The sequence below is a fragment of the Betta splendens genome, chromosome 9 (genome assembly GCF_900634795.4).
Source record: "Betta splendens chromosome 9, fBetSpl5.4, whole genome shotgun sequence".
Lineage (NCBI taxonomy): Eukaryota > Metazoa > Chordata > Actinopteri > Anabantiformes > Osphronemidae > Betta > Betta splendens.
In genome coordinates, this window is record NC_040889.2 from 5,235,504 (window position 1) to 5,307,592 (window position 72,089).

Consider the following 72,089-nt stretch of genomic DNA (forward strand, 5'->3'; position numbering starts at 1 on the left):
AAACGGGCCGAAAAGCTTCAATCCAGCTCTCAGCTGTTTCTCTTCTCGCTTTTTTCCTGCTGCTTCTTCAGTTTTGGCTCCACATCTCCATCTTCTTCGTGAGTGTCACCTGCACAGCAGCGTCTTTCTGCATCAGCAATGAGCAGCGCCTCCGCGATTCCGTCTCATCTCCCATAAGTAATTGCACATGAGGAATTTCTGACACGTACAAAGAGGGACCCGATAACATACCGCAGCGCTGGTGTGTTGAGATTCTTCTTTAAAGTGCCCTGTAATAAGCGGTGACATGAAAATAAGGACTTAAAGCGAAATACGCTGAAATTAACTCTGGCAGTCAGCAGCGACGCTGTCATTTCCCATCCAAAATAAAAAGGAAAGCGTGTCACTGTCCAAATACTTGAGGAGCTTAGTTAAAGACTAAGGCTTTTCTGAGCCAGGAACCCACAGAAAGACGAGAAGAAAGTCTAAATATTAATGCCATAAATATCCTGGGCAGAGCTCACGAGTAGAAAAAGTTCTGTAATCATTCAGCTACAGTTTCAACCTTTATACTAGTTAAGTACAGCTCTTTTAGCTCCATTAGCTCATTTACCAGCCGGAATTATGCACTTGAATGCACCTATGATGATGACTTTCGTACAGCTCTGTGATTTGTGTGCGAGTAGCTCCATGATTTGAAGCTTACAAGCACAAGCAAGCCTAGAAGTGATGAGCGTGGTGGCACCTACGCCCCCGGTGTGCACCGCTTCCACAGGCAGCCGCACCGTTTCATTTCCCTAACGAGGCTTCTCGAGGGCACAATCGACAGATTTTGTTGCGATGGGGAAAGAGTCAACAGCAGGTTTACGCCGAGGTTGAGGGCGGCGCCCCTAGAGATATACTAACCGGATGACAGAGCGCCGCCTCGCAATGGGGGGCGGAGGAGAACAAAACAGGCATGAGCAGCTGAGAAAGGACTTGCTGCTATTGGCCGACGCCATCAGGCGACATCAATCAGGGTGGAGGAGCCCCAAAATTAGAACGAATAGATGAGTTAAAAATGGATGATGGGTGAAAAGAGGGGTAAAAGGGAGCTACTGTGCAATCATGAGTTTATGTCAGAGGACTGTTTTGTTTTGTGACACGCGTCACACTGAATGTTGACAGGTACGTGGGGTGGGCGGGCCTACAGGTGCGCAGGGTCTTCAATCCCTAGCACCTGTGTCAGTAGAGTGCCTGAAACGATTTCCTGAATGTGATGTCGGGTTTTACAGAACACATGCTGGTGGGAGGACTTGGTACAAAGGGGGGGAGGAGGGGGCTGCAGAGGTGGGTGGGCGCGTAGGAGGATATCCTTCGAGTGTGGGCTACTTCGGCGGAAAGAAGAAAAATCAAAAGAGAGTTGATGTGTGCAGTCTTTAGACAAAACGCTCCGACACGAGCTGGAAGAAAACAGCGGGGCAGACGATTACTCCATGTAAATGTCCGGCAGTGTAATTACACACCATTTACCGTACTAATGATCGCATATTAGGGCAGCAACATCCACTACATTATAGTGGTGCACACGAGGGTATGTTCAGACAGGATGTAATTTCTCTGTTGATGTGAATTCTGCCAAAGTGTTTATGAACTTAATGGACCACAAGCTGAGCCTCAGTGTCGGCAAATTCCACTTTAAAGTCAGTGATCAGCTTGTATTATCTTATAGATGCAGCAGCTCAGCGCTGAACGCAGGCCGCGTGGAGCTGTTTGGAGCCTCGGTTGGACTCTTACTGTACAAAGCAGGCACGCAGCTATGCAGTGCTTTTTACAAGTGGATCGTCCATTCATTATTCTAGCCGCATCCCTCAAGGGGCTGCTGGAGCCAATCCCAGCTGTTGGTTTAGCACAAGGTCCAAAACTCTGCTTTATTGGTGCAGGAAATATTAAAAGTGGACCATGAGATGCCAAATCAAGGTTCTTATTCGAAACGTGGATGTTATACACACACACACACACACACACACACACACACACACACGCTCCGGAGTCCACTCTGACAGCGTTGCAGACCACAGGCAACCAGCGGGGAAGTCGCAGGGTAATGGGACAATCCATCACCAGCGGCTCCGCAGTCTAAGTAAAAGGGACCCACCCATGGCGACACCGAGAGAGCAGGCTGGGAGGAAGCAGGCAGAAGCTACTGATTTAGAGAGCAGAGGTGATAAGTAGTCGGTGGGAGGCGGAGCGGAAGGCTGCGAACACCATGGGTGCATGTCTATAGTAAACATGTCTCAGAACAGAGGCCTTTGTAAAGCAGTCAGTGTTATGAGCGTGTGCTCTGTCTCTAGTTAAACTGGGAACACAACTATATGAACAGAATCACAGGATGTAGGATCAATTTTATCCCAACACATATTGTTACTATGGTAACAGCAAACATAAATAAATACCTTTATGTTTCTTACCAAGTCTTAAAAGCCAGAGTTGCAAAGTGCTGAAATATAATAATGAACCCAGGTTCGTTAACAATATATGAAAAGAAATGTTACAGTGACGAGGTTTTTGAATTTTTCAAACAGCCCACTGGATTCAGAGCGATTCCATCTGGAACGTAAATTTTAAATGCAGCCACAGAGTCGACCGTTTTCCCCGAACACCTGATAGAGACGAGGCATGAAATCTTAATAACGTCACAGCGACTCTGCGAGCGGAGCAGCTGGTGTCGATTAAAAAGTAAGAAACGCAGGACGGCGCCTCGCGTTGGATCATTTATGGTTAGCGATCCGGCAGGTACAGTAGGAGCAGGAACAGAAATCCCTCTCACCACAATCGAATCAACACAGAACTAAAGGTAAGGCTGATCTCCCTCCGGAAACTGATATCCCTCCGTCCAATTCAATCTAGAGCTCATTGAGACCTTTGTGCTGGAAACATGTGGCCAAATCGCAGAGGGAAACAAAATTAGACTAGATTTAATAGAGCTCTATCGGGCAATGAAGAAACCTATTATAGGATCAGGCCTGCATCCATCGTCCAAATGGAGACAGGTGATCAGCAAAAGACATGACCCACAGACACAATTAGCGCGCACACAAACACATGGAGACACATGAAAATACAAGGAATAATATGCAGTAAGTGCCTCTGTTGGGGCGAATACACACGCTAATCCTCCAGGACACGCCGCGAGGTAGAGGTACATAGAGTACATGCGAACGCAGCGCACACACCCACGCACACAGAACCTCTCCCAACAGGCTGATCGATTCCCGACCCGCGGATTCGATGGTAACCGCATTAATCCACCGCTGGGAACAGTCGGCGTGTCTGGCGGGCGGCCACTCAGTCAGGCTCCCAGCTGCACGGGACCATTGGTTTACACAGGGAGTCTGAGTGGAGGGAGGAGGGGACCAATGGATGACTGCGAGGCTCCGCCAAATGTCAGCGGCGTGCGCCGACTCAAACAGCCGCTCGGCAAAGTTCAGACGCTTTGTTAACTGCTGCGCCGGATGCCGGCGTCCGTGACCCGGCGCATTCTCGTGTGAGAGCATCGGTTTCAGACAAACGGGCATCAGTGGGAGCGTGTTGCTAGGCAACCCAGCAACACCTTCCCCACCGTCGACCTCTTCTGGTTTCCCATTTCAGCCGACCCATGCCGCTGACATCCTGTGACTTTGTCTTCTTCTGCGTTTCTGGGAGCCGTGGGTCAACATGGCCGCTCGTCTCCGACCCACTGCGCTCACCGCTCGTCTCGACGAGAAGCAACTATGCGGAATCCGCTGAAATAAGGACAATTTCAGCCGCCGCTGCAGCTTGCAGGCTGCTGGTGAAATCCTTAATGACCCCATTACAACCAAAACCTCATTTCCCTGACTGAATTCCCTGACGAGCTCAATCCTCCCTCACCCTCGGCTCCCACTTACATTAGGTGTATTGTCTCTCCCGCCCAGCGGCAGCTCAGCCGCCTGTAAACAAGGGCCGCGAGGCCGATGACGAACCTGATGTGACATGAAAAGACCCGGCACCACGGGCTCCTCCATCATTTTACTGCTTTGGCTCGAATTATGGCTTCAAGTGGGCTTTTAAAGCCCGCTATCCCTAAGTTACCAATTAAAAGATAATGAGCGTTATTAACCGCTACAGAAAGCTTTAAATCGGCAGTAAGAGGAAAACAAAACTTGATGAATTGAACGGGTGAACAGGAGGATGTGTTTTACTACCTCACTTCAGTTTAATTGAATTAGACAAAAGGAAAAAACATCTGAAATTTATAAACGTTTCCACGGATGAATGTTCCAGAGCAGGGATTTATGAATGAGGTTTGATCCAGTCCCTTGTTTCCATTGCGTCCCCTGTGCTCTTGACTGTCTTTCGTTTTTAGTCGCCTCTGTCCCTCCAGAGGAGTCTTAGGAGATTTTAAAAGCTCTTTTTTTGTTATTGATTTGAATTAAGGAGCTTCCGAACACAGTTAAATGGATTTTAATGCCAGCGTAAATAAAAAAGCGCATGTTTATATGGTTCAAATGGATGGATTACGCTTTAAGATCATCAGCTTTACTGACACGCATGAGTGGACCTCCTCTAAGTGCTGTGTGTGTGTTCCCTACACGCCCACTACTGTTCCATCGTGTCCACCTCCGTTTCCTCTTCCTGCATGTAAAACATTTCAGCAGCACCACCTGCATGCGTCTGCACCTAACCAACGGAAAGCGAGCGAATCACAACGCGAGGCTCACTTCCGTCGGTGAGTCGCGTTATCGCATCTGGAAACAAAACCGCGTCCATGACAACACTGCTAATATGGAATATTGTGAAACTCCCTCCGAGCTAAGTAGCAGCTTTGCAGGTGTTTACCGAGATTAGAAATTAGCTTTCATACTTCTGATGCCTTCCAGCCACTTTTAAATTTAAATGAGTAATAAGGCTGTATTTCATATTTGTACTTGCTTTTTAATTATAAATAATTAGTAATAAACAGAAACGGGCGCAGATTTAAAGTGGGATAATTTCGCCTTCTTGGGCTTTGAAGTAGGGCTGATTTAAAACAGATTTTTATTAAACCAAACTAGCACCACAGCTCTGTGGAGTTGGTCCAGAATGAAATATTCAACTAAATATTGGCTGCGTGGCTGTGAAATGTGGAACAAACATTCCTTCCTGAGAGAATTGTCCCTTTGGTGATGCCCTGGCTTTACTTACTGTATAGCATCATGAGCATCTGCGCATTTCCATAAGAAATAGGCTGCATGTAAATAAGTAACTGCCTCACTTGTAAAAGTTCAGACTACAGGTTTTAAAAATTCAAGGCATAATAAGACTTGATTCAATCTGATGACGCTGGTCATAAAGTCAGGTTCAGAGCTTTGTTGCCAACAGGCATAAAGCGAAGCTTGCGTGGCTGCGGGTCGGAGGTAAAAAGCAAGCGCATCCCTGTGGTGCTGTTCTGTCCCGTCCTGACAATTTCACGGCTGTTGTTATCTTAAAGGGTTATATTTGGCTGATTCATGGATGCATAAAGTCAAGTGGAGCCAAATTGGAGATGGGAAAACTGAAGGAATTCAGTCGATGCCATCCCTCAGGATTCCTATCATAGCAGGCTGGTGTGATTGGTTCCAGTCCAGCGCTGCCTGGGACTATTCAGATAATAAAATGGCCACAGTCTCGGGACTCATACATACATGCAAATGCAGTAAATGCACAAACAAACAAAGTCACAGCAAAGAACACAGAAACGTTGTTTTCACACAGGGAGAGAAGTCACAGGCTGCTCCCGTCTGCACACAGTGAGTCCACTCCACTATAAGGCCCTTCTCAAGATCAACTTGTCAGACAATCAGGCCACTGCTTCACCTTTGTAATAGTTCACTGTTAGAAAAGTTTAAAAATATATATTTCTTCCTCCGCTGGGAGCGTAAGGACATATTCTCTGTAGGAGGGCGGAAAGCATCAGTGAGGTCTCATGAATCATTTTTAATCTTGTTAGACTGTATAGAATGACCTTTCTCTGTGTGTCTGTGTTTACCTGCCAGTCGCCGGGCCTATTGTGCGGTTTATAGGGCGCGCGGCACCTACACACTGTCAGCAGAGACTAAGGTCACGCTGAGTCATTTTCTGAGCCACTGAGTGTGTGACTGGCCTCATGTGTGCACGCATAACGCGCAGCACCACCAATCCCTCCTCGTGTACATCAAGTTGTTAAAGGTTGCTGCGCCGGTTGGTGCACGGAAACACGCCAGGGCTGCTCATAACAGGGCAGAACGGATGGACCAGATGTCACAAATGATTCATGCTTCATCTCTACCATCTACTCTATTACGTATGGTGAAACGGCTGAGGTCACTTCTACCTGTTATTGATTTGAGAGGGAAGACCATGTTAATTTAATTTAATTTAATTTAATTTAATTTAATTTAATTTAATTTAATTTAATTTAATTTAATTTAATTTAATTTAATTTAATTTAATTTAATTTTCTATCTGACATATTTTATTTTTAAAAATCTTTTATTAAAAAAAATAAAAATATATATATATATATATATTTTCTAGATTAATAAGCCATTTTAAATTACAATTTTATCATCATTTATTTCATCTCATTAGGTTTTGAGCATATATATCAAATACATATTAAAATAATATATATTGCATTATATGAATTCTATTCTTTTTAACAGTTTGTTGCACTAAGGCTTTGTTTGTCCATTTTTTTATGACCACCATCCATAGGAGCAGACGCAGCAGGAGATGTTATCAGAGACACAACAACAGGCCTCTGGTTTGCAGGCAAACACGAGTGGACGCCGCTCGCTCCTATGTGCTTGGCGTGCACACAAAGAAAACCGCATGTCAATTACATAAACAAAGACCTGACATTTCGGCGATGTCTTCATTCGCCTGACATTTTGCTAAAAGCCTCAAAATTGTGTCCAGAGGAGCTCTCGGTCTAAGTATGTTGTAATCAAACCACTTAAAGACGACTCCAGCTTCTGCAAATGTGAGTAATCACAGCAACAAGGCATTCTTCAAACGTGTAAGAATATGCAATCTCTTTCTCTTGTGAAATGGCTCTGGGGTTTCAATTCTATGAATTTTACCTGCGATTTTAGTTAAATTGTTACCTTTATTTTCAGTATGGGTGCCCGGAGTTATAATCAAACCACTCAACCTGGATGCTTGGTACCACCCCTTTGGAGTCAAAGGCTTTCTTGTTCCCACCTTCGTGTGCATTTGAAGCGCCGATAAATGCACGCTGAACGCTGTTCAGGCTGTAGCAGGATCCTCTGGAGAATTAAACTGCACAAATACATATGCTGTCACACACTATAAATGTTAAACATCCCATAACATCCAACTGATTCTAATGTCTGCCACAGTCACACTTGCTGCCGTGCAATATCTTATCTTATTAAATGATTTATTTTATACTAAATCCCAGAAGAATCATCTCAAGGTGCTTCAGATTCTAAAATCAAGACCTTAAGAAATTTACACAAAAAAATTACACAAACTTGGTGACAGTGGAAAGACTCTAGCAGAACCAAGCTCAAGACTGGTGATCAGGGAGACAACATGATGGCAGCGCACCTCGCATGACCATGGGCTGCATAAAACGACAACATGCTTTTGTTCTCACTTGTGCATCATTAGCGGGGTTCCAGATCCTCATCCACACGGCTCATTAAGTAAATGGGATCAGAACCTGCTCAGAGATCTGACAACCACCACCCTTCACCCACCAACCAGAGGTTTCATTGGGATTGGATTAGATGTTTACAGTAGGAGGGCGTTGAGTAGGTTATTACAGTTATCTTATGGTCAGTTCTGTGAGGTTTAAATAAGCACTAGATATTAGCAACCGCAGGGCTCCGGCCTCTGGGCCTGAGCAGACTAATCCATCCATGGAGTTAGGACAAAGGAGCTTACAGTGGGCTCCAGCCTGATCGTTTTGGAATAATGCTTCTGCCAATGGGTCTGGTTCAGAATTCAATACGCTGCACAGAGAGCGGCCATTTGTCCCTCGCTGTCAAATACAGATCTGGACTAAAACTAAATAAAAGCTACAGAAACCTAGTAGCTAGAGGTGGACAACTTCCTTCCTCAAAGAGGCTCGGGCGTTATTGCCTTTTTGGTCAGACGTCATGCACAGACCTCATGCTCAGGTCTGAGAGCGGAGGAGTGGAAGACGTGACATTCATCCGGCATGAGAGGAATCCAGTTGTCCTTCTCACACTGGCAGCTTGATTAAACGAGGTCCTACACTCAACTCAATGTACAGTAGAGAGACAAACAGTGTTTACAGGACACAGACACACTAACTAGCAGCTACAAACGTGTTATACCCAAGAAGGTATTAGGGTGATAAATAGGCTGGGATGGTTACGCTTTAAGATCATCAGCGCTTAGTTAGAAATGCAGTTCTTCATCATCAATTAGGACGACACAGAGTCTTCTATTCTAAACACGCTCTCTATCTCTCCCGCTCACCTGCTCACAAACAAACGTCTGGCCTTAAAGGCACGGCGAGCTCCGTTTTGACGCGGGCGGGCGAGCGAGTGAGGCGGTGAGGGAGTACAAACAGAGCCCAGGCATTTATTGGGCCGCGCGTCTGCAAACACACGGTCTGCAGCATCCGACCGGATAAATGTGGTCTGAATGGAAAGTGTAGTGTGTGTGTGTGTGTGTGTGTGTGTGTGTGCGTGCGTGCGTGCGTGCGTGCGTGTGTGTGTGTGTGTGTGTGTGTGCGTAGCTGTGTGCGAGTGTGCGCTTTGAGTGGATTAACACGGAGCAGGTCACAGCCTGCCCTCAAACATCTTGTTTGTTATGGTCTGAAAAGGATGTTTGGACGGGGCAGCAAAGGTCTGTGTGTGTGTGTGTGTGTGTGTGTGTGTGTGTGTGTGTGTGTGTGTGTGTGTGTGTGTGTGTGTGTGTGTGTGTGTGTGTGTATTGATGTTGCTTTCCTTGTACGGAACCTTTCTGATCAGACACGAGGAGGCACTGTGGAAGAAAAAAATCACGTGCATCACGACCTCATGTGCTTGGATTTACTGCACTCGAAAACTACTTTTACAAATCTGTATGTGACCAGGCAGCTACAGTAAGTGATATGTTTCCCACCCACTGAGAACATACCAAACTTTGTTAAACAGGCCTCATTTCAATTACTGCTTCTCCAAAATTAATAGCAAAACACATTTACAGTACATGCCCAGACTTAATTTGTGGCTCCTCCAGCAGCTTTGGTAATAAGAGCACGAGCAGAGGAGAACGTCAAATGATGTGGAAACAGAAGGTTCAAGTAGGAAGGATGGTGAGGCCGGTAGGCAGATACTGTAAAGGTTAAACTTGTCGTGAAGAGGAGGAGAAGTATTTAATCTACAGTAAGAATAAAATTGGTTGCATGTCTTACCGTTAGGGAGCCTGGATCAGCGCTGAGGGGGGGGGTTGAACCCGAGCTGCCAGTCGCGTACAGTACAGAAACGTGGCCGGGCTAAAAAGGGGCGCCAGCACATTTAGTAACGTCTGGTCCAGTGCAATGGTGGAACAAACACCCTGCTAAAAGATAAAACTGGAGATTGAAGGATTAGGAACATAAGTTGAGCCGCTCCTCTAGAGGCCTATCAGAAAATAAAACTGCTAATTTACTATGCTAAGCTTTAAGTTGGCGCTAGATGCTATGTTGTATTTAAATCCAGAGGAAGTGGCTAAACAAACAACCTATTATAACGCTGCCTCTGTGTGACTTCCTGAACTTTGTATAATGCGCAGTTATCAATGGTGCCGTAACTCAGCTAAAACAACCATTACCACAGTTGGGAGCTTGAACGCGGCAGAGCGCCTTTGAGCGGGTCAAAATGCTACGCGCGCGGATCGTAAACAAGCTGAGGGATATCATCTTCTCCAGCGTTTCCCCCAATTAAGAGCTGGTATTTGTGCTAAGGTTGTGCTCATTAGGACTTTAACTAATTGATTCATTATCGTTAGCACGATAGACGCGCTGGCAAGTGAATTAGCTCAGCTTGATGCTATTTGTACTATACATGCTAACGGCGTCGTTCCACATTATTGTTCACAGCTGTTCGCGTGCTATATGTTGCTAATTTCCAACACGCCCCATCAGGCTTCAGACATTACAAATGGAAATGAATAGGAGACACAAGCGTATGATTAAACCTCACATTTGTCATCTTCTAATGTTCTTAAACACTCATTTGATTTTTTTCCCCCTTTGTTGTTTAGTTAGTAGTGAGACTTCAAGAGGAAACAATTCGTTTTGACCACAATGCTTGTGCTAAAGCAGTAATGACTTTTGTTGAAATGCATTCATTACTATGTTTTGATTCCAGGGAGAAGAATATCCCATTAATGGTTTCATTTGTATGCAGTCATCCATATTATAGTAATTATCTGATTATGTCAAACATAATCTCCACAACAGGATGAGGCGCATCAGTCATTTTACTGCTACATGTACCATAAAGCCACACTGAGGCACAGCCTTGAAGTCTGGTCGTGTCCAAAGACATTGTGTGAGTAAACTGTGAGCAGTTGAGTGGCCTGTTCCAAAGAAAAGAAAGATAACAGGAGTCAATACGCTGCATCTGATGCTTCCTGTCAATAGACGGAGCCTCAGAATTACCTACAAGAACACAGAAGGCTAATATTAGAAAATAAAACATCTGGATAGGAGCGTTTACTGTTTCTGGGAGGGCAACTTGGACAATGAGCCCCACCGAGGATCAGTTGGGTGTCGTGGTTCTTACTCCAGTAGCAGGACGGGCATGGACAGGCTTCCACACCTGAAAGTAGACAGGTGTGGGACAGGAATTCAAATCCTGAGTACTGAAAAGGGTCTCATGCGCTTTTATTGGCATGTTTTATTCATCATAGTGTTTTTTCAGCAGGAATAAATAGTCTTTAATTAGCCTTTTTTGATGATGTACAGTACAGTATGTTCTTTTATCTAATTTTATTTGAATTAATAAACTTTCAAAAAAGCATCAGAGTCACAAACTAATATTTCATTTTAGCTTTAAACAGCATTTTAATATTTGCAAAATATTTATAATCAAAACTATTTTTAATTAGTTTTTTTTCCACAACTGTTGGCCGCCTCTTTCTTTTCATGCCACCACGACATCCTCCATCGTTTCCTCATTTGAAACCGTCACTGTGTCCACATGCATACTGATTAATTTCACCCATGCATGAAACTACATTGAGGGGGACTGGGACAGTGGTCACGCTTGTCAGTGACAGACAAAGGATGGGTCCCATTAAAGAGATGAGCTTTAGCGTGCACACACACACACACACACACACACACACACACACACTCCCACTGTAGCCCCACACAGACACGGCTGCGCTGTCCTGGAAAACAGTCAGGAAATGTATTTTAAGTTTCTATCGCTGCCTATTCCATGAATCTGGCCTCTTTGGCCCGACAGTCTTCACACACAATACAGCGAAGTTCCTTAAAAATGATGTTTATACACTTCACAATGACAGGCGCAGACATTAGCTTCTCCGTGGCCCAAACAGTCATTCTTTCCTCCAGCCAATCTCACCATTGCCCTCTCCCTGCTATTTTTACAGTTTTATTATTAGCCATTGTTCACCGTGGCCCGAGGAAAAACGGTGTAATTTTTCTGCCAGATTTGAGTGAGAGTCACCACCTTTAACAATTTCACTGTTCCGGCAGTCATTGGGGAATAAATGATGTAGCCCTTTGAGGAGTTAGGGGGGGTCAGGTTAACCTTGGACAGAATCCTTCAAAGGAACGTTGCGTGCGGGGATGAGCCTTTGAGGTGCGAGGCGAAGCGGTGGGAGCTAAGGCCCATTGCCATTTGTTGGTTTTAATGGAGTTCACCGAGACACGCTCGGTGCGTCGCCACTGAGATCATGTGCTAAAACACATTTGCACAGGGGAAGTGAAACTGCACATTTCTACCCCATTTTCCAGCCAAGAAAAGTCACTCACGGTTCATTTAAGTGAGCAAAGACAATAACTGCTCTTCAAGATAAAACGATTTAATGATTAGTGGGTAAAATGAAGGAATAAGCTCCAGGTGACTCCCATAGACAGTGGGTGTAAAGGTTCTTTGATCCCATGAACAACCTGCAACAGATTATTCCCCGAGGTGTGTTTTGATCCCACACATCCCCTCCCTCCAACAAGCCTAATTCCCATTTACATTAGAAAACATATCTTCCAAATTAACAAGCAGACGGCTGCAATTAAAGACGTTAGGCAGCATCTGTCCCTTAACTCCGAAAGAAGAAAATAATTGGAATCCGGACCAGTTTGCCAAGTGCTTTTCTCCCAGCCTGCCCTCCATTTTAAGTCAAGCATTTGTAAATGGTGACAGGTGTTATGCTGATACTCCTCTAATACAGTGCTGAAGCTTGTTTTAAATAGCAGCTGGCGAATTGCTTTGGGAATATGCGAGTTGATACAGAAAACAAGTGGGTAAGTTTCACACCGGGGCTTAGACGAAGGAGGAAGGGGAAACGGAGCGTGTGCGTGTGTGTGTGTGTGTGTGTGTGTGTGTGTGTGTGTGTGTGTGTGTGTGTGTGTGTGTGTGTGTGTGTGTGTGTGTGTGTGTGTCAGCATTACCGAGCAGGAGATGAGCTGAGTGGGAGAGTGGAGAACAAAGACAGAAGTAATATAGACTGGCATTAAAAGAGTGTCAGAGTCAAAGAAGAGCGAGGTGGTGGATGTTTATCTAAAAAAAATCAATGAGGTGCAAAATCCAGCCATCCATCACCTCCTGCGCACACTTAGAAATGAGGATAAATAGGTGTAGGCCAGCGTGAAAGCTAGGAATAGATATTTAGAAAAAAAACATTCAATTACTGACCTATTGCAAATTCATTTGAAAGGTCTGTGGTTAAAAGCTGTAACGATGATGTGAAACCTTGTCTGTGTAGTGGCTTCCATCCGACTACTGTCTGAGGGTCTGACTGATGGAGAGCTGCTCCTTTCGGCAGTTTCTCCAGTCAGCACAGTGGGAAAGAGCCTCTAATATGAGCAGGATCAACTCAACAGCGGCTGAGAGTTTGCCATTCAGACGCATCCAGAGGGAGTTTCAGACTTTAGACTTGACCCAACAGAGAATCAATTAGGCGTAAAATGAGCAGGCTCAATTCCAGAACTGGCCCAAAATATTAAAAACACCAACACGACTCCGGTGTTGGGGAATGGAAGCAGACCCAGCACGCACAGAACCCTGGCCCGGTCCGGACCCACGGTCACCAGCGCAGCGCGGCCACTGTAGCAGACGCTGCACCGGCTCCAAAGGAATACACACTGTTCTACAGCACAACACTCGCTGGGCGCATTAGATGGAAGAGCTGCGTCTCTGGACCCGTGCTGTACGTACAGTACCAGAAGAGGAAGCGAGGCCCAGGTGATTCAGTGGCACAGACACCAGTGTAAAACAGGAACCTTTATGGGGGGGCGTCTGTGTACAGTTACTGCAAAACCCTCCCTGCGGATCTGTTGGTGAGCTGGAAACCTGTCTCCGTACACAGCGTTCTCTAACCTGGTACCGTCCTAATATTTATAGTTTTCATTAAGTCTCTTCCATCTTTGCTTTTTTAATACGTGCATTGGGTCAAATTAATCTGGCGAGCGCTTCCCTCGCTCTGTCCCTCCAACTCCGCGTGTCCCGCGTGCGCCGCTGACAGAACGAAGCCTTTACCATATAAATACAGCACATTTGTCATGTTTGACAAGCCCATTACGCTTCTCTCAGCGCTCGTCTTTATCTCCCGCGTGCTTTTCTGTTTTTTTTTTTTTTTTTTTTTGGGCCCGGCTTCCTGTCACGCCGAGTGACTGCTTCACCCGCGACGCTCGGGCGCGAACCGCATTAGCATTTTTAGCTCCCATCAGCATTTGTCGACCCACACGTGTTCCTCGGTGCCTGTTGGAAAAATAAAATAGAAATATTAGCTGCTGCGGCTCCAGGTTGTTCCGTTCTGTTCCTTAACGTTCCGCTAGGAGGTTAAAGCTGCTGTTGATCGACTACTGTAGCTTTGCCAGACTGGCGGTTCAGCGTAACACAAGGCCCTGATGGGCGTGTTTGAATGGAGACAGATTAAATACACGCTGCGGGAACTTGTTCTCTGGGAGGCGAGTGCCTTTGTTGTGCTGAAAACTCTTCTTTTGCCCCTGCTGGCGAGAGAGAAACCGGAAAAACCTGATTGATTTCATCTCTTGCTTCTTTGAGCAAAGACAAGGAAAACGGTGGCGATCAAACGTCCCCGCTCATCATTGGGCATCGATCAAGCAACGTGACGTGGCCCAATCAACACGGCCCATTTGCTGAGTCACATTGTGAAAAAAATATTCCTGTGGCTTATTAATGAAAGACAAAAATCATTTCAAATCAGTGCTGCTCCATTTATTCACCTGTAATAATGAACCCTACACACCGGGAATCTGTCACGATGACCAAGAGTATGAAACGGCAGAAAACTCATCGGCGGCTCAAACGTCTCAAATGAACTGTGACCATTTTAGTCATTAACCTGCATTAATAATAGATTTTCAGGAATAAATAATATAAGAAGGCACACATTTGAGTTTAATTGGAGGTTTGTCTTGCGCTGCTGTATCATTTATAAAGCATCACATGAGTCATTACAGTTCAATTACTTGACCGACGGGTGTATTGCTTTTTTTTCAAATCTCTACCGCCTCTGATGCAACATGAAATGTACAGGTTCAAGGTCCGAGCCGAGCTTGTGATTTATCTAGGAGCAAACCAGCAAGACTTTGTTCTGGGGTGCGGGGTCACAGCGGAGGTTCCGGTTTTGTTTGGCGCAGGGTTCTGTGCCGGATGCTCGGGAACGACACTCACAGAGCGCAGGGGTTTCTTGGGGCTCGGACCTTTGGAAGGAGGAATAGCGTGCCAGAAATAAGGCATTACACCAAAGGATGACATCTCTGCAGGGTTCTATTAGCCGAACAAACCTGCTCCCACACTCTAGAAGCAAAGGGATGAAAGCTGGACATGAGTCTCATCACATCGCTGTCGTACTTGTGCAGGGTCTGAACACTCCACGCTCCCCTCATTCAGTGCTTAGTTTAGTTGTCTCCATGGGGACTGTCTCCCAGCTACAGTGCACAACACACACACACACACACACACACACACACACACACACACACACCCCATCCCATTTTTCCACTGCCCGATCAAAAGCAAAGCAGTGTCAATCACACACGACGCCGCTCCAGTTTGGACTTTGTCCTCGCTTACAGAAAGCAGTCGTCCTCTCCATTCCCTTTTAGTTCACTCCATCATTTTCCTCCCCTCCGTCCCTCCGTCTGTCCCGGCCTCCCCCGTCCCACTCACAACATCAAGCCCGGTCAGGACGGCTGTCGGGCAGCGGATCTAAAGACTGGGCGGCGGTCGTGGCGGGAGGTGAATTACTCCGGCAGGGCATTTGAAAGCCACTGGGTCCCTCTAAACAGTGACATCTGCCCCCCCCCCAAAACACACACACACACACCCACCCCCCAACCCCCACCGGTTACTACCGGCGGTGTGGACAATGACACGGCTAAAGTGATCCGTCACCGCTCCACAATGAATGATAAATTGTGACATCTCCCGCTCGCTCTCGGGCGGCTTTGGGAGGACGCCTTTTTATCATTTAAAGGGAGATTAGAACTATCACTGTGAGAGGCATATTTCACAGCTCATTTAGCCGCTCATTTAGGAAGGAATTAATCATTTTATCTGTAAAACAAAGTTCCATTTTCACCCAGTCCAAAGTAAGGCGTGTGTTGTCCCCCTTACGGGTCCAAATGTCAGTTTGTACAGTAGCTTTGTTTTGTTGCCAATCAACAATTAAAATTTATAACACATCCGCCTTTGCCAAACACCATTAGGGTCATTGTTTATCCCAGATGCCAAACTAAAGTAATATTGAATATCCAAGTTGAAGAAGTGGGCTTAAATCAGCGCTTGGGTAATAACCGTCCTGGCATAACACGCCTCCAGGCCTTTATAATAGAGATGCTTTACGAGTTCTTCCAGCCGAGTGTGGAAGCGCACACGTTTTCCCTGCGCCCAGCGACGAAGCAAACGAAGCCGTCTCGTCTGGCCGCTCGGAGGGATCCCAGCAGTACGTCTTATCTACATGAACGTGAAGACGGCCCATTATTCAAAGTCAGCTCCCCCGGACCACCTCAACACTCCGTTGGCTGCTTATCTGACACGAGAATAGATTGCGTTCTAAATGAACAGGCTGAGGAGCCCAACAAGTGGGGAACGCAAGAATCCAGGTTCATGTTCGGATGCGTTTTAAGTGGTGGGTTATGAAATCAGGACTCAGTTTACATGAGGCTAAACTTTGCTTCAGCTGCAAAAGCGAAAGGAAATCAATGGATCTTTAATTGTCATCAGGTCTTAGTTTGCATTTATAAGTGTTTTTTATGAACTTTTTATGAACTAAATTCACGACGTAGTGACAATCTATAATCTGTTGTGGATCCAAGTCCTTCTACTTCGCGACCCGCCCAAAAGCAGAGTTGAAGACTGGAGAGTTTCCTGCAGCTTTGGGCCCCGTGTGATCTAACTTCCCGGGGGTTATCGCGGCCCGGCTTCTGAGGCTATGCGGATAGACACATCAATGAGGATTTGCGGGGCGAAAAATCTATAAGGGAAAGTGAAGCGGAGTGAATGGGAAGGCAGATAAACCTCCCCAAGTGTGGCTGCACACTTGCGCAACAAAACTAAACCATTAGCACTTTCATGGTTAGCCAGTGCCATCGAGCTGGAGCCATAAGTTTTCATAGCTCCGGCTTTTGGACCTCGCGGGCGCGTGTGCTTAAAAGCGCTTCCATTAAAGCCCCGGCGCGACAGCTTAGCCCTTTGTCTTTGCTTCACACCATGCGTCAGAAACTTAACGCGCATATGTGGCTCTGCTGGTCTGGCACCGGGCAGGAAAAGTGGGACTTCTCCTGGCTCAAAATGTCAGCGGATAGAGGGGGGGAGAGAGAGAGAGAGAGAGGGAGAGATAGAGAGAGAGGGAGAGGATGAGATAGAGAGAGAGAGAAAGAGAGAGAGAGATGAGACGAGAGAGAGAGCGATGGAGAGAGAGAGGGAGAGAGAAGAGAGAGAGAGAGGAGAGGGAGAGATAGAGAGAGAGACGAGAGAGAGCGAGGGAGAAGAGAGAGAGAGAGAGAGAGAGAGAGAGAGAGAGAGAGACGAACGAGGAGAGAGAGAGAGAAAAGAGAGAGAGAGAGGAGAGAGAGAGACGGACGAGGAGAGAGAGAGAGAGGAGATGAGGAGAGAGAGGAGATACGAGGATACAGAGAGATAGAGAGAGAGAGAGAAGGAGAGCGAGAGTTACAGAGAGATAGAGAGAGAGAGAGAGCGAGTTACAGAGAGAGAGAGAGAGAGAGCCCTGTGGCTTCCTGGCTGGCGACAGTGATTGAGAAAGGCCAGCTGGCTTACTGCAGGTCTGGACGTGGACTGACATGAGAAATATGGTCTTGGGGACTGCCAGAGGAGAACGGGGCTGTGGGAGAGGCGAGGTTTTGGCCGAGGTGGACCAGTAACGCGTAACAATGCATGGCTTCGACTCCACATTACAGCCGATCCCACAGATGACACTCAGATGACGCAGGGCCCCTGATTCTTATTTATTTCCCATTAATCACATCCTCATGACCATAATACAGATTTCAAAGCCCTTCATTTAAACAGAATATGTGTTTTTTGCTGTTACGTGCAGCAAAAGCCAGATATTTGGAGCGTCAACGCCTGAGAGCGGAACCACCATTAAACCGTAACGTATGCCTCATGATCACAGGGCAAACAGCTCCAAGCAAACGGAGACGCGGCCATTAACCCGTCCCTCTGCAGAACCGTTCCTCGTTCCAGGCGTTACCGTATTTCACGCGTCCTCGCTCGCCTTTTTTTAAAAGAGGCAACAGATATTTCTGCACGGAGTAACTGCGCGGAGGAAAGAGGTAAATGAGGCCGGCGCCATCTGCTGCAACGGCGTCCATATGGATTATGGCACGTGCGTCATTGCTTTGGAGCGACGACGACTGCGCGCGGAGGCGCGGCGTCATGATCGCGCCTCCGCTTGACTGACACACACGTGCTGAGGCGCAGGTGAAGGAGCGGCCATTAAAACGCTCAAAAGCCGCCGCCAGCGACCGCGCTCGCGCACATTTAAGGGCACCTAAGGATGATGAATTAAAAAGTAATGCTCCGCGTCCGTGCTGATCTGTGACGCAAAAGCGGTTCTGACAGGTGCGGTTCTGACGCTAACTCAGTCCACTTAACAGCATTTAGACGCATTTTTAATACATGACTCTTCCTGCAGCGGTTCCTTCCTGGTTTTTTTATGTTTTGGGGAAAGCTTAACACAGTCATTGTTTCTGTGTCTTCTTAAAAGAAGCCAGTGTTGTTATCAGTAATCCCCCCAAAATGTGCCATCGGCCCATAAATGCGCTGAGTCTAGATCCGCGTCCCACTCCTCATGATTGTCATTGACTATTTTTTTCCCCTACATTACTTTAATTATTCATTTCATCAGACGTCTCGCTGTAAATTGGGTTTGTTCACACGCACTCAATTTCCAGGTTAATTGCAATTTATGAGACGATGAGGATCCGCACCTGCTGCAAGGGGAACTCAGCCTGAGCGTTTCTCGTGTCACATCGGCTCCGTTTAGTCACTCTTAGATTTTGTGCCTGTTCATCTCACAGTATCACGTTTACAGGTGACTGGCTGGTGTCACGCGCACGTATCATATCCCCGCCAGCCTGAACGCTTCGCCGACTGGAGCAGCCACAGGTGCTCGCGAACAGTTCACCCGCTGCGACCCCAATCGTACCGGCGCTGGGAGCTATGCAAATGACTCCATCCATACCGTTACAGGCGCGATTATCAATATTTAAATACCAGTCCCACTGTGCCAGCGAATGGCTTTCAATTTACATCTAATCTCGTGTACGACATCAAAGCGCTACATTATTGCACAGACAATGCGGCGAGTGAATCTTTCACACGGCGCGTGGGCGCCTTTCATGCGCGCTGTTATTCTCACACCCAAACTCAACCAGTGTTGATCAAATGGAGCCACTTTAAGAATTTGCCTTTGTACAACGCGCGCATGATCCGCCCGAACAACATTCCCCGACACGTTGCGCTTCATTGTATAATCATTCGCAGGCGCATCGCCGTGGATGAGAGGCTTCTACATCACGCGGCCCGCTCTTCACTCCGAGAACAAAGTGGAGCCCCTCCTCGTGTCTCAATCCCAAATCTGCGGGTGAGCTCGTGATTAATGTGTAATTGACTTGATGAATGGGTTTCCCATTCCGTGAATCCATCAAAATACTGCTTGATTAAGCGTCCTCTGTGCTTCTGATTAAAAACCAGCAAGATCAGCTTCATTTAAACACAAGCACGGCCCCATCGTGTTACAAAATCTGGTCACGCCCACTGATTATCTTCTTGCAATGGGGATAATCAATGCGCGTGAATGCCGAGGATCGGGGGTGACGCCGTTGCCGTTGTGGAGGGATACTTTGCAGGCAGCGGCGGAGAACCGGTCCGGTTTTAGCAATCAGTCATGCCAAGAAGCAGAACGGGATGGATGAGGGAGGGGGGGGCAGAGGAGGAGATGACCTGTGAAGGGTTTGAGAGGTGAGAATGAGATGGAATAAGACTCAGACAGGGACGGAGGAATGGTTACAGAAAGTGAGACAGCGCGGCGGAGAAAAGTTTGATGGGGAAGCACGGATTCGGAGATGAGCGAGCGGTGCTGACAGAGCGGATGATGAGAGCGCGCGCGGAGTCCGTCGCGAGGTGCGGCGAAACGCCAGGGTGGGCCGCAGACTGCGCGTCACGCCCCCCCACCTCACCTCCTCACACCCCCATCCGTGCTCAGGGTGTCGGGGGATAATTACCGCAAGACGACGACCGGGCATCGCACCGACGGCGGCCTCTGGTGACGTCACGTCGCCGGACGCAGACAATGGAACGTGGAGCTAACAAAATGTTTTACATGGTGGCGCGGATCATCTGCATCAGTTGCTAAGAAGACGCCAATGGCAGGAACAGACTGGAGCAGGAGGAAGTTCAAACGGCTTAATTATCGCCGTGTTAATGTGTTATGCGTTGCCATAGCGACAAAACTGACAGTGAATTTAAAAGTGAAATTATTCGAGCTGTAAACTGTGCGCGCCTTTGTAATTAGCCCTTAAACTGCCAATCAAAAGCCGCGTAAACAACCGGGCCGTATACTGTGTCAGCGTACGTCCATGCGTCGCGTGGACTCCCACCGCTGCCTGGAACCTTTGCCCGCGGCCCATTCTCTGGCTCCACTCTCTCCGTGGTCACTCCGACGGCGCATCCAGATCCAGGCGGATAATGAGACGCTGGCTTTGTGTGCACGAGAGCATTCATTAGACGAAGACTGGCAAGCAGCAGAGCATCTCTTTCCCCTTCAGTTAGAGGTCATTAATCAAGCTCCTGTTTTCTTTCTTCGTCTCAAATTGTTGATCTTGTTTTTTTATCTAATTTTCAACCTCTAATCTGCCGAATTCGCCACCCACTCCATTGCACTCAGGGCCTTTCTTCTCATCGCTCGAGCTCGTCTGTCTTTTTCGACTTATTTCTCTCTCCCTCCGAACCCTTTTACCCTCACCCGTACACCCCCCCCAGCCCCTCCCCTCCCTCCCCCCCAGCCGCCACCCACCATTATTTCTTCCTCGTACTGATCATCAAACAGAATCCATTTCCCCTGGAGGGCAGGACCAGCCCCCGTGAACCGCTCTTGATCGCTGTCCAAGCTTCCCTGTTTGACAGCCTACAAATGAGCCTGACCCTTTGCAAACAGGACACACACACACACACACACACACACACACACCCACACACACACACACACACACACACACGCACAGGGTCTCTACGCAACCGCAAGTGAAGTGCGGTTGTAACCTCTGTCACGGAGCGCGGCCCTTCGCTGGCCTCTCTGCTTTCACAGACATCGACTTGTTGCGCCGCGCGCTGATGTCTCATTTCGGACCGTGCGACCTCTCACCCGTCACGTTTGACCCTCACGCACTAAAAAAGACACGCAGATGTAAAAGATAAAAACAGCAAATCACACATCCCTGCACTCCCGCGCTGCCTGCATTTCACATTTCTTTGTTGCAGCCCACTGTGGTAATTCAAGGCTCCGACCACAGCTAGCGTCACAGGAGCCGCATCGCTAGAACTGTGACATCCGCCCGCCGAGCCTCCTGTCGCTAGACCCGCGCAGACCCGGTACCTGAACGGCCCCCGTTTCGCCTCTGCAATGAAACATTCATAAAGAAGCCTAAAAAACATCCCCCGTGCAGTTTGATCCCATAAATATTTATTTGCCGGTTTGACTATTGAAAGGCCACAAGACCAAAAAGAGGTGAAACAAAAGGCTGAGGAAAACCATCTTCTCTAGATACTGTAAGTGAGAAAATCTGAATTCTGGTTAAAAAATATAAAACTAACTTTTACTTTTAACCAATGAAAAAATGTCATATACACACTGTTTGCACAAACATCCAAAAGTTGTATACAGTATATTCCTGTATTTAGTGCTTTATTGCTGCTAGACTATGAATATTTTTGTTGTATTACTTCACAATATACAATATAACCCCCAATATAAATCATGCTCCCCCTGTTTGTATGACTATAAATGTCTTAAATATCTTCTAAAGATGTTCATCCTTTATCTTTTTTCCAGGTACATATCTGTTTAATGTGTCCCTGAACTTACAGTATACTTTAGAACGCGTCCTAGTTTTGTTGGTAAAAGTTATGAAGGTACTGTATAAAATACACCAATGGGACATTTAAACCCAGACACGGCTGTTAATCAGAGACACTGGTTGAAATATCAGTGTTTGGGTCTGACTTTGTCATTTCACAATTCAAATGACAAAGTGTTTCCTCGGCTTTGTCGAAAAAAAAACCTCCGCTGTCCTTCACAGCTTCAAACGAAAGTGAAAATCTTTGTCCGGCGAACATGAATTGGCCTCGTCGTCGCCGCACAATGGAGGGAGCAACTTCACAGATCACGACTGAAAATACAATCCATCACCAACGAACGCACGGGCGACGCAAGCACAGAAAGTGTCCGCTTGCTTCCCACAACCCCTGCTTTATCAAGTCGACTAAAGGAGCGTGAAGGACTTCAGGAAGGCGCCAGAGCAACCGGCCGAAATGTCTGAAAACACAAATCGCGTTAAAGCTCCGCGAGCGTGACGCAAAACCGTGCGGTGCGATGGAACGAAAATTGACCTTGAGCCGGAGTTGCATTGTCTGACAGGACCCCAAACGCAGCACAGCTCATCCATTCACCCACAGGACAGCAGGTAGAAGAATGGGGCCGGGGCGGGAGGTTCGGGAGGCCTGTGACAATTGAAGGAAGAGCAAAGTGAGACGGACACAAGCGGGTCATGATGAGAAATGGATTTCAGGTGGCGGAGACGTGGATGCGGCGCGTGCTGCAGCAGAAGCATCAAGAAGAGAGAGATTCAAGAGGTTTCCAGGCAAAACTCCACACTGGTTCACACAGGCCCAGGAATAAGCAGCAAGTATGTGACAGAATACAGATCGACTGCCGTGTTCGTGGAACTCATCTGCCGCCTGTCATTAGGAGGCTCGTGTTAATGAATTCAGCGCCTCACGCGCCGCGCTGTCCCTGAACACCTCACACGTGGTGGCTGCTAGCGTCCACCTACAACACAACCCACACGTCTGTGGGCGCAGGCGACTCCGGAAGCTGTGGTAGCGACACTCCACAGCGATCGACGTCACAACGCGGCCGAAGCACGACGAATCGCTATGGAAGGCCTTCCATAAATCGCCGCGACGCAACGCGAGTAGCGCCAGTGCGACGCGAGCGGAGTTAATGTTCACCGCGTGCGTGCGAAATCCCCGCGGGACCGAGGACGAATAATCTTTGTATGTGTTAGTGATTAAGTCTGTGTTTACTCTTTTGATTTTTAAGATCATTATGAGACAAAAAGCGCAGATTGATTTTTGTTAGTATTTGTTAAATGATAATTTTTTTAATCATCTGGTAAAAGCTAAGCGCATTCCCAACAGATTTAGCTGCATTTAGTGTTTTGTGCTATTTGTTTTTTGGGGTTTTTTATGCCTCTGTCAAGCTCTTGCTAGGAAATTTTGTATCCTTTTGTATGTGTGTTAGTTTTTGGTCCCTTTGATGATTCACTGTGTTTTTGGTTGGTCTCACTTGGGTTCTGTTTAACTCTCCTTGATGTCTTTTGGAATCTCTTTGGTTTCTTTTACGTGTTATTAAGCATAAGGAGCCCCTGGTCTGAGCTGGGTTCACGCAGCTAGCATCAGCATCACCTTTAGGTTAATATTAAAAATATATATGTACTATAATGATTGAGCGCTAATCCAATTAATGTCAGTGTTTTGTTGTTGTTGTTGTTGCTGTATGTTTTTCTTCCCTACGAGCAGTTTGAGCCGCGCACACGCCAACGTTCACGCCGTTGTTCCTCAAAACAGAGACCTAATGAGCGTACGGCGAGTGCAGAAGACAACAGTTGCGGCGAATTTCCCCTCAGCACCAGCGGTCGGTCATATCCAGTAAATAGAGGGAATCTGCTGCATTCACCAGCACACCAATCTATTCCGTGGAGTTGATTTCAGGGCTTCATGCAGATAATGAATGGTGTTATTTACTGAGGGGAGGCCACCGTGGAGCGAGAGAGGGAGAGGGAGAGGGGGAGAGAGAGAGGGAGAGGGGGAGAGAGAGAGGGAGAGGCGATGGCTTCAAGGCAGGGAAATGTGTTTGTGTGTGCAGCACAGTGGCCCTGAGCTAAACTAGCTCCCATCCTGCTTCTTCTTGACACACACACACACACACACACATACACTCATACACAGCATCTGTCCTCTGCTGGCTGTGGAAACCCATGAGGTGCTCCAGTGATGAGCAGCTCCAGCAATGATTGGGCTCAATTGACAGCAGCAAGCAAAAGACAAAGCGTGTCCTCCCCATGTGCTGCAATACATATACATATGTATACACACACACACACACACACACACACCGTACAGTCAGCCGTACACCGACTCCTGTCCAGTGTGCGTGTGCATTCCAGCAGTGTTTTGACTCGGGGCTGACAGTAGCGAAGCCCCTCAGCAGGTGTTGCCTAACATTACTGGAGGAAGACAGAGTCGTAGCGCGGAGCAGTTTAGCTCTGTTTACCGCGCTGACAGGTACGGTAGCGCCGTGTCAGCTCATCAGCCAGCGCCATGGCAACCCCTCTGGATCCAGACTGCCATCTTCTGATTGGGCGCTTAAACTCCACACGTTTGTTTATGTAAAGAGGACGGGGCAGACCAGGTGAACACATAGTCTGTGATGAACAAGAGGCTGTACATAATCATCTAATCTACGCTGGTTGAGGGAGTTTAGTTTATCCTTCAACCCCTGATATCTATTTTAAGCACTGTTCTCTAGATGACGCATTCAGTTTTCCTGGAAGAAAAAGTACGATTGGAGAGTGAAAGTCCTCATTTTAACTCGAACTGTCTAAAAATAAAAAAGGATGAATCTCTATGTATAGAGGTGTGAATGTGAACTAGAGGTTTGGCGTTGACCTGAAAAGCTATGACGCTAGCCTTTTGTCCCACCATCCAAAATAGAAGCACGTAACCAATGACGAGTCGCGTTTCTCCCACGTGCAGTAAAAGCAGCACGGTCAGACCAGGTACCTTGTGACGTTCACTGACAAACCGTCTGATTGTTCGCAAAGCTGCAATTTCCTCCTCTTCACGTCACCACCTGTCCGTCTAAATCACGCCGCTCTTTGTTACCTTTGTCTCCTCGCTCTCCCGCCGTCGCTGTCTCTGCCCATTTGTGTCTGACTCATGTCATCGCTCACGTCTTTTTCTTTTTCGTCCCCATTCCCTGTCATCTTTACTCAAACGCCTCACCTCACGTCCGCTCCTCCCTACCTGGTCCCGTCTCTCAGAGTCATCCTAATTAGCGTTTCGAGCCCCCCGCTCCCCCGCGGCGAGGTCGTCGCTGCCCGTGAGCCTCTGCTGCCTTGTCTCTGCTCGACTCTAATGAAAGAAGCCTATCTGCTGCCATCAAGGGCGTGTGTGTGTGTGTGTGTGTGTGTGTGTGTGTGTGTGTGTGTGTGTGTGTGTGTGTGTGCGTGTGCGCGCGACAGAGAAGAGAGGCTACTCACACATCATTAACAGCATTACCTCAATTACACAGTCTGACAATGAGAACTAGCCGAGAGAGATTGGGAGCGAGCGAGGAGGGAGAGGGAGCTCGCACTCAGCAGGAATGGAGGAACTGTTTCATTCACCCGTCAAGAACATGTAAAACAGGCTCCTCTACACAAAAGCAATTTTTCAACCGCGCTGAACTCCGTCCTCCGTTTGTGTTTATTCATACATATTCAGCACGAGATTGAATCCGGGCTGACGCATCCCTACGACAGACAGACTGCAGCACGTGGAGGTGTTTCTTTTTTTTTTTTTTCCTGATGCAATCATTCCAGTCTAATATTTTTCCCTCTCATCCTGTATCTGCTTGCATGACAGCGCTTCCCTCTGCCTCTGCAATAACGGTAACTAGATTTGACTCTTGTCATGATTTTCCAGCCCTGGTTCCTCCTTTATGGCTGCTTTCTGTTTTTCTATTGTTTGTGTGTTTGTGTTTGTGTGTGTGTTTTTTGTTTTTTTTAAGGAAAGGACTGATGCTTGGGTTTTATTTATCGCTGAATTTCCCCTGGGAACGGGCAACAAAACTACAAAGGTTGGATGAAGAAAGAAGCAAAAGGGAGACACGGCGGGGGTTGGAGAAGACGCCGGTGGAGAGAGAAACGGCTCGAATCAATATCATGAATCTGCTGGGACTTGAAACGGTGCCCAGGGACGGTTTAGTAGCGGCACATCCGCTGCCGATTGTGTGTCTCACCCAAGGGGCAAGGCCAGAGAGGGCCGGGCGACCACGGCGCTCAACAAATCAATAGCCCTGCTTGTGTGTGTGTGTGTGTGTGTGTGTGTGTGTGTGTGTGTGTGTGTGTGTGTGTGTGTGTGCGCGCGCTCTCCATACTGTCACAATCCCAACATCCAGTAGAGAACCCGGCCAAGGTGAAGGGTTGGGTGAGAGAGCTGCGCAAACAAGGGGGCTGTTACGGGAGCAGGGGGTAAGTAAATGCTGCATTGAAGGTCTGCTGGGAAGTTTGAGCGCTGCAGTATATTTGACACGCGCAAAGTTTTTAACCCACTTCAAACTGCGTGACTCCCAACTCAACTGTAATCTAAAAACAGCTGAAGTGAAAAAACAAACATTATGATTTCACATCAAACGATGCCTAAACATGCATTTTTCCCCGCCGCCCGACTCTTCGTCTCGCAGGCAGAGACAATACTGTACGCCATTATGCATATCTATTCTTTTCAAAAACTCCGGCAATTAGCATACTGTACCGCAGGCAACAGCTGGCGCGCCACACTCGGCTGCGTTATCAGTAAGCTGGGGAGCGAACACGTGTACGCTGTTGTTGTTTTGCGAGTCGGGGAGTCATTATTATTGCAACGCTAAAAAGGAGCGCGGGAAGCGGGCGAGACGGCGGAGGACGCGAGCAAAGAGGCCACTCGCACGTGCGGCTGTTTCCTCCCGGGTAGCGTTCTGTTAAAGGGCTCCTCCCAACTAACAATGGCGCAGCTCTGTTTGCGCCTCTCCGTGCGGCATCAGCGCTTTGTGCGCAACACCCCCCCCCCTCTCTCTCTCTCTCTCTCTCTCTCTCGCTCGCTCTCTCTCTCGCTCTCTAACTTCTATCTCGTCACCCGCGCAGCCACTCCGCGTGGACGCGCCGGCCGCCGAGTGACTGACATAAATTGCTGTAAAGCAATCGCAAAGTGCTCCAATCCTCTGTTGGTCGGCTGTAACAGTGGAAAAAGAGGCACTTGCCTTGCCTGGCGAATTTCCCCTTCGGTTCATTTAGCTGAGTATTACAGAACGGCTTCAGGCAGATTTGATGAGTCATCCATTCAAAATGACTTTTTGATGCTTCTTCGCTCTCCTCTAAAGAAAAAAAAATCCCATTCCCAGCAATATTGACCTAAAGGACTCACTTTGAGTATATCTGATTTAATCTGGTGAAGTTAGGTTAATGCCATGCTACACTGTACATCATCACATGTTATTTTGTCTGGTGGAACAAAGATGAGCCACTTTAGCAGCAGTGGATCTCTAATCTATGTCTGCACCACGGGGAGCGGCAGGAACTACTACCCACGACTGACAACACGCACTGTACAGTAGTTAGTCTGCAGTGCAGCCATAGGTACAGTACAGTGCAGCACAGGCTCCCGTCTTGCTCAAGGGCATCCTAAATGTTGCAGGAGTTCTTATTATGCCCTGCTATGGATAAAAAAAACACAAACACCAGCAGGATCTACGGGGGCAAACAGCTGACGGCGTGCGGTGTAATTGCCAATAATGGCCGGTGATAAAGCAACCATAAGGCGAAGCCTCAGGGTTGGACGCTGCGCTTTGTCACTCACTGGTCCCCGCGCACACCTACAGCACACGCATCCATGCCTACGTGTGCCATTAATCTCCACGCGTGATTACCTTCTGCAGGAGGGAACCTGGAACTGCCCCCATAATCACTCACTGCACTCACAGAAATGATAAGGGCCTCAGTAAAGACGTCTCACACACACACACACACAACACACACACACACACACACACACACACACATACAACAAGGTCGTGACCTTCCACCACCCACTGATACTTCAGTTATTACTATAACTGCGCGCCTGTAAGTCATCATGAAGTTAATTCTATATCGATTAGCTTAAGAAAGACGGGTCAAACGCAACAGCGTCCTTATGGACCCGGCAACTTTTAGTGGCACCAGTCAGTTGTCGTGGCTTCTCTGCTCTTTTTTATATGCAGCGAGTTAAAACGATGTTTTTTTTTATGGGCCGGCGCTCCAAGCGCGGATGCAACCATTACACACTCATTTCTTTCAATTGAGCCCTTTGTGTTTTTCCCTTGGAGAGAAGCCCACAACAGCGGCCACAAAAGGGCCTAATAAAAGGCAAACGATAACTGAGCAAAGCCGGGTTCAATAGCCTTTAATCGCTTGTGACATAACCCTGATTAAAGCGCATTCTGACGTTGTTATTTTCTTTGTGTTCCTTTGTAATTCAAACCGATTTGACAAATTGTGAGCGGGCGAGAGGAAACGCTTTGGCAGCCGCGTATGGACGGGCCCGGTAGGTAGAAAGAGGCGCCGGCGGGGGTTTGAAACCTCAGAGCGAGGAAACGCGCGTTCTGGGGGGTTTTGGCTGCACAAGTCGGCGTCTGGAGCCATTTCCTACGAACGGGCCGATTCATTGGGCCGGATATACTGCATTTGCACAGCTAAGGATGACTAACACACTGCAGCGAGCGCGCAGCCCGGTGAAGTGGAGCGATGCGCGTTTCTAACTGGATGCGTGTGCGCAGGAAGCAGGCAGGCGGAGGCTTAGACTGAAATACTGTTGGAAAGTTTGAGTGTTTGCCTTAGTCTGCCTCGGTTGCCAGATGGCCGTGGTTTGTGGTCTGGGACTGCCGTGGCACAGTCCATAAGGTAGCAGTCTCTCAAACCCGTGTAGGAATCCCCGGGTGTGGAGTTGTTTTTTGTCTTCTGCAAATTCTCATTGTCGGTTACAGGCTCGGCTGTCTCGGCGCTTCAATTATTCAGAGGATACACAGCGAGGGCCGGATGCTGATGGAGGGGTTCGGGCTGTCCCATTGATGTGGTTAATATTATATCTGCACGCCGGGGCGGATGCTGTGGGCGAAACAAGGTCACAGACGCTAAGCCAGGCTCAGGCCTCAGCGCTCGGTCGCCAAAGGAGTAAATACTAAACAGTCGATGGAGTGCGGGCATGAATTTAGTTATTTATTCATCACCGTACAAATATTTATGGTCTCACTGTCATATTTTGAAATGCTATTGTAGAAAAAAGGTGGATTACTGTATGTTGGAAGGAAGGAAGGAAGGAAGGAAGGAAGGAAGGAAGGAAGGAAGGAAGGAAGGAAGGAAGATTGGCACAACAACACCACTCATCTGACCCCTCTTCTTTATACTGAATCTCCTTATGCTTTTCTCATCGCTAGAGACTCATTTGCGCTCGATGGTTCTCAACTCATCGGCGTCTCTGGGCAAAATATTTTGATCCTTCACGCGGAGCCGAGGAGTTCCTTTACATTCTGCGTCCGTTTGTGGCTAACCTTAATGGAAAGCCGAGGAAAAGGCAGCGCCGCGGCTCACGTCCCGCCTCATAAAGCACAGAAGTAATTGTTATTGACTTCCTAGTTGGTCCTTGCGTCTTCTCAGGTTACTGCTTCTTTTCCTATTCTCCCTTCATTCGTATCCATTTTGTATTCTGTGCTTAACCTCATTATACCTTGTATTTTTTCCATCTTTTCCCTGTCTCCCCCCTCTTCCATCCCTCCCGCCTCCCTTGTGGACAGACTGCTCTGACCTGTATCTGTCTGGCATGGATGAGTCCCAGGTTTGGTTTAAATGCCCCAATTATTCTCCTGAATTATGATGTCCTGCTCTGGGCCGCGCTGCTCCGTCTCTGTGGCTCTTATGAGAGCTGGCACGGCACAACAAAACCATTTACAGAGGCCAGATTAAGGGCACGCTCACATGAGCAGCTCCCCCTTTGCAGCGTGCGATGGGAAGCCGGCGGTGTGTGTGTGTGTGTGTGTGTGTGTGTGTGTGTGTGTGTGTGTGTGTGTGTGTGTGTGTGTGTGTGTGTGTGTGTGTGTGTGTGTGTGTGTGGAGAACAGCGGCCACACGGCAGCGCTCTGATGATCTTATTTAGCTCTCTGCTCTTTCGGTAGCGGATATCAAAGTTGAAATTAAGGACGGCCACACGATGGAACATGTCGACATCACAGGCGCAGCGATGCGGCAGCTCGGCAGGTGACACCATCCGTGCTGGAGAGTCCGGACACACCCAGCTCACACATGGATGAGCCCAGCATAGCTTCAGAGCAACAGTGTAATCCAGGCTTCTCTTCCACCACCAGTCTAATCCTACATCACGACTGCACCCACTAAACCTCGGGTGACATATGTTCCACTCTGTGAAAGGTAGTCTAATCATCCAGCTCTTTTTCTTCACCCTATAATTGATCATATCGCACGTGGCCTTGATTAAACACCCACTCGCACTTCAGAATTAATCATGCATTGCATGAACTTAGCATTAATCACGGTGTAACCCCCGCTCCATCTCTATTCCTCAGTTGGACTGTAATGGGATATTCATCTCCTCAACAATTAATAACACCGGCATGGGGCTCCTGCGCAGTCGCCCCATTCTCTCTATTCCCACCGTGTTATTTTAAGCTGGTCGCAGGCAATGATGGAGGGGTCGCAACAAGAGCTTAAATGGGATTTATTAGCGCAGATGCCAGAGGTGAAGAGAGAGAAGAAATAGTGAAGAAGCAGTGGGGCGACTGCGCGACAGGGAGAAGCGAGGACGCGGGGGGCGGGGGCGATGGGGGGAGAGCGAGGACCTAAAGGTGATAGAGTCATTGGCATGTTTTCACGCGTGTGCCCGCTGGAGAGACATCAATCTTCTTTATCTCTTTTAGATTTTTTATGTCTCCGTGTTTTTCTGCCTGTAATAACCCCCTGCCACCCACCAGGTGATTCATCTGAAACACTTGGCGGCAGAGCTCCTCTGGGGGTTCATAGACTACCTGCCTCCACGATCCATAACGGTACACAGCGAGGCTCACGCACGCGCGTGTGCGCTAGCGCGCCGCCAAGGAATGAGAAAGCGCTGGAAAATAGATTATTACGCTCTTGTCAAAGATTCACTTGACCGTAACGAAATGAGTGGAGCCTGTGATACAGTGGGCGGCAGCTGCTGTGGGGACAGAGACGACGGCCACCTCGCTGCTCACTGCATGTTTTATAAAACGCTACAACATCGCAATTATGTTGTCAACAGACACCGCGGTTGTTTAAGGGTTCATGTACATGCTTTTTTTTCCACACTAAATAATGCTAAAGAATTGGACCTCGAGGACCTCGATGTCTCAATAAGGCGTCTGTAAGGTTTTAAGCCCTGTAAATCGCCAACGCTGCCCACAGTTAAGTGTTTTTTCAGCTCCCTGGTGGATAGTGAGTTCATGGTGAGTTAAATTGATTGCCACGACTTTTTGTAGAGGCGCACGTGGCGTCCTAGGGGTCACAGGTCACAGCATCCAGCTTGTTGTTGTTTGGCTGAAGCTAGCGGCTAACGGCGCACTTAATGCTAACAGCGTGCTAACCGCCCATTAACGGCCAAAACAACAGCGGGTGGTGAATGGACCTTAAGGTTCTGGCTGACACTGTAGAGGACCTGAGCCCACACAGCGCCGACATAAGCAATAATTAACCCAAGAACTTAGACAGGATTGGCTAACGTAGCAAAATGTAAAACAAGTAGCCAGTACACAATAATGCAACCACAGAGTCATATAAATGTAACAGAATGCCCAAAAAGTGGATTTTAAGAAACTTTTAAGATATGTAATTATAATTCTTATTCATAAAAAACACAAGAAAAAATAAAAGAGTCAGACCTGTACCTTTATACAAGCCAGGTGTTTGTGTCCATGTCTTCAGCCCAGTGTTTACTGAGCATCCATTTTTCACTCCATGCTTTGACTTCCTGTCTCCAGGTGTCACTTTCCTTCGCACACATCAGGCAACTAAAGTCCGCAAAGCTCCTCTGCAGAAGTAAAGAGGACAGATCCAGATCTGACACGAGCCCAGAGAGCTGCCAGAACCTCCCAAACGGCCGCTTCCTCACTGGGTGTCACTCACTGACGACACCTTTACAGCAGCTGCGAGAGAGAAAGAGAAGCCCGGGAGATGAAGGTGTTCCTCAAAGCGTCGTACTCCGTAATTACCCCCCCAGCCACAGCGACTGCTGTTCAGCAACAATTACCAGAGACAAATTGTTCTGCATCTCTTTTTACCATGATTGATTCAACTTGAAAGCTCGCTTCTATCGGTGATTTCGTCAAGAGTTGCGAGTTGTGACGAATTAAACCCGGGCGCGACACAACATCTATATTACTGGCAGAAGGAATGTGGGAGGATTCCTCCATACAGGCAGGTTCAAAATGGTCATAGCCTTGTGATGGACTGGACGCCTAGATAAGGTTCAACCCTGCTTGACCCCCCCCCTTTCAGATTCAGTTTAGATTCAGTTTCTGATCTGAATCAACACACAGTATAGAGCGATAACCACCACAGGAGTGAGTTCTGCTCCTCTGAGCTACACAGCAAGGTTGCATTTATTTTAATCATGTCATTTATTTAAATATCCCCAAGACTCAATAAAGTATGTGCATGGAATAATTCTGGGAGGACAAATTAAAATCGTTCCCCAGTCATAGAGTCACTGTAATGTAAACAGATCTACATCGGTCTTACACTGATAATAACTGATTAGTATAAAAAAGAGTAGAAGGATGGGTTTCACCTCATTTGTGGGCTAATATTTAGTCAGAAATGTGAAGGCAGTTATTAATTTGCATCACCTATCACATGCTCCAGCTGTGAGTGAATCCTCTGGTGCACAGAGGCGCCCGGTGCCAGAACCCGGATGGTCCTTGGCCGGTGGAGACGCGGCGCTCAGACTTCAAAGCTGGCCAGCGTCTTTGAAGCGCCTTGGCACCGGTCACCTGCTCCAGATGTGCGGCACAGTGCCTCCGCTGGACACGGCCGCGCACCGCGGGGGTGGAGGGGGGGTGGGTGTGCACGCTGCCTCCTGAGCAGCAGAGCGCACGCGGAGTTATTTTAGGTCAGAGGCTGGTGGGTTTAATAGGCACACGCCCTCCTGCGATGATGTGATTTCTGTCCCATCGATCACTACGGTGAAAGAAAACTCAGCGGGTGCGTGCGAGGACTCAGCACCGAGCCCAAGGACGGGCTTTTAGGAGCGACGCGGCATTCTTATTCCTCTTTTTAGTAACAGCCAAATGTGCAGTCGCACAATTAGATGCTGGATTAGTATTCACACCGAATGAGTGAGCGGTTGTAGACAGTAAACGGAACAACTCTACCCCAGCTACCTGCCGGGGGGGTGGTCATACAGGCAGACATGTCTAGACTGGAAATGAGCGAGTGCCGCTTTAAAGGTGCTGCTAGTCAATACCACTTCACATTAATACTGAGAACAGTCATTTTCTGCCATTCATCTTTTTACACAATGAAAAACAGCTTCCTGGCTCAAAACTTGTCTGAGCCCAATAATAGAAGGTGTTAAATATAAACCCTTAACTGGTCTGTCTGTCTAAACTCTAAATTGTGCTGTGATTTTTTTTATTTCCCGTGAAGTATGTGTTTGTTGAACTATTCTTCTAATATCAGCACATTTGCCTTCCATCCAAACCTGGAAGCTGCCCAGCACCTCCTCACTCTTCTGCCGATGACCCCCTCGAAGCAGCTCCGCCGAGTCTGCAGTTAGGTTGAATCCATGTTCAAGGGCAATGCAGTTTTTAGTTATCAGATCTGTACTGTTATGAGATTACAGTAATCTTTTATTCCCTTCTAACCCTCAAATTATTGCCCCCCCCCTCCCCGTCCCAACCGTCTGTTTTGGCCGTGATACCGTTCCCGGTGTCGGCTCTGTTGTCAGCCAGCTCCTCAGTAAGTAGGTCTGATAATGTCTGCTGCAGATAACAGAGGGATTCCCTGAGCTTGTGTCTCTCATGCCTTCCCAGTCCATTAGCCAGGCACACTGCCTGTGCGGCTGACAAATGACTGAATTATATCTGAGTGTCATCCGAAAGGGGGGAAACATCGTCTCGCTCTCCTTTCTCCTTCTAGATCCTTGACACACGGCTCTCTTTCCCGCCTGTGTTTCAGTCTCTCGCCGCGATGGTTTCATTTTCTGTGAAGTCTGTGTGTCTTCATCTCTCATCCAAGCATTTTTTATGTTTCCTATTTCCAACATGACACCGCGCCACTCATGCACACTTAATGCCGCGTGGAGTTTAGTTCTGTTGCACTTTATCTGACAGAATGATGAAAACTATCTGGCACAGATGACTTTAGAAGTTTCTTATTGCCATTCGTGATTATCCAAAATGTTTTTGCCGTCGTTGCTTTGTTGCAAGACACATTGCCGCTCCCTGTGGACTACGAGCCTCCTCAGAGAACAACGTGGCCTATCTGATCATCTGCCTTCATTCCCTCTCTGCCCTCCAGCTCTGTCTCCTCTCCCCTGCTTCCTTCGCGATTGCGTTGGGAGACCTCCTCGCAGTATCAGTGCCCCCGTTCGCTTCTTCTGTATCTGCCTGCACATCGCTCTGTCTCCATCCAGCATCCTGGCCCTGAAGCAAATATGGCTCATTACATTTTTAATGTTGTTTGTAATTGCTTGGCGCTCTCAACATGTCAAGAGCAAATCGTTTTTTCCAGGGCGTTCATCTATGTTTGCTACGAAGGGATCTCAATAAGCCCTTGGTGTGTGTTGTGCTAACCCAGAGTCTGTGGGCGTCTTGTACAGTATCACTTGGGTCTAGTAGCGTTTAATTTCAAAATGTTGGATTTCGATAATTGCATAAATGCATATTCTATTTGTTGTTCCTGATATCTGATATGCTTTTAAATTCTATGTTGTGTTATGTTGTATTTTGCTTTACTTGACAGTTAAACCATTGTGTCTTCTTACAATTAATTTATGAGTTGAGTTATTTTCCTACAGTTTTCATGTATTTATTAATTTGTTTTTTCTTTTCCCAACAGTTCAAAGTATCAGCCTGTTGCATTACATACAATCTCAACAAGCTTGCCTTATCAGAATCCGAATCAGAAAAGCTTTATTGTCAGATCCTGTAGAGCGCATTTCACAGAATGAGGAATTTGACTTGGTGTTATAGACAGACATGGACCTCACAAGACTTTTTTACATTTAGGAAAAACGTCATGTAAACCTGCTGAGGCAGTCATGTTTATTTAACACACACATGGGAGACAGAGGCCGCTGTCTCCGATGCACGCTGAGCACTTACTGCGGCTCCAAACTTCCTGCAGGATGCACCCATGCAATTAAAAGGGGTCACATTAGATAAAAAATAGATTCTGATGTCCCTGGCCTCTCCCAAACCCTCCTTGTCTCATGTGTGCGAGCCAGGGTCATGTCCCTTCCACTGCATTACGCATGCACACGTCCTCTTACTAACGCCGCAGTGGGAGTGAGGATGCCAGTGCAGGGAATAATCTGGAGGAGGTCAGCTCCTATGTAAGATGTAAAACATGGGTGCTTAGTTATGCAGATAGGGTTTGAATCTATGATCTGTATCATGGGTTTGTACACCATTAGAGTGATATAGTTCTACTGTAATTATGTAAGCACCTTTACCACAAATTGTCACATAATGTATTTACAAGCTCAACCTAAATCTGGCAGTGTAGTGGTGAGTAAGTGGTTAATACTACAAGGAAGATAGTTAAATTATATTCACTATTTGGTACTATTTTGGATTATACTTCTTTTCACAATTTAAACAAATTGCAAAAGGAAGTATAAATGCTATGAACTGAATATCGAAGAAGTCAACGCATGCATAAAAATACAATACTATACTGTAGAAAACAATATTATGGTGAGCGTTTGCTCTCTGCCTTCGGTGCTGTTGCTGTTAGGCTCTTCATCGACTCAGTTTCTGTCAAAAGCTCCATAGGACCGCTGACAATGACGTCAGCGGATCCTGAAGGCCACGCAACAGCAAACCTCACTTATGATTGGCTCACGACGGCCAAGTGTCGTCCCAGCCAATCAGAGATCGTGTTGCTCGCCGATCTGGCAGTATCAACATGGCAGCTTTCTGAGTTTTGGTGGAGGGAACCTGGTGTAAATAAACACAAAATTCACGTTTTACAGATAACGACAGCGTTCGGGCGTTTCTGTTTAGGGGCGGTTGGAGCGCAGAGGGAAAATGTCGAGTGACGGAAACAAAAAACAGTTCTGGAAACGAAACGCAGCGAAGGTTCCTGGCAGGTGAGTGACGTGTTCCCTCCTGTTGCCTAGCTTAGCGCAGCTAGCTTTATTCAACTGACGTTGCGTTGTAGAGCTTGAAACGAAACTTTCATATTCGCTGACATGCCTCCTAGATTGTATAAAATCCGCGATTGCTACCTCCTGTAACGTACAAATTACTGTGCTTATTTAGTGCCACTTTACACTCACCTCCTGTTAGCTGGCTAAGAGCTAAGTTGCTAACAGCGGCTAATATTTGCAGACATCCGCAGATACAAAGTTGTTTCTAATTGTATATGGACCCTTTAAGTACACGTTAGTTTAGGTTTTACCACAGCACAACCCCCTATCCACTAGACATATTCACATCAAATGTATAACAACTAGTTTTCATTCAACAAAAGCTAACATTGTTAGCATAACAACCAGTAGTAAATGAACCCAGCACACTAATTTAAAAGGTTTCTTCTCGTCAGCATTCAACATGTGTATGGCGCACAGCATCCACCTTTTGACCCACTTCTTCATGCCAAGTAAGTGCTGTTGTTCTTCTTTTTTCCTTGGAAAGAGATGTTGAGATTTCTAAAGTTTTCTTTCTCTTTGCGTCCTAAACCTTAATTCAGCAGTTTTGTATGGATGTAGCAATGCTTAAAATATCATCATCATCATCATCATCATCATCATCATCATCATCGTCATCATCATACAAAAAATGATATTTTCATTAATTATGAATCTTAGATAAACCCAGGAAAGCTTTAGATCTTACAGATAATATTCAAGAGGATAAGCTGTGTTAATGTAACTTATGATTATCATAAGACTTCTTTTAAGCTGTTATTTCCCAGGTAAGAATGTATGATTCAGGACGTCATTCACTGGTTTGGAGTTTGTACAGTTATTTTCATGTCAATGTGATGAGTGCCAGAAGACAGCAGGCATTTGGCAGACATTTACACAGTATCTAAATATAACAAATTTCATTAGGGGTAGTCACCAGTCACTTGCAGAAATCAGCTGTGAATGTAAATATGTTCTAAAGCTTGTAGTTCTAGTGACGTCTCTATCTGGAATGTATACCTGTTTGTTTTATGGTGTTACACCTGACAAAGTCAGTTAACTGGGATGTGGCACTAGACATCTTACGTCTAGTATTTCAGAGGCATTCCGGTTGGCTTTTGTTATTACTGACCCACCCTGGTATGCTAGAGAGTGAACCTACCAGAAAATCTGGTTGTTAGGTGACTTGATGAAACTTGAGGAGATCAGTTTGTTCAAAATTACTTATCACCTTATTACTAAGATTTAAAACATAATAAATGTATACAAAGTGAAATAAAAGCACTTTGCTGGGCACACTTTGTAAGTTGGTAAATACAGTATGTATTACATTTATCGATTAATAATCACTTTAGGACTGGGCTTTAGAGGTGTTTTATGTACTTTTTCTTAAAATGTAGCAAATCTGATACACTAGTTTTTCTCTTCACTTCTAAATTGGAAATATTTTAGCCTTTTCAGACTATAATAATAACTCGACTTGAGCTAGTCCCCCCATTCCAATCACACTCACAGATGAAATACAATCTTATTATTCAGTAATAGTTATTTTATTTTTTTTTCTCAATGTTTAATCGCATAGATGTCCGCAGAGGGTTGAATTTAATTTGATTGTTTTTGTCTGCGTATAAGTTCAGACCTAGTCTTTTCTTCTAACTCATGATGGAAGAGAACTAATATGGACAACTGTCTCTCTTTATTATGGTAATCCTTGTCTTTGTAAGATATCAGAGCACCTTTGTTCTTTCACCTCAGCCCCCGCTTCCCTCTTTTCAATTTTTTCTAGCATTGCATGATAAAACGGCAAAGGTTGAGTGTAATTGAATTCTCTTTTTTTTCCTGTTGCATTTTTTTTGTTCCTGCTGAAAGAAGCTGTGTCCTTGAAGCACAAAGAAAGCAACTCTGTGAAATGTTCTCGTGGCCAGATTCAGTTTTGTTGGATGTTAGATACCTGCTTTTGATTCAAGTGTTTAGGTAAAAGTAAGAGTTTGTATCTGTGGAGGTGTTGAGTCACATACCTGTTTGTTCTCCAAATAAGTGGGAATTCTTTCAAATGCCAGTGTCAGTGTGTAAATACATTAGTCAAATATTAATAAATTAAGTCTTACTCTCCTCTTTGTTTAAAGAATAATGGTCTTTTTGTTTTTTACCCACCTGTCAGTAATTAACTGTTCCTTCCAGTGTTTAATTACTTAGTCAAATATTACCCCCTTTCACAGCTTCTATATTTTTTCACTGCCTTCCTTTTCTCTCAATTCTGTTAATCTTATCTCATCTCTGTTCCCCTGCTTCAGTTTAATTAAAGCAGGCAACAAGCCTCCTCCAGCCACACCTGGCAAGCCGAAGAAGGCTACTACGTTCCAGGAGTTTGAGAGTATCACAAGTGATGCCTGGGATGTTGGAGATGACGACGATGAGCTGCTGGCCATGGCTGCACAGAACCTCAACATTGAGGTGGTCATGGAAACGGCCAATAAGGTGAGCTAACATCTCTAGTAGGTTGTGAAAGAAGAATTAAGCACCTCACCTTAGACATGCTATTTCACAGGTCACAACTAAGTTTAGTTTAAAGGCCAAGTAAGTTTATATCATATGTCAATTTTCGGTTTCTTTCTAAATACCACTATTGTTACAGATGGAGTAGCATCATGAACTTAGATAGTGCAGGAAACAATTTTACATAACTTGAGCTACAGTTTTTTACTTCAGAAATACAGCATCTGTAGGTTAAAATTCACGACGATCATCTGTCTTTACAGTTTTTGAGAATACTTTTTTTCAGTCTCTTAATTTATTTAGTTTTGTATTTGTGAACCCTTTTTTGTTTTGTTTACTTGCTTTCACACTTATTCGAGGTGCACTTTGGCTTTCTTCACAGGTTATTGAGAATCACAGCAAGCAGCAGGAGAGACAGAGATTGGATGACACAACAGAGCTGGAACACAGAGACGAGGAGGAGGTGGCGGAGGATGAGGAGGAAGATGAAGAAGACGAAGAGGACAGGGTGGAAGAGGGAGACGTGACCAGCCCAGAGTTGTCGTTTGCCTCTCAGAGCAGCCCTTACACTGATAGTCGCTTAGTAAAGTCCCACAGTGAAGCTCCAATTGGGTCACCTAAAGGTTAGTGAACACTATTTTTCAGTGTACAGAGTTTTTTTGGCTCCCTTGCATACAAAGAACGTTTACTTTGAGTGCACCCTGATGTATTTTCAGAAAAGACAGACACCGTCAGTCTCTTCTAACTGAGCTCGTATTTCATTTTGATATTAATATTCCATTCTGCTTGGGCTGTGTTTACATATTTATTCTCAGACGCGTTATGTTGCCACATTTGTACTTCCAACAAAAGCAGCCAAACAGCAGAGCAAGGAGTGAAAAATATTTGGCAGATGTTGGCACTCTGTCCTATTTCACTGCCAGTCATGTGTTTTGATCGGACTTGCTTAGTTTAGCCACTGAACCAAAGGTTTACTGATTATGTTATTATGGTATTAACAATGAAGGAAGGTGTTAAAGTAGCACAGTTCATACACCCAGGGACCGGTCTACTGGTTGTGCAGTTGTGACAGGGTTCCCCTGTTGCTTTGTCGAATCTGTCATTAGCTGGACTAGAGGGCAGACTAGGCAGACGCCGTACTTTGTGAATGGCTCATTGGCCGTCTTCCTGTCTGGCAGTTCGTCTGCCCGTCTGCCTGGGTGTCTGCTGTCCTGCCTGTTTGGATGCAGATAGGATAAGCAGCCTGTTGCCTATGGCAGCGCCTCTCGTCTTTTCAGAGAAGACACAGAGGATCGCATGCCAGGTTTTAAGATGATGAAAATCCTGGCTTTTCCACCTTGAGCGCAGTGTTTATTTGAACACGTTTATGAACTTTGTACTGTAGATGCATGAGCAAGTTGCAAGAAGATAGACTGCTGTGTTTGTTTGAGATACTTTTCTAACAAAGAACACACTTGCCCCAGTCAAATTAGAAAATGGCACAAAACATGACCTTTAACAGTGAGGCCATTGATCTATTTATATTTGGATCACATCCTGTTTGCTCACAGCTTATCAGTTGATCAAACATGGATGATCCAGCATGCGCATCCTTATATGCTATAAAGGATTAAAGATTATTTATCTTTTTCGTCTCTCTATTGTCTGTCACTGCTATTCTCTATGTCAGTTTTATCAGGCTGCGACTTTGAATGAGGATGACAGGCATATGCACATGTACAGAGAAGCAAGAAATAAAAATAATAGTACTGTTCTTACAGCAGTGGTGTAGATATGAATCAGATCTAGGTCCAGATATATAATATGAAGAAAATAGATCTCATTTGCATGCATTTTTACTTGAAAAGTGAGCATAAATACCTTCCTGCTATTTTTTATTTTCTTTTATAGACTATTAAAAGTTAAGTTATTAAGTGGATATTAGAAGAGCTTGTTGTTAAAATCACACAAGGTCCCAACACAAAGGAGCCGCTGCCGCCGGCTTTAACAATCTTTTTTGTAATTTTTGTAAGTGCAAATAAAGCAGTTGAGAACAGATTTGTAGCCTTTTATTTGTTTCTGTAAAACTGAAAAGGGTATTAAAATAGGCAGCATTCCAGGTTTTTTAATTGCTGTGGAGTGTTTGTGTGGCTCTGTCTATGCGCATGCGCACACACACACATACACACACACACACACACACACACACACACACACACACACCACACACACACACACGATAATGTATCGTGTTTTGCTGTAGCATGGCGGGACGTTGGCAGTGCTTTTTTCGCAGGGGCTCTATTATGAACCTGGATGTGTCTCTCTTCACGAGTCCCAACTTTGCCAGCTCGTTCAGAACTTCTGGACGTGCCGTCCCCGTTTTGCTGTTTTGTGGGACGGTTTGTCTTTAGTTTTGCAATATTGGGTTACTAAAGAGTTTTGCAATATTGGGTTACTAATAAACCTCATTCTTAATAGTTTGGAAAAGCGTTTTAAAATGAACTAATATCCAAATGCATAATATTTTGCTTTCCCTAATAGTAGTAATGAACTGTGATCAATTCTGTATTTGCTTATTTTACCCATCCTCCTCCTCCTCACCATCCTGCCACCAGATGCAGCAGGCGAGCACGCAGCCCTCCACAGACAGCGATCTCTACCCCACCGGCCACCCGTCATTCCGCTGGTGGCTCGCATGGCCGACCAGAACACGTCTGGCACGCCGGCGATGACTGAGAGGGAAGCGTCCCGGCTGGATAAATTCAAACAGTTGTTGGCTGGACCCAACACAGATCTGGGTAGGAGACTCTCCTTTTAACAGTGTGTGTTCTTTTAAATCTCAGCTTTCGTCTACTTTTGCCCTCCTCCTTTCGTGCTCTTTGAGCCCTCTCGCTTTCTTTTTTTATACTTTCCTCATGCTCTTCTCTGCTTCTCACTCATTTTGCTTGTTCTCAATTTGCCAGCTGTGCTGCGCTTTTAACGATGCTATGAGGGGGGAAAGTCATCCAGCCATCTGGACATGCAGATTACAAGTAGGAAAAAAAATAGCACCAGCAACAAAAGCAAATGACAGGCCTTTGTTCTAACCAAGCGACAGGCCTTTATTGTTTATCCACCCCCTGAGACTTTGTTTGGTACCGCTTCTACCCCAGTGGCCATGAAATCCTTGTAGACCTACCTCTTTGCAGTTGACTCTCGAGTCCTCGGGAACTAACTTTTGGAGAGTGCCACAGTTTTGTTGCATTCATGCCCTTATTTTAAGAAGATGAACTAGATTAAGGAGGTCAACAGATACTGTAGACCAATGCTGTATCTAGTTGTAGAATAGTTGGATAAGGATTTGCTGTAGTTACAGCTAGGGGAGAAAAGGTTAAGCCATCATGTGGGGAAAATAGAAAAACCCTATACTTACTTTTACTACTACACCCTTCTTTATTTAATGGGAACAAATCACCATTGAAATCTAAATATGCAGAATGCAAATGTGTCTGAGATTATTCACAGAACAAATGACACAACTTTTAACACTGGGGCCACAGTGACCGTGCTCTTAATTTACCACAGCTGAAGACACTGGGCATTTATTTAACGCAGGCTATTATTAGATGCAACCATCTCATGTCGCGTATGCATCGTCTCGGCTTTCATTAATTGCTGCTACTCTCAGTGTTAAAATTAAATGTTTAAAGCTACCAATTGTAAAACATTTGCTCTATAATTTCATAATACGCAGTGTAGCGAAGCTGTTTTTGGAACGACTGCTACTATTTCAGAGTTGATTCCTGACACATTTACTGTGAGCTAAACACATTGGGAGCATTGGCTGGAATCCTAAAATGTAAATGCTGGGTTTCATTAAGTTTCAGTGGCCTTAGTCAGCACAGTACTTCCCCTCTGTGTGTGGTTTCCCCCTCCAGAACTTTCTGAGCAAAGCAAACCAGTTCACAGGTCACTGGCGTTAGTCACCAGTGGTGGCCCTCTGCAGCGCGGCGTATCCTGTACCTCAGCAGAGTGCCTGGACGTGTCAGCCCCCATTAGGCCCTGCCAGGCATCACAAGCCGCCTGTCTAAATTTAGTTTAGTCTCTGCACCGTGATTAGATGGTTCAGAACATGTGAGCTACGCTATTGGGTGCTGGCAGCATGAAAGATGAACTTCATTCACGGGACATAATTAAGTGAAGGATAGAGGGGAGGGGTGTGGGCGATTGGGGGGTGGGGGGTGCGATAGGGGAGTGGAGAGGGATCAGGGCAGATAAGATAAGATGAAACTTTAATGATCCCCGTGGGGGAACTGGGTCATTGCAGCGGGGAGGAATGGGATCTAGATGAGAATACAAAAACCAGGGAAGAAATGAAATCGCCACCGTCTGATGGAATTCAAGTTTCCAGTGATTATAGTAAATAATGTCTCTGCTTCATCACAGCTCAGCCTCTCGTGATACGTTTATGTGCCTGTGTTGTCACACAAATTCCAGCAGATAGTTAGCGCGGATGACACCTCCTTGTGTGAAAGAATCACTCGACCAATTGTCCTTAAGCTCAAAGGAAGGAGGAACGCTGTGGGATGATGTATTGACTGGTCGATGGCTTAGATCGCGTTATTAATTGCCCAACAGTCATGTTGCGTGAGGGGAGCGTCTCTGGAGCCGACAGCTGTGTTTGCGTGCGTCTGACTGTGTTGGTTTTCATGTAATTGTGTGTGTGTTTTTTTTTCAGACTTTGACAACCATAACTTAACATAATCGTCTTTGTGACGCAGCGCCGTGCCGTGTCACTTCACACCTGTCCATTTCGCCTCCACAACGTCCTGCGCTTCCAGAGCTTTAACAACCCCGTCAGCCTCTCCCTCTCTGTCTCTTTATCTCGCCGTCTCTCCACTGAGCCTTGAGACGGGTGGTGACAGCGGTCTGTTTAGCATGTAAGGTCAACTAGAAGGTGATGACCTGTGCTCGAGCCAGAGGCGGGTGATTGATGTCAGGTTGATCTCGCCTAATTATTGCTGGTGTCCTGAGGCGAGCTGCTCTGCTGAGTGAACCTGAGTGCGGAACCAATTGTACTCTGAGGGAGGATGGTGCTATTTCAGCTGCGAAATTAAAGAAAAAGAAACAATAAAGTGTTGGTTAAGGTTCAGGTAGGAATGTTGAGTCAATCAGTTCTCAATATTTCTTTCATTCATAGCAGGAATTTGACTGGTGAGCACATAGAGGTTGAGTCATACGTACCTGTAACGTGCTGTATGTGTTGTTGCAGGGCTGAGTAAAATAAGCCAATTTATCACTCGCAGGTAGCAAGAAAATTCAATTCAGCAACATGTAAACACCAGTGATTGAGTAATGATGGAGAGCGTAACCGCACCGCACCTTGTGTCGGAGCCGTATTATGATTGACACCTGCCAAACGCCTCAGAAAAAAGCCCTTCATTTGTATTTTGACTCTGATATTAATCTGCATTGATGCGTCTGTCAGCCAACATCAACACGGAGTCGCTCTTTTAGACGTTTTATCACAGTCTCGTTCCATTTTCCGGCCATCTAGTATATGATGTGGAATGTTCTTCTTGTTGTTTCTATGCACAGCTCTATAATTTAGACCAATGTGCACACAAGCTGTGCTGAAATACCAGTTACTTAACAAATAAATAAAACGTTTATAGCTTGTAGTTAAAAGTCATGGCAGTTTAATTTGGACGGCCACGGCACTCCTGGCCCCCGGGGCACGGCCGTAGCGGCTGGGCCAGAGAACATATTTTCCTGTGCTTAGTTCTACACTCCAGTGTCTTAGTTTTCAGCTTTTCTGCTTCAGATCGGCAGCGTATTCTTTTCCTGCCAGCTCTGCTCATAATTCAGGGGTACGGACTGTAGATAGTTGATTTTGTTTGTGTGTGTGTATCCATCCTAATGTTTTTCTCCCCTACACTGCATTGTCTACAGTACTTTATGTGAGCTACTTGCTGTGTGATCGGTTATAAATCACAATGCCAGATTTTACAGACTTCCTGCATATCTTTTTCCTTTTTAATAGATTTAAAGACCAAGAGCTGGCATCTGACATCAAGCAGTTATTGCTGGATGGCAGAAATACTGCTGTTGCTATGGCAATAGTCTTTTCTCCTCTACTCTTTCCTGGTAATTTAACCGCACGTTTTTTCTTTTACTTCCCCTTTTAATCAGTTCCTTCTGTGTGTTTCTGCTTTTTGTCTTACTTTCGGTTCACTCTTTGTGTACTCATTATATGAGGCAGAGTCCGTCTCATGCACATACTCCTACACATGTTCAGAAACACGCGGAAGAAAGCATAAATAACAGGCAACCAAAAAGCACTAACAATAGAAAAAAAAGAACAGTATGAATACATACAGTGCAGGCACTTGTTCTGGTGTGTCTCTGCCCCCCGTTGCGGCTGCTGCAGCTCCTTGCTGCACATCCACCACCACACCACAGCACAGCTTTTCCCCCTACTGACATCACCCTCACTGCAGCAGCTCAGGTCAGCGGGCTCGCATCTCTCTGCCACGGCTCTGTGTAGCGGCTGCAATCAAAAATCCAGTTACACAGCAGCCACCGTGCGATAGGCTTAGCATCAGCGCCGTTTGCAAAGTGAATATAACCACCGTCAAAGAGGGAGGCGGCGATGTAATTCAATTTAATTCCGTCCTAATGCCACGTTGGGAAGCGTCGTCCATGTGCGGCATAGGTGTGTGTCACGGGAGGAAGCGATTAGACAGGCTAAGTAGGTAAATCTCTGGCTAACGTGGCAACTCTGCTGAGGAAGCTTTTAAATGAAATTCTCCAAGAAGGTGTCTCTCATTTGAGACGTTAATAAGATTCATAAATGACGGCTGACAAGAAACAAACGATCTGCGCTCTGCAGGTCTGATCCTCACAAAGCAGCTACTGTGCCAAACTGATACATGGAGTCGCAGCTATTTGTTGTTTCCCTTTATTCTGCTGCACGGTCAGTTGTATGTGTGTGTGCACATGGATGCCCGTGTGTGTTGCCTTCTAGCATGACTCTGGGCCAAACACCTGACTTAATAAGGTTGGTCAAACCACCAGCTGTCTCTCGTGTCAGTGTCCTCCCACATTGCCTGGCTTAGGTTATTTATTCATATGTTCCATCCTTTCCTTTCTGCAGGAGAAGCTCCACTGAACACACTTGAACCCGTACAGTTCACACCTGTTCTTAATTCCTCACTGCCAACACTTTTAGCTTCATTCTTCAATTCATGAATGTAGGACCCCTAACATGGCGCTTTTTGTGAGGCATTGGGTTAAAATAATGTTTTAGCCAAAGATTATGTGAAACACATTCCGTCCGAGGTTCGTTTGCTTCGTTCAGCTGACTTTCCTATTTGCCTGTGTTGTGCTTTTTCTTGCATATTTTCACATGGCATAGTGGAGTATTACTTTATAGTAGTTATAGTTTGATACATAGCTGTTATACCCTTTCAACCTCATGTCCATTAAGATTTTCAAAATCATTTTACAGCTATCAGTGGCATAGGTCCATATTTTTAAAGGTGCCCTGGTTCAGTTAGAATATTAAAGTTTTTTTTAAGTTCACACTAAAGTAACCGGCATGTAACACTTTTCAAAATTATTTTAATAAAAATATCACCAGGTCAGATATTTTACAGCCTGTCCCATTATGCCATTTAAAGATAATACAAGCTCTAGGGAATTGACAATGCAAGTCCTTGCCCCCCCCCCCCACACACACACACACACACTCTCACACCTGTACGCTCATCCATGCTCCGTGTCCTCTTCCAGCCATCTGGGCAATCCATCAGGCCTCCTGAGCAGGTATAATCCAGAGGGGAGTATCTTTTTACAAGAGTCCCATTAGTTTACGAGCCGTCTGCTCCCTGGCGTCATCACTTTGTCCTCTAGATGAGTTAGAGCGTTCAGGACTCTCCCGCAGCATTCAAGGTTTATAGGGGGGAGCTTAACTTTTTAATACACTGCATGATAAAGGTGTCTGTCCTGATTGTATTGTTTCTTTGACCTCCCTGGCAGAATGGGTTCAGATGACACTAGGCCCACAAGATGGAATGGCATTTATCTCCTTTTTACTATTGCAATGATATGATCCAAGGTGGCGCCTTTTTATTATGTACCACTCTATTCAAAGCACAAGATAAAGCATCTTGCTTCTTAAGGCTCAGACCCCACTAAGTGTGAAAACCTTACCGACTCAAGAGTTGATTCTTGATCTGCTGAGCCAGCTGCTGTTGCAGAACACGGACCACCGTTTCTTAAAAAATATTTTGGGGCAGGTGTGTGCGGTAGTCACGCGTAAACGTGTGCACTGCCGAGAAGCGTGTGGTGTTTTGCCCCAATGGCTGCGCCACGTATGAATGGTGCCTGAATAGTGCATGGCTCCGGCCCGCCAACCGTCCGCCATCCTGCTCCCATCAGCTCCCTGCTCAGCCAGCACTGACTGACAGCACCTCTTCCCTTTTCCACTGTCGTCTCTTCTTTTGTGCCGGCCTCCGTACAGAACCGTGCTCACGGGCAGGTAGGCTGATTGACAGGCAGGTGGACGGGCAGACATGGAACATGGGCAGGTACACACACACACACACACACACACACACAGAATCACACACATATAAACACACTCATGTCATATTTGACCATACATTTAATATTTGGCTTCTAGGCTGCTGGTGTCATAATGTTTAAATTAAAAACACCAACTAAGGCTGCTGTGTTATATAATGAAAGATGTTTTAAACATATTACAAATACAGCACCGGTGTCCAGTAATTTTGACTGTTCTTTCTGAACTAAGTATGAATGTTTTTTGAACCATTGGAGAAATCTGCTTTGTAGCCAGATAGGTGAAAAAACATTTCTGTAGGTGGTGATTTCACGGCCAAAGGGGATTAAGACACAGTTCTTCCTTCTCGTTTAGGTGTCTTCTACTGAAGCACCTAACTTCTTTGTTTGTGGCTGCACTGGAAAACTCCATGTTGCGTTTTAAATTGAGGTGACCTTCATTCTCCATTAAACTAATACCAAGCTAATAGTTCTAGTTATCTTAGCCAGTTAAATCATTTTAATGAAAGCAAGATATGATATTTAGTTATACTTTGCCCTTTGAATGTTTCAAGAGTCATTGAGCATTCATTACCTCTGAGGGTCCCAAACCGGAGCAGCTGTTGTTGGGCGTTCAACAGAAGGTACATGGTGTCCTAATCACCCCCTGTGGTCCCCAGCTTAACTCCAGCCAAGACAAAGTGCACCGTTTTAAGTTCATGCATAATGGAATACGATAGATACACAAAGGAAAGACCTGCAGAGGTTGTCCTTGAGTTGTGTGCATTTCCGATGTAACAGGTGTTTTTCGCGTCACGGAGGAATTTAGCTTCCTCCGGAGTCGAGGCTCCCTCGCCAGACGAATCCCCTGAGGCCCATGCCTGCCAGTATGATAAACACCTACAATGCTGATCACATTAATTTCAAAGCATGTATATAATAATGTCACGTGTTATTGGTCCCAGCAGGGAAATTGTTTTTATTCGCTTGCACTTCTATACAGCATGTATACATTAGAATTGATTGCCTTTGGGCTGAATTGACCGTAAATTGCTATGTGTACGGGGAAGTGTCAAATTCGTGAGCTAAAATGGTTTCTTTTTTTTTTTTGTACACTTAACTTTGCTCACAGAATCTGACGGGGGCAGCCGGTCCCTTGTTGCCTCCAGGACAGTTGGAAAGAACTTTTTTTCGCCCACATTATGACAAGTTCTCGCTGAGCAAAAAACAACAGATTAATTTTCAAAATGTCAAGAAGTGCCTTTAATTTATTCCAGTGGAGTGAGGGCTTGGCTGTCTCATTCATAATGCACACGGGGTGCCCTAGAGTGTCCAGTATATATTTTTTTTGATGAGGTAGCTTCACACTAATGAAATGGCATCTGCAATTTAGCCTGTACGTCAGCTATGGTCATGTCACCCTCTCTGTCTTTGTCTGCCGTGGGAAATAATTTTATTCCTTAGGAATGAGTTCTCGGGAATTGGAGCCGAGATTAGTGCAGATACACGATGTATTTAGGAAATAGAAGCTTACAGACATTCCCTATGAGAGTATACAGTAATTCACCACAGAGTCTATTTTACTGACAGATTGGGGAATATGTTGTCCTTCTGCAGATATTTTTCTCAGAAATATAATTTAGCTCATTCCATATAAAATGTGTGAAATCTTAAGGGTATATATCCAAAGAGTTATCCTATTCCTTCATGTTTTGGGTCTAAAAGTAATCCGATGTGGAACAAGTGTGAATTTAATCCTGCTGCAGAGTGTGTTGCAAGAGGCAGAGCCCTGTGTCTGTGGTATGTGACACATGGGTCATAACGGTACCAAACAAAGCAGCTCCGTGCACAATTAGTTCCTTTCACAAGCTATAAGATTGTCAGACCGCGGGGGACAGAGTTTTCTGGAGATCACCCGTTAACCAACGTGTGCCTCTCCCCTCCTCCCCGCACCCTCCTACGGTGAGATTAATGCCAGGTGGGGGATATAACATAGTTTTAATTAAGCTCGAGTCCACAAGATTCATGGACTCATTTCTTTGTCTGACAGTGCAAATGAAGGTTGAAAGGGTGCAAGGCAAGAGGAGAGACACCCTTGACCAGCTCAGTGTAATGAAAGTAGAGGTACAAATACTGGAGGACATTTTTGCTCTTAAGCACTTCCAGTACTTTCTGTCTAACTTTGCTGTTGCTGTCCGACTCGTCTATGCACCGTCTGTCATATCAAACTGCTCAGTTGTGCATTCAGATACATATAACGTACACGCAGAGATGCAGATATGTTGCGCCTGGTCAAGGAATAATGTCTTTTTGTTGTATTCCTGAAAAGAGTCAAATGAAACAAGATACAGGGTAAATCTGTGTAGGACCTACATCACCTTTGCCACCTTTTATTGTCTATGTCTGCTCTGAGTTCGCTTCTAAGCTCTGTTTTTAAATACGACTTGCTGCTCAGGTAGCCTTGGGGTAATCAAAACCTTCCTGCTGTGGCATTCAGACTCCTTTCATAACACCAGAGCCGTGCTGTGCACTAGATCACTGTATTGGATTTCTATATAATTAAAGTCACTGCTTACAAGGTAAGGAAGAATTCTGAGGTGGAAGATGCACAGGGACGGTACTGAATAAATAGCTGCTCCCATCAGTTGAACAAGCTCTAATGCGTTTCACTCAATTTAGCCAGTGGACTTAGCCCTTTGCTGTTTAGCTGATTGCTATTTCCTATTCTGCTGTCTGTCACTGACTCTCTATTGCATTTGCCTTGAAGAACAGGCAAGGCAGAGTCATTTGGCAGCACTAATCAATACCATTCACTCTGTGCAAAAGGCTTATTAATTTCAAGGCAGTGCCTCGGACGGGAGTCGAGGACGAATTTGGCTTATTCATTAGGTGTGTTTTTTATTTATTTATTCAGAAAAGTATGTTAAGACAATGCCGTTTCATGTGCGCTGAAATCAATTTCCTCTCTCCCCTTCACTCGTGGAATCGAGGTAACGGTGGCAGTGCAATTACAAGTGAGGAGACTTCCTGCGCGTTCTTATGTTTGTCTGGAGTCGGCTGTGGCAACCCGTCTTGTTGAATGCTAATGGGAAGGTTTGTAGACTTGCAGGGCCCAGGCAGAGGGAGACTGTGAATAATGGATGACGGCTTGTCCGGGATCCAAATGCTGCTTAAGTAATAGTGCTTAAAAACGCACCGCTATAAATCCCAAATATCATAACCTTGCTGCTGGTGGTAGACAAGGTTATCGAGGGCCTTTGTACATAATCTGAATTGTTGTCACTGAAGACAAAAGAAGGTCCCTGGTACTGAGACATGTTGCAGAAATGCACATAGGGACAAACGGTTTTGCTCCTCATGAAAACAATCTCTCCCTCTCTCCCTCTCTCTCTGAAATTAGATCGTACACCTTTTTATTATGTCCTATCACTGTAAATAGGATGGGAAAAAGATGACGCAGGCTGTTAAATACCAGCAGACAAAGCATTTCCTCTCAAGTCACTGTTAATCCCCACTCCCACCTATCTTTCTCCCGACGTCCATGTTGGAGAGCGAGGGCTGTGGACTGGGTTTAATGTGAAGCACATCACATTAGGCCATATTTTCTGGGTCTGCCTGGCCTCAAAGGGAACTTTTTCTTCACCAATTTAAAACAGCAATTTGCACCTTACCATCAGATTTATTTGATATTATAGCCGGCCGGCTCTCCCTCCTGGCCTTGGTGGAGAATGTAGGTAGAAATCCACGTCTAACCCACTGGAGACACAGGAGGAGACAGTGAAGGAAAGTAAAAAGGAAATTCAAACAATGACTTAAATTAAGTTTTGTTTTTTTTTGGTATTATGTTGACTACTTCATGTTCTTGTCAGTGTGTCATCTATTTTAATCCCCACAAAGAAATATTCAGATTGTTATAAAATTATATTGTTTATCATGTCATTAAATTGACCAATCATAATGTGAATCCCCATCTGTGCCAAATAGGGAAATAGTTACATAGTTGCTGGTTGTCTGGACTCCTCACTACCAGGCTCCATCCTTTTTCGGTCTGACATATGTTAACGTTTATTGTTTCTGCATCTTTATTTTGAATTGGATTCAACAGGATTTACTGAATTCATTAAAAGCCTTAGTGTCACCATTTAGCAACATTGCGTTATTGTTTGGGCCCAGTGTTTGCTCTGGTGGTTTAAGTCTGTGCCAAGCTAAGCTAAGCTAATCAGCCGCTGCTGGTAGCTTCGTATTCGTGCAGAGACCGCCGTTCATTTTCTGATCCAGTGCACAGGGAGATGTTAAACAAAGCCGTTCTGCCTTTAACGGTTCTGCCTGGGAACAGTGTTGCAAGCATAAATGCATTACATAAAGAAGTCATTACTAAAAACATTGCAGGAAAAATATACTTGTGTCTTGTCGTTGTAAAAAGGCTAAAAGTGCTAAATCTCAAATGCACGTTGTGTTTTGTTTTGTTTTTATTGCAGAGGAATTACGGAAACTCAGCTGGTCTGGAATCCCAAGACAAGTCCGACCAATTACATGGAAACTCCTCTCGGTGAGTTTATTGCGCGCCCACACACACACACACACACACACACACACACACACACACACACACACACACACACACACACAGTAACAGCATATATGAAATGAGCGCACAAACATGGACAGACCCAGACAAACACATTGACTCTAAGATCAAAACCATGTTAATGTCATCCATAAAGCCACAAGTGACAACGCACATAAATCACGAGCACTCGCATACACACCGCTGAAATGACACGAATGATAAACACATTATACGACCTCAGCCGCACATGCACACAGTCAAAAAGTCGCTGTCATACTCTCTCTCCCTTCACTCCTCCCTCTTTTGATTTATGAAGACTGGTAACAGTACTGCTTTTTTTTCCCAACTTCAGTAGGGGAAATTAATTGCGAGGCATAAATAATTTATTCATGAGACGCGCAGTGTGTTTACTCATTAAGCCATTGTTGTGGTGTACAGCTCCTAGTCTGCAGAGAGAATACTGGCTTTTTGAACGCCATGACTCTCCCATTAATTACAGCACAATAGCTAATGTGCCGCAGAAAAGATGTCATTAAAGGTGTGTGTGCGTGTGTGTATAAGTGTGCCTGTTTGTATTTTTTTTTGGTGGTGGGAGGTTACCAACTGGGCGCTTGAACCATTAGCGGCGGCTTTGTGTGGTACTCTGAAGTGAAGGCTCATAATGCCGTGTGAAGTTGCAAAGCCTCGGTTGCGGTGCAGGCAGCCAGGCATGGGGGGGGGGGGGGCTGTTTGTGTGTTTCTGCGTGGTTTAGCTAATGTACTATAGATAACACCTCATTAACGCTTACTTTACATATTTGTTCAAGAATGTTTTCTGTGCATATGCGGGTAGCTGTTGTGTGTCTGTGTGTGAATGCGTATACCCGTCCTCCTCCACAAGCGCCTGCTCTTCTGTTACAGCGAAAAGATCCACACCAGCTGTTAATCGCTGGTCGGAAATCAGGCTTTCAGGTTCTCACAAAGACATGATGATAATAATAATAAACAGGTTTAGTCTATATTTTCTCCCCTGGTTTTCAATCATGCTTTTCATATGTACTTATATATGTATATGTGCTGTACTTGGTTAGCACTTCTGCATCACAGCCTCTCTGTGTGGAGTTTGCCATGTTTGTTCCCTGTCTGCATGGGCTCCCTCCAGTTCCTTTGGCTTCTTCCCACCATCCAAGGACATGCAGTCAAATTGTCCCCAGCTGCGAATGAGGGTGTGAATACGTGTCTTGCTGCCAGTGTTAGCCCTGTGATAGACAAGCGACCTGCCCAGGGTTACCCTTCCTCACTTGAGGAGCCGGTGATAAAATACTTTTCTAACTTTGATTCTGTTTTGTTGGAAACTAATCTAATGCTTTGCTCTAAAACATAGTACAATGTACCTCATCCTCACGGCAATTTTCTCCAGGGGATTTCTAAATAAATATATACAGTAGGATGTGTTCTGAAGTTAGAGCCTTGTGCAGTGCGAATTATTCCAGGGTTGAAGTCAAGGTTTGGATTAAACCCGAGAAGTGAGCACGGTGTCAAAAACACTCATATCTTCTTAAGTGACAGAACACTTGACTGCCTCCTGTGTCCTGCCTGTGGCATGATCCAGTGGAGAAATGGATAAAGGGGATCAGGCTGGAGAAATCTATTCTCTGCCTGGCACACACACACACACACACACACACACACACACACACACACACACACACACACACACACACACACACACACACACACACATTGCAACTCGCAGCCTTTCGCTGTATTCCATAAACTTGGCAGAGGCACCTAATAAAACTTCACTCAGGTGCTGTCCCTTGTGCCCTTCTCCTGCTCACCAGAGTGCGCCATCTTATTTGATTTTTTTTTCTCCTCCCCTCCAGCCAGGATGCTTGAGCCACAATCTTCTTTACCTGACAAAGACACGAAACAAATTTTAGCCCTCTGGCCAGAGCTCATTGTTGCTCCCCTGGTGGCCTTCATTTGCCACCATGTCACAGAAATCGTCCATTACTCTCTTCACTGTTATTGCAGTGGAGTGTGGAAATTCAAAAGAAATAAAGACACGAGAAACAATCGAACGTGTCTCACATTAGGTGAGTGAGACACTTTCTTGCCGCCGCCTCCTCGCACTGTTTGAGAGAGTGACTCCCCAGGTTTTGCTCGGCCCCCCCGAAACACACCCCGTTGAACTCGCCATTATTTCAGAAATAATACCGCCTTATTTTTTCCCATTTGTTTAAAGAGCACTCTGTGTCCGAGCCTGAAGGAGAAAGGAAGAAATTAAATGGCTTTTCTGGTTCGCGAAAGAATGTCAGCCTGTGGCAATATGTACATTTGCTAATAGAGTGTGGCTGTTAAATGTGAAGTGGTGTGAGAGGAGAAAACTAACTGGCTGTGGAAATATTGATAAGGCTAACGGGTTATATGAGATGTATGAGGGACCAGCAGCAGCAGTAGCAGAGGAAGATTTAAAGATTATAACAATACACTTAATTATATTGCCTGGGAATGTATTTTTCCCTACTCTCTGCATGCATAATCTTAGCGAAGTCTCACACTATGCTGCACCATTTTATTCTTTTTCAGGCTGTACAACAGAGAAAGCACAGCTCCACCATCCACCTCTCAATATTAATAACCAAGATAGAGCAAATCGCCTGTTGGAAATGGATCCGAGGCGGCTTTTGTACATTCCCAGCCACTGCTGCACTGCTGCAGAATCGCTGCTCCTAATCAAAGGCTGCTCGGCTGCCAGCCGATCCCCACAGCAGCACATTTTCAGCCGCCGAAAGGCCCCCGGTCTCCGCCGGCTCCTCGCCGAGGCCAGCCTCACATCTGTCGGTGGCCAGAACATCACAGCTTTGCTGCTTGTTAATGAAGTAAATTGATAAGTGCATTCAAACACGGAGCACTAAATGCACGTAGGCATATTTCTTTTCGGTATGAAGTTTGTGCTGCGTACTTGAATGTTTTTTAAGAGCAATTCACACCTAGGAATGTGATTATATGACAAATTAGCTGATTAGTTTCATTGTCAAGTTATTCATTAATGATCAAAATAGGATAAAGTGAAGTCAAATTGTTGAGAACTTGTGGCTTGTATCTTAAACCAAAATACACACACTAAATAGCACAAAATAGTTTCTATTTGTGCTGCTTGGACTTTAACATTTAACGTGTTCAGTGAGGCCTGTAGGCTCTGAGATGTGCTGCAGCTCTTGGGGGTTTGTGTATCGCTCTGAGCATCACGCTGTGACCTTGTGCCGGGACGTCCGGTCCTGGGAGGACCGGCTGCTTTGAGCGCTTGTGAATAATTTTCTCACTCCGGATTGTAATAGTGTTGGTTACTTCTTTTCCTCCTGGCGTTGGCTCGACAAAAGGCTGAGTTGTTGTTCGTTTGACGTCGTATTGGTGTAGTATTAAGACCCGCTGTGAGCGCGTTGCAGCAGTTCCACCAAACTTTTTCGCACAGCGTGAAGTCGTCACAATTCTCAGATGGAAGTTCGCGAGCTCAAGTCGTGCGGCGAAACTCGGCAGATGTAAACATTAAAATAGACCAGTACACAAGTGATTTGACGGAAAGCAAAGTTTAGTTTGCTGAAGTTTTGCTGCGCCCGTAGTGGGACAGTTTGTTTCCAGCCCGTTTCCACAGTAATGTGCTTCTGCTGAGTAGAAATCAATTTAGAACTTGAGAAGGGAAAAAAACTGTTATATTTAAATTCCCCAAATGGATTCCCAGAGCATATTTTGCCCCCTTTTTTGCAGAGGGTTTACTAAAGCAAAGAGTCCATTAGGAGGCTGGAAGGATCAGGAACTAGCGTGATGCGAGGAGGAACGAGGTGCTGAGGTTTGTGTAGACTGATTAACGGAGACACTTTGAAACCACGGGCAGAAGAGGGAGAGCTGTTAAGCCTCTCTGCCTCGCTGTTAGCTTTCCATCTCGATCTTAAAAAATATTTTTAAAAAAACCCACCCCTCACTCATTCTGTCCACAGATGACGTGAACATTAGTCACTCGGCTCTGAGCATGGGCGCACTTAGAACTTTATAAATATTACAGCGAACACACTGGGATGCTCCGGCAGCCAAAATGCTATGATTAGTAATTAAGAGAAGTGATAAAATAAAACGACAGAGGGCTTTATGACACGGTTTGTGTCCTCTTTATAGGCTGTTGGGTGCGACCGCTCCGTTCCTGTCAAGCGGCGCTGCAGCTGCAGCGTTATTGACCTCCACTAAGTCGTCCATTAACCTTCAGCACGCGCGCTGTTGTCTTCCACGGTTGGCACGAGGCGCCCGACTCCAGAGCCTTTGACTGTGGCCTGTGCTGCTTTGCGTTGTGTGCGTCTGTCAAGTACTTTCAAAGCACAATAATGTGGGAAAGTCACGGTGATGAGCGCGAGAACATCACTAATGGGTTGGTTGACAGGGGAAACATGGGAAAGCTGCCTCCTTCAGGGGCGTCATTTTGGAAAGACAGTATTACTGGGATAGTGACCCGGACGAGGACAATAAGCAATGCTTTGAGTGATGAATGTGCTGTCAGAATAAGGAGTGATGTTAATACGCCGTCAGAGACACACGGGCGAGTGGAGCGGCAGCGAGTTACTGTAGGTGGATTTATCAGTGCATTTTTACCATTCCTTCCTTTAACCCTTTGCATTGTTTGGACCTGTTTGTTTCTATGTGGTTGTGTGTAATAAACTGCCTTTAGGGGTTTTCTGGCTTGAAAAATGAATGGGGGAAAAAAAGCGGAACTTTTTCTGCTCTTATTGATTTCTCCTCTAGACAGTTGCCCAAAATTGATAGTTTGTGTGTGTTGCTGTATGCCTGCCAGTCTGTTAGCAAAAAAACACAGCAGCCCACTTCTAAAAAACCAACAGAGTCGTAACAAAGACAAGAGAGCGCAGGCAGCACACACACACACACACACACACACACACACACACACACACACACACACACACACACACACACACACACAGACGCCGCATGAGCCTGTTTGGGCCTGCTGTGTTTTCTCTCCCAGTCTCTTAATGTGCAGGCTGCCTCCGTGGGTGCAGGTGCGTGAGTGAGGCTTGATGGCGATTCCACTAAAGCCGGTCCAAAGCAGATGTGAATGAACGGGAGCCAGATGTGCGCTCGGGCACGGAGCGAGTTTAAAGTGATAGTGATGACAGATGCGTGCACGGGACAGATGGATATATGTATTGATTGCGCATCATTACGGTTGTGCTGTTATTGCAGCAGGCATGTTTGGAAATCCATGTGTTTGCCCATTGCTATAAAATAGCTCAAAATAACCTTGAAGTTGTTACAGAAATTGTTTGACTTGTCCTATTTATTTACACTTTCCGCCGGCAGTTGCGTGAGTTGAATGGTAAAACTTGGCTGTTGTCAAATCGTGGCCTGTTTGTGAGGGACAGAGAGACCGTCTTGTATTTAGGATGAGCTCTTGTTTTGCACATCACCATGGATCAAAGGCGACATTCAGTGTACTGTACTACTTGGCCTTATTGTTAATACTGATGGACATTTTTAATAGCAATCAAGCCTAATTAGATACGTTACTTCACCAATCAGGAAGTTAAAGAGCTATTTATCTACTATCTCTTTGTAATTCTGTAATTAAAACATGCAAAAAGCCCCCAACAGTCTTTGCCAATTACTTTTAGGAAACCTTTGTAGATTTAACAGTCAGACAATTCAACTTGTGTCCTAAGGACACGGTTTCACATCCAGAAGCGTCTGACTTGTGTTCTGAAGATTTCTGGCTTTGTGAATATTTCAGACCCCCCTGGTCCCAGCTGCTCTGGCTTTTAATAGACTGCAGATTTATTGTTCAGTTCGGAGTTGACTTTCCCCTCGTTGCGTAAGCCCCGATCACACACGCTGGATACAAGCTTGCACAAATGTCGGCTCGCTCAAGCCGCCTGGAAAAACAAATGGCACACGCAGGGTGAGGGGCCTTTTTTGACAGGAGGGGGGGGCTGTCCTTGTTGAGTATAATCACACCTCAGCCAATCCTCCAGCAAGTGGTGATTAGACTTTTCCACAAAATGAAATCTAGAACATGTGGTCAACATGCTCTTCCCTGTTTTTGTCGTTACATTGACTCTTCTGTACCTTTTTTTCTCTTTTGATAAGACTTGTTGGCCTTGTTTCCTTCCTGGTGAGCGGTTGGGAGCGCTGTACTTGTCCTCTGAGACCAGTGGTAGACGGCCTCTTTTGACACTGCTGTTGCTGTTCTGAGCTTCTGTTCTTTATTTAGCGGATTGAGTTTTTGGTCCGTCGGCGAACAAAGCTTGATGTGTTTATCTTCCAATGGTGTTGACTCCGGTCCGCCTGATGCTGCTTTGAGTACAACTGATCCAGTTTTCACAAAGCATTTTAGAGGTCACTGGGTTCAAAACCATCTGTCTTGCTATAATTTTGTATATAGTCTTGGTAAATCTGCTTTACCTTGTTGTTATTCCTTTATATTTCACTCTATCTTTTCATCTCCATATCCTCCTCTGCTTGTTTTTCCTTTCCTGCCTTAGGGTTACCTGCCAGCTAATGCAGAAAGGAGAGAGAGCGTCCTACAGAGGAAGAGACAAGAGTATTTTGGCTTCATTCAGCAATACTACGACTCCCGCAATGATGAGCATCATCAAGACACATACCGACAGGTACAGTACACACACACATGACAAATCCACTGGCTTAACCTGGCGCAGCCACTTGAATGCAATCTGTTATGGGGCTGAGACGCCAGTGACGTGATCAGTGGAACATACAGTAAGAACGTTGAAATAGATGCAAATGTGCTGTTATAACTGGCAGTGAGCCATTCAGGGGCGTCTTGACTCTAGCAGCAACAGAAGCAAGGAAAAACCAGAAGTTTGCCGCTCCAAAGAACAAACAGAGAAAGTTGTTTACTCCTCTGGTACAGTGAGATATTTTTCAGCACAATGGAGGACAGACTGTCGCTGCTGTCTCTGGCTTCCCGGTTCTCCCCTCCATGTTTACAGGGATAAAAGGCGTGTGTACGTCAGAAGACATCTGTCCATACCGTTGCATGTGATTTACATGCTCAGTGCAACACATCTCCAGAACTACATCTGTGCCAAACCCGGCAACTTGAAGTGCACACATTAAGAGATAATCACTCTTTCTATATCAGACTTTTTTTAAAAACACCTGTCTAAATCTCACACGCTGAAGGATGGAATAAGAGGTGGACTACAAAAGATTACATTTCCAATTACAGCTTCCTGTCACCATTCCCTCAGCACAAACCCACAACAAAAGGCTGTTTATGTTCATTTACCTATGTGTGTGTGAGTGTGAGAGAGGGTGTGTTTTGACAGAACTGGGCCCTGCAGAAAGGATTACTGGAACCAGTCATCTGGCGAAGAGGGCTTTGCGTGTGTCTTTTCTTGTGTCCTTTCCTCTGTCTCCTCTGTCGTCCTGATAGGAATCTGCCTGCGTTGCTGCGTGGACAGGGAGGCAGCGTGGCCGCGCTCCATCCGGGAGCAGCTGCAGCCGGTGGCTCAAACCAACACTTCCCTTTGCCTTTGAAAATAATATCTACTTTTACACTCCCTCAACACGTTCTTTCATTCCAACACTCGACTGCCTCGTATTCATTTCGAGCCTATAAGAAACATCAAAGCGAGCTGTCAATAACAAAAACACGCATTTCTCACATTCTGTCCAATTTCCCATTGATCTCATCTGCGCCGTGCCAGAAAGCTGGCATACTTAGTTTTGATGATTGTTTGCATCGCGTCTTGATCCTTTCTTCCTCACTCTCTGCCAAATTTTGCTTGTTCCAACATTGTTTGTGTTGATGATGGTGAGTTTTCCTGTTTGTCTGTGTGTGTGTGATTATTTAGGTTTGATTATATGTCACTCTGGCTTCTGAATTACACACGCCAGTGAGCTTGTCTGTATTTGTCAAATGCTAGTGTGTGTAAATGTATTTTCATATTCCGTTTTTGTTCTCTTTCATATACAGTATATGAGTCTTTATGTCTATATTGTAAACTTTCCCAGGCTGCCTGTGTGCTCTGGATACATACCAATGTCAATATTTACCTGCAGCAGATGTAGTCCCTGCATGCAGACGTGAAGAAACCCCAACAACGCATTTAAATTGCTTTTCTGCCCATTTCATTTACTTGTCTTTACCAGACATTCGCTCATGTTGTCAGTCTGTCACATTAAGCTTTGCAGATTGGGCTCAGCTACACTGTGCAGCGTTATGAGCTGGCAGTGGATGGCGTTTTGGTTTTATACGGCAGAATGAAAGTCGTCAACGGGTTACATTACAGGGAGGTGATTTACAGTGAGCGCGGCACATTTGCTTCGTGCTGATCATATCGAGCCTCTTTTCTTTAAATTGTCCATCTTTTGATACAGTAAATGAATCCGTTGCAGCCAATGACTAGAATGTTTTGTAGGGAATGTGCATGCAGGGAACTTCTGCCCTTGGTACTTGGGTAAACCTGTCTGTGTCTAACATGTGCTTCTCCCATGTTGCTGTCAGATCCACATAGACATTCCTAGGATGAATCTAGAGTCTTTGGTGCCCCAGCCAAAGCTAACAGAGGTAAGGTGAAGAAAGAGGCTGTGGGTTGAGGGTTCAACCCAAGCCTCAACTCACAGTCCGCCCGCCCGTCCGCCCGTCCAGCTGACTATCTCCAGCTGACTTGGCTCCGGCCGCTGTCCTGCATCCGCCTGACTCCTTTCTGAGGAATCTGTGTGCCTATCGTATTGTTCGTCTGCAGGGTCGACACTCTGAAATGGTGTGAATGTGGTCTTCTCCACGAAAAACACACATGAGCCAGTGGTCACATGCAGGAGCAGAGGCAGGCTCGCATGCAGACCCAAGACCACTGCTGCTATCCATTTCAGACCAGTGAAACCCCCGTGTGCCTTCAATCAAGCACACAAGCCACTAACTGATGCTCTTCCTGTGTCTGTGACCACGGATCTGTGCTAGCCTGCCTGTTGCTTCAGTGTTTGTCTTTTTTCTCTCCTTCTCTCTCTGCAGATTCACATTGACATACCGAGAACTAATCCCCTTATTCCTCTCTTTCAACAAGCTTCTGTCCAAGAGGTGAGACCCCACCCCCGCCCTTCACACACCACCTCACCTAGCAGGGTTTTCCCCCCTCCTGCTAAATCCTTGTACTACATTGCTGATGTATAATCCCAAAAACTCGCTGAAGTAAAATTCAAAATCAAAAAGATTATGTCCGAGATGAGCCAAGGACAAGATGCAAATTTTTCCGTTGTTGTTTTTGTTCCCATCTGTCGAGGAGTCGAACATGGGAAAACCCTCGCTTCAGCACACTGCATGATTTGGCACGGCTACACACACCAACACGCACACACAAACACACACACAGAAGAATGAACTCCTAACTGCAGTCATGCATGTGATCATATCCACACTAAACTTCCACTCTGCATGGTTAGCGTTCTCATGGCTCCTTGTTCTGCTTTAGTTAGTTCTACTAAGCAAAGCGTTTCTACTAATCACGCTGCAGTCGGTAACGGCCTTGTGAATGTGTGTAGAAGTAACTATTGCATAGAATTAATGAAACTGCTCAATGCTGCTTATTAGTCAAATGTACAGGAAGTATTACCTCAATGTCAGACGCCTACACGTGTGAGTACAAGATCCTGTAGGAAGCCACAGGGTAAGGTCAGGGAGGAGGAGATCTTGTACAGTATTTACTACTGTACCACGTCTCTGACAGAATGACTTGTTGTGTCTCTCTTATCCCCACCTCTCCCCTATTTGTGTGCACTGGAATATTCAAGCAGCTCTTCAGCATACTTTAGCATTCCACAGACACCAGACAGCGCCTTCCTTTTCTATAAGGTTATATTTGCTGCGACACCGCCTGAAAATCACCTCTGCTTCATTTCATTCGCTTGTTTGCCTCGGCGCCCCCCACACCCCACGAGAGCATGGAGAGATTTAGTGCCGGTGGAAAACAGTGAACTGTCTTTTCCATTTTGGGGAGACGGGGATATTGAAACAATTCTGCAGTGATTTCCTTTGTGGTATCTAAGTGTTTGAGTTTTTCTTCTTCTTGGAGAACAATACAGTCTTCACAAAGATGTTGATAATCAGTAATTACAAGTTCCCGACAATAAAAGGAGAAAGACTTTGCCTTTATATTGTTATTATAGGCTGCAGGAGCTTGGTGTATGTTGGTCTTTCATATGTAGCATTTAACCTAGAGTTTGTGAATATATTGGGTTTCTGAGGTTGAGACCTTGTGACTGTGAGCTTATCTCTTATCCCTCTACCTTCTTTCTGAATGTGCCTGAATTTGTGCAGGTGTCGTTTTAAAGTTGACGCTGTCTGGTGTGAGTTGCCTTTGTGGCTCCAGAGATTGCCCATATCAGCGATTTATCAAGAACCTGTCCTCACGATGCACTAAAGGTGCAATTTAATGTAATTGCAAGCACCTAGTTGTTTTAAAGACTGAGTGAACTCATCTGAAAGTTGTTGTTCAGTTAGTATTTGAAGGCTCTGGGCGCCTTCAGTTTCCCACCTAGAAACACTGCCACGGGTTGAAGTGCTGCCCACGCTAGGGCGGGTGTTGGTCTGGTGCGTATGCGCACAGGTTCACTCGGAGCATATCTGGTCCTGGGTGCCAGCGTGAAATATGCATGGGAGCTTTTGAGGTTGCATGAAAAGAAAGTCCCATTACCCACTCCACCTGCCAGCACCAGCACCTCTCTGTGTTTGATGATGGGACTTTGATAAGGAGAGAAGGTGTGGAGGCAGGTTAATGTGGTGTCAGAATAAAATGCGGGAGAAAGCGGGCGGGAGTTGCATCTTTCCAATCATGGACTGTCTTTGAATCTGTGATTTAATGAATTTAAATAAAACTGATAAAGACTGCACACAGCTCTCTGGAAAACAGAATGTTTTTTTTCCCTTAAAACAATGAGCTATGAGGTTATTTGGAATGTGACAGAAACATGACACGTCCCCAGAAGATAGGAACGGGCTTGATGGGTGTGATACAACAAGGTGTGGGGGAATGTGTGTGTATTATTTTTAGGGAAATCCATTTGCTCACCAGAAAAGTAAGCCGAGCATCAAGCCTCTGCTAATTCACTGGGGCTGACAGCATTAAACAGCCACCCGTAACGAAGATGGAAGTGTTTGCTTTGTGAAAAAACATATTGAGGGAGGCAGGAAAAGAAGAGAGAGACAGATGGAGGAGGAGAGACACTCAGAGGGGAAGAGCTAGAGACAGAGACAAACCGAGTAGAGGAGGAAGAGAGGGAAGGAGGAGACCAACACCAAAGCAGAGAACACAGTTCAAAGCCAGCCTTTTTTGTGCACAAACAAAAATGCAGCTGAGGAATTTAAGAGTGAGGGTTTGTGTTCTGTGCTGAAAGAGAGAGAGAGGCAGAAGCAGGGAAATGGTTCATCTCAGATTTAGACCCCTTTCAATCATTTCCACAATGTCCAAGATCACAACTGCATATTCTGTCATCTTTCATCTGGCGAACAGTAATCATTTCAGAACGGGAAAACATAATAACAGACGTTTTCTAGGTGGGGTATTAATGGATTCCTATTTAGCTCCAAACAGAATAATTTACGGTTGTGGTGGAATAAGCGCTCGCAGATTCCCACCGCGAGTTTAGCCGATTGCTCCCCCCCTTTGTCAGCTTGGCGTGCCTTCAAATTGTTCCCATTTCCACTTCCCGCCGCTCGCCTTTAACCATTCAAAGGTGCAACTCCAGCTGCCTAATATCTCACATCATGCCCGGCTTTCACAGAGTAACTCCAATAGATGAGAACGCGATGCGCACAATGTGGAAGTTTGCTTGCGTCCGTTCCCTCCACGCTGTTTTGACGCTGCGTTTGTGCCCACGTCAGATTTTCGAGCGGATCCTGTTCATCTGGGCCATCCGACACCCGGCCAGCGGCTACGTGCAGGGCATCAACGACCTGGTCACGCCGTTCTTCGTCGTCTACGTCTTCGAGTACATCGGTGAGTGCCCCCGCCCCCTTCTCCTGTGCTGCTCCTCTGCTAAAAGTGCTGCTCTGCACCGCGCAGAGTGACACCTTCACAGCTGCCGAGACTCAGTTTACTTACTGGTTCATCACCACAGGTCACAAGGAATCAACCCTTGGTCTCTGGAGACTGTTTCTCTTTTCACATCTTTCTCCCGCAGCCTTCTGTCCCTCTCTCTTTCCTCCCGTCCGCCTGCTTCGCCTCATAGGCTCACGTTGTGCTTTATTAGGATGTATATCAAAGCATCCTGGTTAACACTTGGGTTAGACAGCATGCATGTGTAAAGTACAGTATATGTGAGAGACAGCATGCCACGTGTAGGTGTGCGAGCGCTCGCTGGTGCGCGCCGCGCTGCTCCCTCCCGGCCCCCTGCTGTGCGTGTTTTATGTTATGCCGCATTAAGACAGATGAATGTTTCATTTGGTTCTCGCACTTCCTGCTTTTGACAGTATAAACACAGGCTGTCAGATACAAAGCGCACAGACTCGGAGGAAGCTGGGAGAGAAATGAAGACGGTTAACGTTTCAGGGATGATCTTAATTGTCACAACTGTTAGGAGGATGAGCACTTTAAAATATGTGACAGTAGAGACGCGCCAACATATGATATATCCCAACAGTCTGTCGTTTCAGCAGTCGGTATTTGACACGCTGGCATTTTTTCCTGTAAGCTGATAAGGTGATAATCGCATAAAACAAGCTGAAGCAAGCGTGAGTGTCGAGAAGTTTCTAAGAAGTAGCTTCTGTAAAGCCACTACAGCGCTGCGTTAAAGTTTTTTCCAAGCTCTCTTGAAATGCCATTAAAAGAAAAATGTAAAAATAAAGTGACTAAGTGGGAACTGCAATGCTCAGAGGAGCACCTCGCACACTCTGGGCTCGCCGCGGTCCTGGAGGTACAATTAGGTTCCGCAAGTTAAGTGCTGGGAGGCACGCGGAAAGGTTGGACTCCGCGACTCGGGCGCTTGGTGCGTTTTTGGAGGACAGAGCTTTACTTTGAGCTAACGAGCGCTTTTTAAAAACATCCTCTCGAGCCTCATTCCAACTTCCTGCCTCTGCTTCTTCGAGGGAAGCGTAATGCAGTGCAACAGTGCGGACTGCGTTCATGTGTCGCTTTCTGCTCGTGTGTCATACGGCCTCAGAAATTATCATTTCATTTCCAGCCTTCAACCAAAACTGCTCTTAACATAGTTAATGCGTGGCTGTACAGTTCCTGAAGGCCACATAACGTACTACAGCTACAGCTACACCAACCTTGATCGCCTCTAAAGGAAGAAGTAAACATTTTTTGCTTTTCATTGATTAAATATTTAATTATGCTTGTTAGCTAATAATTAAAGTAAGCTACGGTAAAGCTACAGTCCTAGAATAATTTGCTTGTGTGTTTAAGAGATCTACTAGTAAACAAATATTGTAACGTGTTCTCCTTTCCTTGTGTTGAGCTGCTCCTCATTTCCTGTGGGTTTCCTTCATTGTCATTTCCTCCATCCACACCTTTCCCTGCACTCGTTTCCTCTCTCTCTCTGGCTTCCTCTGTGGGCGAGCCAGCCCTCGTGTCAGATCTTCAAAGCGCCACCATGCACTTTGTTCCTCTGCATCTCCATGCGCTGATAAGCTTTTGAATAAGACACACAAGCCAACCAACCTTCAAACGTTCCTGGCTGGCATCTTACATGACGCGCCGATGCGCCGCCGCGTTGTTGCGAGGGCGCTCTCGTCGTGTAGCGTGGAGAGAGAGAAAGAGGGGCTCGGCTCTTTCATGACGTGGGCCTCATTCCGCTTCTTTTGTAGAGCGGTATGTGAGATCCACGATCTCATATATTTGTGCGCTCCTGCTCTCGCTACGTGTCTCCTCCTTTTGTCATGTGTCTCCTCCACTATTCCTCCTGTATTTCCTTCTGAGCTCCTGGGTGTATAATGAAACTTGACTGCATGAAAAGCACATCATGATAATGTTAAACTGTTTTAATTTAACTGTGAATGCTGGACGAATAATTGCACTACTTGGATTGTGTCCAAAGGTTTTGAATTAATTTTTCTGACTTCTTCTCTTCTTCATACTTGGATTTCATTCAGACACAGAACTAGACGCAGTAGCTGGTTGGAGAAAGTACTGACACGTGAAACAAGCTTACATCGTCTAAGGTCCGCTGTATTTTCAGCAAGGCTTTAGTCTTTACATGCGCGAAAATATTTTGTCTTCTTTCTATTTGGCTCTGTTATTACAGGACATGTTTTCAGCGGTGATACTGACGAGAGCAGTGGGACTGTGAACCAGTATGTCTGTGTGCATTGTTACGATTACGGCGCTATGGTCTTCAGTGGACAAGGGTGCATGAAAGTGAGAAAGTGGCTTAGTTCAGCTTGTAGCCAAACCGGCCAAAGACTCCAGGCCTGCAGACAGAGTGCCATTAGAAACTGAGCTACTGGCAACTTAGTTTTCTTCATTACTCATCCAAATCCACACAAGTGTTTGTTTGGTCTGAGCGGTTTACCGTCTTGTGTGGGTTTGACTGACAGCCTCTATCAGGATTGTGAGCAGCTCTGGCTTTGACCTGTTTACAGCAGATTAGTCTCCCCCTTCCCGAACACATTCAGTGTTTCTCTCTGTGTAGCTTCATGTGTGGGATTTTTATTTGTTTCATTTTTGTAATCGATGGTTCTGAGCTCACTGCTTGTGATGAGGGTCATTATCAGAGTTACAGAAAAAGCTGTGCGTACTGTAACTAGGCAACTTTGTTTATTTTGCTTCTTTGAATTCAATGAGCTGCTGCTCGTAAGTGCCGTGCATTCATCCTCATCCTCCAAAGTTTATCTAAACGCGCTCATACGTTTGTTCTGTGAGATAAACTGACAGGTACAGTAACTCTACCGTTTCCCCAAATCTTAGAAGAAATGAATTGCAAGTCGTATGTAAATCAGTGTTTTCACCCACCTATACGCGAAGCCGCTTTTAAATTGCAGTCCGTACATGCAGCTACCCACGTCAGATATGGGAAGGTAAAGGCTACAGGGGGAAAAGATCAAATTACGCCCACGCTCTGCTGCCCACAAGGTGCCGTTGCATTTGTATGTTCGGTTGTGCTGGTTTTCTCGTCTTCCTTTTTGTTCCACGGGTTCTTATCTGTCACTTTGTTAGTGTTGCTGTGTCTGTATTTTTCCCCGTTAAGCTCCCCTGCTCTATTTCTGTGGCTTCCTTTTGCTAAGTGACATAACAGCCTCCATCTGGCACTGCAGCGCCTGTTTAGCTGCCGTGCACTCCATTTACCTTCTGAGGATGCAGCGTGGAGCGAGGGTTCGACTTTTTAACTACTCCGTCTGCACGGCTCCCCCTCTTTTTCTTCCTGTCACCCACTTTCATTAACGTCTGTTAATCCGAATTGAAACATTCCTTTTAGCAGGTTATTGATGACGCTCCTTTGATGCAGTGGAATCTAAAAAATACCATTAAAGTCGTTGCGCATCCACTTGGATTGTAAGGCAATCTGGCAAGTCTCTTTATTGTCAAAGGGCAAATTGATCTGGCGAGTCCATCGTCTCTTCGTTGTCAATGGTGAGGGATTGCTCTGCGTTTGACTTCTCCCCATCTTCTATCCGCAATGTAGCGCCTCTCCCATTAACCAACAATAAAATTCATCTAATTACGGCCAGGACAGGCCAGCGAGGGCCAAGGAGCAGGGCCAGGCCTCTTTAATGTGGAGCAGCCATTGATTGGCCAGTGGATCCATAATGCAATCTGCATGCCAGTGTCTAAGTATGGATCCGCTCTTAAGAAAGAAGAGAATAAGGAAGCGAGAGGGGGGGTGGGAGTGCTTTTGCAGAGGACTGAATGTTGAAATGCGGCTGACGCAAAACTAGCAGGAGAGACATGGAGACACGTAGTAGAGAATAACTAGTGTCCGTGGGCAGAATCGAGGAGAAGGACGCCCAGTGACAAAGCAGAGCAGAAGAAATGACTTACAGTAAAGTGTCCTCATGCTGCCGGGGAGCAGCTGAGCCAGGCAGTCCAGCTACGGGTTGAATGCCCTGATGACATCCCATTGCAGCAGAAAGTGCCCGTCTGTTTCATGTGCCTGAAAAGCTTCTGTGCTGTTTTCCTGGGGCAGATTGTCCTATTTTTATAACAATAAACCAGTGAATGCAAGTTTAGAAAGAGATGCCGTATTTCTAGTCGGTGCGTTTTACCTTCATTGGACCCAATAACACATTTTTAAAGGGAATGTTCTGCTTTTTGTACCAGAATTCTGAACATTTGTCGCTATCGCTGTGCTCAGTAGTGATGTATTCAGCTGCAGCAGATCTCCAAAGTCCTTTGCACATTTTCAGCCTGGTGCTGTAAAGAGAGGAAGGCAACGTTATGACTGGCTGGTGAACAAAGTGCTAAAAGGCCGCGTGAGAAGATTAATGTTGAACTTCTATTCAAGCGTTCGTCAGCAACTTGTGCAGTGCATTTTTCTGAAAACAATATTGTTTTGATATTTCGAAACGTGTTTTTCTGCAGAGGGAGCAGTGATTTAAAAAAAAAATAAAAATCACTGTACTTTGGGCCTTTTCTGCAGAAGCGCCGTCGTCCTTGCAGACGTGCGATAATGCGCTTATCGAGCAGGAGCCCTTGAGAACAGCGGGATGAGGGCAAACCTGAAATTTTCCAGGTTGAGTATTTTAGAATTCAAATGCATTCCGCTGCAACACAGGCAGGCGCTCGTCTTCAAATAGCGGAGAAGAGGACGGATTTGAAACGAGAGGCTTCAGAGGTTTCTACAACTCGACTCGCATCACTTAAAGAGGGGCAAATAGAGGTAGAGGGATGAGAAGAAGGTGTCTAACCAACCAGAGGAAACGAGGGGGGGGGGGGGGCAGTATGTGTGTAGGATGGAGGTCCCATATTGCCATGGAAGAAGTGTGTGTGTGCTCGTCTTTTTAAACCATAAACACTCCTCTGATCCCCAGACGCGTGCTTTTTCTCAAGCAGCTCCTTCAAGCTTTCACGGATGCAGGGAATTGTATACTTCACTTCACAATATGCGTTTCATCGCCTGCTTACGCAGAGCAACCGGTGTTTGCTCGGGGCACATTTGTAAATTATACACGCAGTTTTTAGTCGGCTTTTAAGAAGTAAGAGTTTTGTGCCACCTATTTCTCCCCCCTTCTTCTTCTTCTTCTTTCAGCATTTTAGGATTGTTTTAAAAAGTTTGTCTGCTCGGCTGTAAAACATGCACCGCTATAAAAAAACACGAGACGATGGAGATAAAAATGATTATGATGTCTGCGCTGGGAGGACTCTGTATTGCACCACCTTCACGCTCTTCAATATTAGACCTCTATTAGAGAATCTGCTTGGTCACTGTGTGTTTGGGTGCTGATTTGCACGGGGAGCACAGCGCTGCAGATGGACCCGGCGGGTGGAGCACCCAGGGACAAAGCTGAGAAGATGGAAACATGGTGTCAGTCAGCTGGGATGGAACGCCTGCAGGGATAGAGACACACACACACACACACACACACAAGCAAGGGCGAGGTGAGCTGCGCTCATTTGTAGTTCAATTACACCTTCACATGGGGAGGCGAACAGTAGCCAGCCGTTAGATAACGAATGGACCCGTGTGTGCTCAGAGAAAGGGGCAGCTTTTAGATTCAGGTAACAAGCGCAGGGTCATTGTTGTTCTTCTGCTGTGATAAATGTTTGAATCCATCCTTCTGTTTTTTAAAGTTTGTCCTCATGTGTTTCTTCTCCATCTTTGTTTCCACCCGTCTGCCTGTCGTCCCTCTATAGATTGAGCAATCTGTGAGGCAGATCTCGGCCAGTAGGTGGTTAACTAATATTGGCTTCTTTCTCCCCATGGTCTGGCCACTGTTGGCCGAGTCTTCTATTCTAAGTCTCCCTCTGATTAACAGCTGTTATTAGCTCTAATGAGCTGCTTAGTGATTGCCCAGCACAGCTGCTGACACCCAGCAGGAGCACTGTCTTTCCTGCTTTGTTCCCTATCTCCTTGTGCTTTCTCTAATTCCCCCCACTTTAATCATTGTGCAAAATGACTGTGTCAGTGTAAGCACTATTTTCCCCCCCAGACAGTTTGAGATCTGTTCCTTTTTCTGTCTGGAGTGTTCAGTGTCTCCCGGGTTAAACTTTGTCTCTGTCTCTTCGCTGTTTGAATTAAAGTGTTTCAGCGTGTTTCTGGGGTTAATAGCCGGAAATGAAACCAGCCAAGGCCACTTTGAGATGAGCAGAAGTATTGGAACAGATAGCATCTTCTGTCATCAGCTGCTGTTCTCTCTTATTTTTGTTGAAAAGTTTCAAGTAACCGGTCAAATGAAAACGTATTCAGCCTTTTAAAACATATTAATTTCCTGGTTTCATCCAGCTACACAGGACAAGTTTAGTGGACAGAAACTGGAAATATGATGTGACCGTGTTATATAGTGCAAGTAGAAAATTTACCATTTCAGTATAAATGTGGCACATTTGAACCTTTCATGTTGTGGCCCATGATGTGAAAATAACCAGTGACCCTATGGAGGCCATTATTGGTGCTTGACAGTAATATATATAAGCTAAAAATCAATAGCTGTGCTTTCATCTGCATCTGGCTTGATCTTATTTCCCTGTATTACCAGCGATTCGCTCATCGCCCCTGATAAAACGCAATAGAACTCCGAAATGACCCAGAGAAATAGTTCTGTCAAAAGATGATTTATCTCCTTGAATAATCACAGGGGTTATTGAATATTTTTAGATTAAGTTAATTACTTGACTATAAAAAGCCATAAATTGAAGCTCTCCTCGCTGAGAAGCTTCTGATCTCTCCCTCCCAGTGTCTGTTTCTCGTTCTCTATGACAGCCATGTGATTGGGGGGAGAGGAGGAGGAGGAGGGTGGGGGGGCAGTTTTATCATTCTGTCACCAGTGTGATGCGTTCTGGTTGACCTGACGCAATTGGAAGCAATTGAAACAGTCATCTCACCGCGCCGCTGCACCACTGGTGCGTTGTGTTGCTGGTTGCGTCACGTGCGTGCTGACAAAGGCTCGCAGACGTATACGTTTGATCCAGTGTGTGCACACGGCACGTAATTAGCCAGCGAGGTGTCTGTCTCTCTGCCCTGCATGTGTGACTAAATGTATCTGCCTCTGTCTATAATGTCTGATCATTAATGTAATGTTTTATTCCTAACTAACCCTGCAAATTGTACTCACTAATTACTTAATGGATGGATCCCCTCTCTCTCTCTCTCTCTCTCTCTCTCTCTCTCTCTCTCTCTCTCTCTCTCTCTCTCTCTCTCTCTCAGCTCTCTCTCTCTCTCTCAGCTCTCTCTCTCTCTCTCAGCTCTCTCTCTCTCTCTCAGCTCCCACATGTGTCTTGTGTTCACAGCAGGCAGTTCTGCGCCTCAAATGAACTGGGCCTCATATCTGATAAGAGACATTTGTGTCTGCTTAAAACGGCCGCAGGCAAACGGCTGCATGCTTAACACGATCTACCTGACACAGAAGTTAACGCACTAAATACACTGCACTGGTTCTATCAGTGAGGCAGTTCCAGGTTATTTGAACATTAGCCAGTCATTGCATTTAAGTAACGTTTGATGCATCGCTGTGTTTCGTGTCACATGCAACATGTCAGGGTCAAACGCTGCAAGTCCATATAGAAGCTGACATAAAGCAGGTTTAAGTGGCAGATCGCTCCGTCCGTACTGTAGTTCTGTTGAATGCCTCTCTCCTGTGTGTGCTGGCTTGAATTCTTCCCATGCATGCGGAGCATCTTTGATCACATACTCGTTTTTATACAGTTGCTGCAGGTTGTGAACTTAGAACCCTGTTTACTTCTGTCCTTGCTCCACCAGCTCATTCTGTTAATACCTTGATTTTCTTTTAGCTGTGTGGAAAAACAGATTCGAGGCACATCTGCACCTAACAATTAATTTAATCACATTAATGAATCTTTTGACTCTGAGACTTTCCGTAAACCTGTTTATTTTTCAGGAAGTCAAACAGAGCGTTGACCCCACGCTTACATCAGCTTTCAATTTGTGAAGGTGTGAAAGAAATGAAATTAGAGTTAAACTATGAAGATTGCAGCACTTTAGCAATCAGCAACCGACCTCTTCCTCCTCCTGCTTCTTGACTATCCCGTTCCAAAGGACACATACTATGATCACGTCAGACACTGTTGCATCTCTGTCATTGTAAAGTGTGAGTCTCTGAGTGAGATGAGGAAGGATCTTACTACAGATGTGTCTGTACATCGGCACATATAGTATTAATGGCTGCGACTAGTAAAGACTTGCCAACAGCTTTGGGCCCTGCTGTTTAATGCGCCAACACGTGGTTTCGAATTAGGGGAGATGAAGATTGAAACTTT

At 45.8% G+C, this 72,089-nt stretch overlaps 1 protein-coding gene and 1 long non-coding RNA gene across 4 annotated transcripts in view; one reads left to right on the forward strand and one right to left on the reverse strand.

The window, feature by feature from the left end:
• Positions 1 to 10,230: 10,230 nt before the first annotated feature.
• On the reverse strand, positions 10,231 to 31,997 carry LOC114863283 (uncharacterized). Its single transcript, XR_008695731.1, has 3 exons — positions 31,654 to 31,997; positions 10,698 to 10,763; positions 10,231 to 10,603 (listed from the first exon to the last, which is right to left on the reverse strand). It is a non-coding gene; the product is annotated as an uncharacterized LOC114863283 (long non-coding RNA).
• A 3,857-nt stretch (positions 31,998 to 35,854) lies between these two features.
• tbc1d22a (TBC1 domain family, member 22a) overlaps positions 35,855 to 72,089 on the forward strand; it is a 73,243-nt gene continuing 37,008 nt past the window's right edge. Inside the window, exons 1-10 of one of the 3 annotated variants that reach the window (XM_029161177.3) lie at positions 35,855 to 36,080; positions 36,536 to 36,592; positions 38,414 to 38,597; positions 38,998 to 39,238; positions 41,213 to 41,395; positions 51,620 to 51,690; positions 58,239 to 58,367; positions 60,230 to 60,292; positions 60,737 to 60,802; positions 63,602 to 63,716. In XM_029161177.3, the coding sequence (XP_029017010.1) occupies positions 36,019 to 36,080; positions 36,536 to 36,592; positions 38,414 to 38,597; positions 38,998 to 39,238; positions 41,213 to 41,395; positions 51,620 to 51,690; positions 58,239 to 58,367; positions 60,230 to 60,292; positions 60,737 to 60,802; positions 63,602 to 63,716 (1,171 nt within the window). In that variant the 5' untranslated portion in view covers positions 35,855 to 36,018. The remainder of the gene's footprint in view (positions 36,081 to 36,535; positions 36,593 to 38,413; positions 38,598 to 38,997; positions 39,239 to 41,212; positions 41,396 to 51,619; positions 51,691 to 58,238; positions 58,368 to 60,229; positions 60,293 to 60,736; positions 60,803 to 63,601; positions 63,717 to 72,089) is intronic. The other 2 variants (XM_029161179.3, XM_029161178.3) reach the window with 2 other exon arrangements.